At 40.8% G+C, this 71026-nt stretch overlaps 3 protein-coding genes and 1 pseudogene across 3 annotated transcripts; 1 reads left to right on the forward strand and 3 right to left on the reverse strand.

Annotated features, from left to right (window-relative positions):
- Positions 1 to 16, reverse strand: part of LOC133251988 (large ribosomal subunit protein uL24-like) — a 1168-nt pseudogene extending 1152 nt beyond the window's left edge.
- Positions 17 to 1851: 1835 nt separating this feature from the next.
- On the reverse strand, positions 1852 to 7439 carry SPMIP10 (sperm microtubule inner protein 10). The gene is made up of 3 exons (XM_061422927.1): positions 7315 to 7439; positions 6667 to 6772; positions 1852 to 2089 (listed from the first exon to the last, which is right to left on the reverse strand). Exons 1-3 carry the CDS (start codon positions 7398 to 7400, stop codon positions 1880 to 1882), a joined length of 402 nt encoding a protein of 133 aa, XP_061278911.1. The 5' UTR covers positions 7401 to 7439; the 3' UTR covers positions 1852 to 1879.
- A 1208-nt stretch (positions 7440 to 8647) lies between these two features.
- Positions 8648 to 21039, reverse strand: PHAX (phosphorylated adaptor for RNA export). Its single transcript, XM_061422926.1, has 5 exons — positions 20598 to 21039; positions 18317 to 18930; positions 16349 to 16469; positions 15013 to 15096; positions 8648 to 9899 (listed from the first exon to the last, which is right to left on the reverse strand). The coding sequence occupies exons 1-5, from the start codon at positions 20850 to 20852 to the stop codon at positions 9630 to 9632; spliced, it is 1344 nt and encodes a 447-aa protein (XP_061278910.1). The 5' UTR covers positions 20853 to 21039; the 3' UTR covers positions 8648 to 9629.
- Positions 21040 to 25002: 3963 nt separating this feature from the next.
- Positions 25003 to 60294, forward strand: ALDH7A1 (aldehyde dehydrogenase 7 family member A1). The gene is made up of 18 exons (XM_061422921.1): positions 25003 to 25268; positions 27109 to 27162; positions 27844 to 27909; positions 33835 to 33915; positions 34270 to 34393; positions 37488 to 37620; positions 39972 to 40016; positions 43006 to 43083; positions 44910 to 45007; positions 47489 to 47530; positions 49696 to 49790; positions 52109 to 52193; positions 53114 to 53220; positions 55546 to 55662; positions 56876 to 56973; positions 57205 to 57278; positions 58528 to 58603; positions 60126 to 60294. The coding sequence occupies exons 1-18, from the start codon at positions 25077 to 25079 to the stop codon at positions 60178 to 60180; spliced, it is 1620 nt and encodes a 539-aa protein (XP_061278905.1). The 5' UTR covers positions 25003 to 25076; the 3' UTR covers positions 60181 to 60294.
- Positions 60295 to 71026: the final 10732 nt, after the last annotated feature.

The raw sequence follows: 71026 nt of genomic DNA on the forward strand, positions 1-71026 counted from the left end.
GACACCCCTGTGTGGGACACACCTATTCACCTGCTCCTGGCGGCCCCTTAGCCTGCTGGAAGCTAATTAGCAATGGTTAAATATGATCTCAATATTTTCAATATGTGTAAAATATATCCCTTGGCATTTCTGATCCTGGAAATCTCAGAGATTTACCACTCATGGGGATTAACCCACCTGGGCCAAGATGCAGCATGATAATCTGCTCTCTTGGGGAGAAATTCAGAGTTTTAAATTAAACCACAGTGGAATAGGGAATCTTTTAAAGCATATTTTTTTATTTGGCTGAGCCATGTTTTTTATTGAGGCATGTGGGCTCTTAGGTGCAGCATGTGGGATCTAGTTCCCTGACCAGGGATTGAACCAGGGGGCCCTCTTCATTAGGAGCTCAGAGTCTTAGCCACTGGGCCACCAGGGAAGTCCCTGGAATTTTTAAAGAAGGAAGCCATAGGCACAAATTACAGTTTACATTTAAGAGAGTGAAATTAGATGAGGAATAATCTGAAAGAGAATCACTTACTAGGATGTAATTTAGAGGGTCACGCAAAATTAGAGAAAATTAAGTAGAACAGAATAATTGATACTGTTGGGTGAGGAGACTGTCACTGAGCCAGGTACCCTAAAGTGCCTAAAGGAATTTAGATAGAAGGCTTATTATAAGAATAGAGCTTTCGCCAGAGATGTCTGCAAAAACATGAGCAAGGTATGGTGGGGGAAATGCTCGAGATCTCTTTCCACTCTATGTCATATTGTTTCTGCATGGCCCAACAAACATTTACAGAACGTTTGCTTTTCCGTCTCCATGTCAATTACCTTCCTCCTCTTTGAAGCCCAGACCACTATTCTCCAATCCTCTTCTGTCTTTAGCTGAAGATGATATATAAAGTGAGGGTTTCAGTCATTTTGGTGAGTTACTCAGTTTTCCCGGGTCTCTCCCATGAATACATGTTATTTAACGTTTGTTTGATTTTCTCCTGTTAATCTGTCTCATGTCAATTCAATTCTTAAACCCATCAGAAGAACCTAGAAGAATAGAGGAAAATTTTTTCCTCCCCAACAAATGTTGATGGACATTTGTTTCTACCTTTTGGCTATAATAAATAATGCTGCTGTGAACATTGGTGTACAAATATTTGTTGAAGTCACTGCTTTTAATTCTTTGGGGCATATGCCTAGAATTGAAATTGCTGGATCATAAGGTAATTCTGTGTGTAATTATTTGAGAAACCACTATACTGTCTTCCACAGCAGTGCATCATTTTTACACATTGTCATTCTTATTTCTTAAGTTATGTGAATCAATTCTTTGCTGTAGGATATTGATACTTGAATACACTGAACCAATATGGAAAGTATATCTCAGCTAAAATTATATGATGCATCATAAAGTTGTCTACCAAACACTTCTAATAACCATATTGGTTAGTTACCAGTCTCTTTTAGCCTTAGGGGTATGTGTGTTGGTGAGGGAGGCAGAGAGAAAGGTGTTGGGGCAATCAGAAAAGTAGCAAAAATAATCCCACATCCTCCAACTCTATCTCAGTTTGGTTTACCTGACATTGAGTTTTGGAAGAGATGAATATTAAGGATGGAATGAGGAGGAAAAAAAGGTAGAGGAGTGTGGTGAAGATAGATGGTGGTTCTGGATCAGTCTGCTGTTTCTTAACTACTTTCTCTGAAATTAATTTCAGTGAAACAGTTTTCCTTGCTCCTCTACTTCATCTCAGGTGTTCTCAGAGACTATTTTCTTTCTAGGCTATAATAATGTAAAAAAATATGCAGTTGCCTTATAGCCTTTGAATAAATTAAACCTGTAGGTGAAATATTTATGGAAGAGAGAGAGGGAGAGACTGAACTACTTGATTATTTTATTCTTCGATCAGATCAGTCGCCTCCTGAAGCCATGGGAAATCACAGTGCTTTGGTACCTGGAGAGAGGGGAATGCAGAGGCATATCTGCAATTTTTATTTCTGGTGGGCCTTTCTTCAAGACAACTTTACGATCTTCCCCATGGCAAAGCCTTTCACTGTGATCCAAAAACAGAGAGTCTTCCAAAGGGCCAGCATGGATCCCACATGCTTCTGCGTGCTAGGAGGAAGAAAAAAATCTGCTGTATATCACACCAAAAATTTACTTTATTAAGATGGAAGTTGCCCAGTAGTTTTTCTGTTACTGTCAAGAAGGAATCTCTAGTGGGCAGAGCACTAACCCTTTTTTTTAAAAAAGCAGTGCTAACTGGTGTCTTCCAACCAATAGGAAGAGCCAGGGGTGTGGGCTGCAGACTCTAAACTTGGAGTCAGGTCACTGACCTTTAGCTTCACCACTTATGTGTCCTTGTACAAGTCATTTATGCACTGTGGGACTCAGTTTTCTCAAATATAAAATGGGAATTATTAAACAATTCTTTGAGTGTTGAATAAAACATTATATGTGAATGAAAAATCTTTTGCTGACTTTCAAAGCTCTTTTTAGGGCTTCCCTGGTGGCTCAATGGTAAAGAATCTGCCTGCCAGTGCAGGAGACTTGGGTTCCATCCCTATGTCAGGAAGATCCCTGAGAAGGAAATGGCAACTCACTCAGGTATTCTTGCCTGGGAAATCCCATGCACAGAGGAGCCTGGTGGGCTACTGTCCATGGGATTGCAAAGAGTCGACACCACTGAGAAACGAAACAACAACACAAAGTAAAATAAGCTGCAGAGTATGCGGAGGCTGCTGCAACTGCGGTTGGATAGGTAACAGTTACTTATTATCTGTAGTAAGAGGTTATTATCTGAATTGTACATCTATTTCTGATTCTCTGATATTGCTGAATAAAGTCTGGCCTGGTCTTGGGGTGCAGCCCCCTCTCTCCTATGCTGTGCTCTTGTTTTTATGTTGTTAAATAGCTATTTCATCTCCTATAGGAAAAATCATACAATGGAAGTAAAGCAAAGCTACCATTTACTCAGTGCACATTCACTTCATTATAATTCTCGTTTAGTTTTCACTTTTACTCTGTAAGATAGATGCTCCATACACCAGTTGTTAATTACACTTTAAAACTGTTAGGAACACTGTCAACTAAATTGCAGAAGTGAAATAACAATGAAAAATTTATGCTAAATTATAGCTCTAAAGAGTAAGGTCAAGAATAATAGAAATGTTTCATATATAATATTCACATTTTATAATATCATCTGTTTTGGTAAAGTATATTCTTATTCAACATTAATTGCTTATTGATTAGAAATGTGGAAATTAGTTACATACACACATTTCTTCCTAGGAATCGTAACTTGAAACTTCTTGTTGTCTGATTATTACAGAATATTATATTCTCTTTTAAAGAAACAACTTACCTTTTCACAAGTGAATGGTCAATCTGAATTTGGAAAATGTTTTGAAATTGCTGAGTACTGAATAGAAGCACTGAGTGAACAAGGAGTCTTATCTATAAATCTAGCCAAACTGTTCACATAGCTTTCAACCTGAGTATGCAGTACAGCTGTAAAAACACTCTCTGCAAAGAACAGACTTGTGGTTGCCAAGGGGGAGGAGAGGTAGGGGAGAGTTGGATTGGGAGTTTGGGATTATCAGATGCAAACTATTAGAATATATAGAATGGATAAACAAGGTCCTACAGTATGGCACAGAGAAATATATTCAATCTCCTGTAATAAGCCATTAAAGGAAAAGAATATAAAAAAGAATGTGGGTATATATATATATATATGTGTGTGTGTGTATATATATATATAAATAACTGAATCACTTTGTTGTACAGCAGAATTTAACACATTGAAAATGAAATATACTTCAATAAAAAAATACACACTCTGTACTACAGCCTTGAAATTAATGGTGCCTACGACTGATGAACTTAACAACTGTGAGTTGGCATTATGTAGAACAAGTGTAGACATATATTTCTGATATCTTTTGGTTTATCTATTTTAAGTTTATAATTGGGGTATTTGAGTAAGATATTGCTATTTAACTTTTGTTTACAAGTTTATGTGGCAGGTGCACCAAACAACTTTTGTTAGAATGGTGGTTGTCAAGGCCTGGGAAGAGGAAGAAATGAGACAAAGGGTACAAACTTTCAGTTTTAGGAAGAGTAAGTTCTAAGGGTCTAATGTTCAACACAGTGACTGTAGTTAATAAAATGGTACTGTGTACTTGAGAGCTGGTGAGAGTACATCTGAGGCATTCTTACTACAAGGAAAAAAGGTAGCTAGGGGAGATGATGAATGTGTTAATTCTCTTGATCTTGGTAATCAGATAAGATCAGTCACTTAGTCGTGTCCGACTCTTTGGGACCCCATGAATCACAGGACGCCAGGCCTCCCTGTCCATCACCACCTCCCGGAGTTCACCCAGACTCATGTCCATCGAGTCAGTGATGCCATCCAGCCATCTCATCCTCTGTCGTCCCCTTCTCCTCCTGCCCCCAATCCCTCCCAGCATCAGAGTCTTTTCCAATGAGTCAACTCTTCGCATGAGGTGGCCAAAGTACTGGAGTTTCAGCTTTAGCATCATTCCTTCCAAAGAAATCCCAGGGCTGATCTCCTTCAGAATGGACTGGTTGGATCTCCTTGCAGTCCAAGGGACTCTCAAGAGTCTTCTCCAACACCACAGTTGAAAAGCATCAGTTCTTCGGCGCTCAGCCTTCTTCACAGTCCAACTCTCACATCCATACATGACCACAGGAAAAACCATAGCCTTGACTAGACGAACCTTTGTTGGCAAAGTAATGTCTCTGCTTTTCAATATGCTATCTAGGTTGGTCATAACTTTCCTTCCAAGGAGTAAGCATCTTTTAATTTCATGGCTGTAGTCACCATCTGTAGTGATTTTGGAGCCCAGAAAAATAAAGTCTGACACTGTTTCCACTGTTTCCCCATCTATTTCCCATGAAGTAGTGGGACTGGATGCCATGATCTTTGTTTTCTGAATGTTGAACTTTAAGCCAACTTTTTCACTCTCCACTTTCACTTTCATCAAGAGGCTTTTTAGTTCCTCTTCACTTTCTGCCATAATGGTGGTGTCATCTGCATATCTGAGGTTATTGATATTTCTCCCGGCAATCTTGATCCCATCTTGTGTTTCTTCCAGTCCAGCGTTTCTCATGATGTACTCTGCATATAGGTTAAATAAGCAGGGTGACAATATACAGCCTTGATGAACTCCTTTTCCTATTTGGAACCAGTCTGTTGTTCCATGTCCAGTTCTAACTGTTGCTTCCTGACCCGCATACACATTTCGCAAGAGGCAGATCAGGTGGTCTGGTATTCCCATCTCTTTCAGAATTTTCCACAGTTTATTGTGATCCACACTATGCTTTGGCATAGTCAATAAAGTAGAAATAGATGTTTTTCTGGAACTCTCTTGCTTTTTCCATGATCCAGCAGATGTTGGCAATTTGATCTCTGGGTCCTCTGCCTTTTCTAAAACCAGCTTGAACATCAGGAAGTTCACGGTTTACATATTGCTGAAGCCTGGCTTGGAGAATTTTGAGCATTACTTTACTAGCGTGTGAGATGAGTGCAATTGTGCAGTAGTTTGAGCATTCTTTGGCATTGCCTTTCTTTGGGATTGGAGTGAAAACTGACCTTTTCCAGTCCTGTGGCCACTGCTGAATTTTCCAAATTTGCTGGCATATTGAGTGCAACACTTTCATAGCATCATCTTTCAGGATTTAGAATAGCTCAACTGGAATTCCATCACCTCCACTAGAAGCAACGGGCTGTACACTTAACAATTTTATTTATTTTGGGCAGCACTGGGTCTTCCTTGCTCATGTGGACTTTCTCCAGTTGCAGTGTGTGGACTTACTGTGGTGGCTTCTCTTGTTGCAGGTACCGGCTCTAGGTGCGTGGGCTGAGCTGCCCCATGGCATATGGAATCATCTTGGACCGGTGATCCAACCTGTGTCCCATTCACAGGCAGGCAGATTCCTAACCACTAGAGGGAAGCTCCTATTTTTAGATTTTTTAAAATAAACTAGCGCTTTGCAATGGCACCCCACTCCAGTACTGTTGCCTGGAGAATCTCATGGACGGAGGAGCCTGGTGGGCTGCAGTCCATGGGGTCGCAAAGAGTCGGACACAACTGAGCGACTTCACTTTCACTTTTCACTTTCATGCATTGGAGAAGGAAATGGCAACCCACTCCAGTGTTCTTGCCTAGAGAATCCCAGGGACGGGGAAGCCTGTGGGCTGCCGTCTATGGGGTCGCACAGAGTTGGACACGAAGCGACTTGGCAGCAGCAGCAGCAGCCCTTTGCTGTATATGCTATAAATATTTCCCCGAGTTGCCCTCAAATTTTGTTGTTGTTGTTGAGGTATAGTTGATGTACAATATTACGTAAGTTTCTGCTGTACAACATAGCGATTCACAATTTTCCAGTTTTTTTCAGCCACACCACACGGCATGAGGAACTTCCCCAACCAGGGATCAAACCTGTGCCTCTTGCGGTGGAAGCACGAGTCTTAACCACTAGACTACCAGGGAAGTCCTATGTTGTATACTTTAAATATACACAATCATATTTGTCTATTGTTCCTCAATAAAGCTGAACAAATGAAAAATAAATTTCAAAACACTGTAGAGCTGTATGCTTATTCACAGATATATTACATACTATAGTTTTTCTAAAAATTATGAATATTTATAGGAAAATACCTTCAGATTCACATTCCTGAATTTCATGTTCTGTTTCCAAGGCATTACATAATGTCTTGGGATCATCCCTTGCTTTAAGGAAAATCGTGGCAAATGAATCTCACACCTGAAGATTAAGAAAGCAAGAAGAAAGGGTATCTTGTGAACTAAATACAATTGCTTTAGCATCATTTGAGGGAATGGAAGCAGTTGTGTCTGTGAGGTTTGGACCCCTGCATCTGCAGGACAGAGCTGTCACTGCCTTGAGACTCACCTATTAATAGTAGATAACCGACCCATTAAATCCCCAAGTGTCACCAAGAGTCCACTCTGGATATCATTAACTGCATGCTGTCCTTTACAATTTGCTCATGTTCATTTTGGCCTTATTTTAAGGGGAAAAAACAGCACACCATGATTTAGCTCAGGCCTATGCTCTGGCTAAAGGAATCTCTGGCCAGTCACAAAAATCACTAATTTAGCTTCTGAATTTAGTACATGCTCTACACTCAGGACAGTCTTGCTTTCTCTAGCACACACAGTTTTGTTCTGGAACAGTTTTCTATATAGATACCAAGGGGAAGCACAGAATTGGCGTCCCCATGAATGTAACTCCCAGACTGAAAACAAACAAAACCACGGGAAAACCCCAAACCGTTAAGTCCTCACTTATTAGCAAGCTTATCTGAATTCTCATCAGAACAGTTGTTGGTGAGTTTAGGTAGGATCGGACAAGTGTCTTTGCCTGAAGCCATCACTGCCAGTAGTGACAGGAATTCTCATCTAGAACTTCACTAGCCTACTAATTATGACGACAGTGCTGCCTCAGATGTAACAATGTTTTGCTAACTTCATAGCAACCCAGAGCAATTGCTTCAGCAGTTAAGAATGTGGGGCTTAGAGCCATTTTCAGTGTTTTTTAAATACTCCTTGAGTATATCATCATCCTTATCATGAGCACTTAAAAAATAAGTATGTTTGCAGACTTACTACAACTTTGACAAAGATACTAGGAAATATAGTGGACTAAGCAATTATTACTCACAAATAATCACTTCGTATTTTCCTCTTTATATATTGCACATAGCTGATTTTATTTAGATACCTGTGAGTGTAAATCAAACTTGCCTTAACCCAAACCAATCTAACCCATTTTATCTTCTAGGTTTTGAGTTGAGTCACAGAGTATTTTAGGTAAAAAAAACTCATTCTAATAAAGGTTATGAGTGAGGATGAGCACCTAAATAACTAAGCCAGAGACACAGAGGGCTATTACTGTTAATCCTACTAGCCAGCAAGCAGAACAATGTTTGGCTGAGCAGGAAGAATGACTGTAATGTATGCTGGTATGGTGACAGTATTAAGGGAATACATTTCTAGCAAGAGTTTGTAACATTCCTAGATCTGGATAATCAAAAAGGTTTAGAGAAGAGTAATATTAATAAATAAAACTTTAAACCTTAAAAACTGAAGCACTGGTTTCTATACCATTAGGATGTAATACAATCCAGATATCTGTGTAGTTTGCAAATGTTAAGAAAATAAGGAAAACAAGCTAGGAAGCAGGGTGGGGGAGAAATGAGCCAGCCACTAAAGATGAAGTAGCCTGAGACATTAATATCCTTCAAAAACTGTAACTTTCACTAGAAAACTTGGTAATATTTACAAGGATACATGACATTTAGATTTCTGAGTGTTATCTTACCTAATATATCAGACCTTTAAAATCACCTCACACAAAGTAATATCAGGAACTGCGGTGATCATTTTACAATATATAAAAATACTGAACCACTATCCTGTATACCCGAAACTAATTTAATACTGTAAGTCAACTATACTTCAATTAGAAAAAAAATTCTTCAAATAAATAAATAAAGGTTAAAAAAAACCTTTAGGGACAATATTTAAATACTTACCTATTTAAAATGCTTCTTTCCTTGGTTATGGCAATTTTATGAAAGAAAATTTGAGATTAAAAAATAAAATCACTCAAAACTCATTGACTTCCAGAATTCCAATTTTATTTCTGCATTCTTTACGAATAAAATGTAACCAATAACCATTTTCCTCTTCCTTCCCTGCTTAGATCCAAATTCAATGATTATGTGTTTCAAAAATTACTGAAAGACTTCAAGTACATTATTGCAAAGAATAGATAATAACTGCTTCCTACATATTTTTGCTTACTCTGTAAACTGTAGTCAACTCTTGGGACACCTTAAGTAAACTACCTTTATTTTCTTAAATAAAAATGAATAATTTTAAACATCATGCAGAAGAAACATTTTTAATACCTAACTTCCTTAACATAAGGTAAAACTGTCTTAGGCAGGCCACCACTGGGAATTTCTTAAATGTCACTGTAATTATGCACGTATGGATTATATTCAGCATTTAAATATGACCAAAGTAACTAATAAGTCAAAAACAAAGCTAAAGTTATGAACTGATACTTCTTTGAAAAGCTTCTGATGTTTATTTACTTCGGAACAAACACATAAGCGGGAAGAGCCACTAGTATAAACCTATTTTTAGTTTCTATCATTAAAAGCCTAAGAGTTCTTAAAACACAGAAAAACTAAACTTGAATGCATTTGTAATAGCTTAACAATTTATGTCTTAATAGGATCTTTTAATGGAATGTTTTGAAACCAATCGTAGTTCATTGCAAAGACAAATCAGAAAAACTTTTGAACGGCATGTTATAATGATCTGGACAAAATTGATTATCAACTAGTAATAATTAGCACATGCAATAGATTAAGAAATTAAATCTTCCACTATATACTTTTAAATATTTTGTCAGACATGAGAAAGTTTTAAATGTTCTTATCACATTCATCTCCCACATATTCAATTTTATTTAAAACAAGGTAACAGTTCTCTCCAGATTTTTGTGTTTATCAGTGCAAAGTAAAATAATCTCAGTAGAAATGGTTTATTACAATGTTATCTTAGAAAGGTCTATTCCTCAAAATGTACTAAAACATGTCCAAATCGTGAGAATGATCAACCTCAATGGCTTCCTCTGCATCCAACTTTGTTTCTCCATGTCCTTCCTGTGATTCATCGAGAGAGGCCAGGGCCTCATTAGTGTCACTTGCAAACGTCTCTCGTGATGTATCATCATCTTCTTGAAAATTTAGGTTTTTAATGGCTTGTTTCATCTTTTTCCCCATCACTTGAATTCTTCTCTTTCTAGCAGCTTTTTTATTTTCATATTCCTTTTGATTTTCAAGGTAGAAAATGTCCTACAATAAAGGAACAACTTTAGTAAACAAGAACTACTATTTATTAAAACTACCATATTCTTAAACCCTGTTATGTTGCCTTCACAACAGTGTGAAAATTCACAATTTTTTCTAGTGTCTACTTACCTTTAAGTGGAGCATAGTAGCAGTATTTTCATTTTATATGAAAACACATCCAAACATCTTGATAAAAACAATTCTAACTAGTACAATGCCTGGCAATACTAAATTAAATTATGAAGTCTCCCCTTTCCCTCCAAATACAGCAAACCTTATTAAAGAGGAAATGTCATTCCCATGGGTTATATACTTAAATAAAACAAACCAGGGAATGGCCTAAAGAAATGTCTTTTTATCACATTGTTAATGTATTACAACAAATGCAGACAATAGATAAATTGAGAGAAGTTTTTCTTCTCCCATCCACAAGTTAAGAACCTAGTGCATACTACTTTAAGAGGGAGATCGCTGCAGATGGACTTTAAAAAAATATAGCAAATTAACCTCTAACTATTCTTACTCTTTTTATCTTCACAAACTTTGTATTCTCTAGAAAAAAAATTATAAGGCCACAAACTAAAATAAAATCAAATGAGAAAAAGTTGAAAACAAGCCCACTCAGTTCAGTTCTGGCTTCCAAATTCTACAGACTGTGATTGTTAATAAGAGTGACTAAAGAGTGATGATAAAAGTGACTAAAAGAAAAATTATAACACCATTATTTGAATGAAATATGAAATTACCTGCAATAAAATTATATCTACCTTCAGATTTTTCTTTCTAGTAACAAAGGTAGTCAATCCATATACAACAGAAAATTTGGAAAAAACAGAAAAAAATCTTAAAAGCCAAAACATTTCTAACCCCTCACAATAGACCAAAGCACTGGTAACATTTTGGTGTTTTAACTACCAATCTATTGTCCCATGACTCTTTTTCTTTAAAAATCTGTACTCTGCCTTTCAGCTATTATTTTATTTTCTAATTTTCTTAGAATTGCTTCACAAAAATAGAGGCTACACAATAGTTGTTTTAAGTCAACATTTCTCTATTATTGGATACTATTAAAAATGTTTCCAGTGTTTATTATAATGCAATGTTTCTGACAGTTTACGATAAAAATCTACAAAGATTAAATTCCCTTCTCCACGGCAAGTTAGAAGAACTGAATTTCAAAGACCGGTGATTCAGTGGAAACAACATGGGTCTGAACGCAGAGTCCTGTGTGATCCCAGACCTGTCCTTTTCCTGCCTTCATCTGCAGAGCAGGGTGACACCCAATTGCAGGCTGTCAAGAGTAAGTCCTGTAAATATTGGCCTTAGTGCCAGGCTCACGGTAAATAAATGTTCTTTTCTTCTCTCCTTCTGGAAACTCTCTGTCCAGATTTAGTTACCAAGAAAAAGCTTTTTTAGATATCATTTTATTTAACTCTTTTATAGTAATATTAAACAGGCAGGGCGCATATTAAAATCCTCACTTTATAGATGAAAAAATCAAGGCTGGGGGAGACAGTAAGCAATCTTCTCACAGTGTACAAGTGCTAAATGGCAAAATTAAGATTAAAACCTAGACTTTGAATCTTAGACAATCCTTTTCATCACATCATACTTTATCTTTCAGAAGAGTGACATTTTGCTATCAAACAAAACTTGAGAAGAATGTTCCTTCTAAGTACACACTTCTGGCCAGGGGTAATATTAGGGGAGGAGGGAGAACATTAAGGTATTAATATAAGCTCTGTTCTATCACTCAAAAGTTGTGTTCCCAAGGAAATCCACTTCGTTACAAATTCATGTTATCAAAATAACCGTCCAATGAGGGAAAAAAGCACTTAAAGAATACAGATTCCAAATGTGCAACAATGGGAACATTTCTTGTAGGAATTTCAATAACATATTTTTTAAAAAATGACCAAAAGTGAATAGTGAGGGGAAAAAAAACTGAGCAGATGCAAAATATGCCCACATGGAGCATCAGCTAAAGAGAAAAGGCTTTTAATTTTGTGTCACTATTAGCCTTACATTAAAACAGTTAAAGCACATTTCTATGACCTTTATCACCCACTGGTATAATAAAGAGAATACAAAATTTCTCAAATACTGTAGCTGTGTTGCACGAGTACCACCTCCTTCCTATGTAAGAAGCCAGTATTTTATTTTGATTAGATGTGCTAAACGCCAAGTCATGTTCTTTAATTAACAAATTAAAAGATACCAAATTCTGAGCTATGAAAAACCCACACTGTTTAGTTTTTTCCATATGACATTCTAGTAATACAAAAATGATTAAGAATACTAAAGTGCCCAGCTTCCTGTTTATCAGAAATACAGGAGATAGAGAAACAAACAAAACAAATATGCACGAGCAGACAATCACCAGAATGTGGTACACTCTGTAAGAGCAATCCTGGACTCATCAAAAGGCCTACATCATAGAGGAAAATGTAGGATTAAAAAGATCAAAAGAGATATAACAAAAAGGATGTGGAAATCTGTTAGATAGGATCCTGGTTTGGGGGGAAAAAAGCTAGAAAATACATTCTTGGGACAATTCATTAAACCAGAATAAGTTCTACATAGATAATGGGATGATGCTATGAAATTATCATTTTTATTTCTCTTAGGTGTGGTTATGGAGGATACTGTAAAATCAGAGATACCAAAGGAACATTTCCTGCAAAGATGGGCTCGATAAAGGACAGAAATGGTATGGACCTAACAGAAGCAGAAGATATTAGGAAGAGATGCCAAGAATACACAGAAGAACTGTACAAAAAAGATCTTCACGACCCAGATAATCACGATGGTGTGATCACTGACCTAGAGCCAGACATCCTGGAATGTGAAGTCAAGTGGGCCTTAGAAAGCATCACTACGAACAAAGCTAGTGGAGGTGATAGAATTCCAGTTGAGCTATTTCAAATCCTGAAAGATGATGCTGTGAAAGTGCTGCACTCAATATGCCAGGAAATTTGGAAAATTCAGCAGTGGCCACAGGACTGGAAAAGGTCACTTTTCATTCCAATCCCAAAGAAAGGCAATGCCAAAGAATGCTCAAACTACTGCACAATTGCACTCATCTCACACGCTAGTAAAGTAATGCTCAAAATTCTCCAAGCCAGGCTTCAGCAATATGTGAACCGTGAACTTCCTGATGTTCAAGCTGGTTTTAGAAAAGGCAGAGGAACCAGAGATCAAATTGCCAACATCCGCTGGATCATGGAAAAAGCAAGAGAGTTCCAGAAAAACATCTATTTCTGCTTTATTGACTATGCCAAAGCCTTTGACTGTGTGGATCACAATAAACTGTGGAAAATTCTGAAAGAGATGGGAATACCAGACAACCTGATCTGCCTCTTGAGAAATTTGTATGCAGGTCAGGAAGCAACAGTTAGAACTGGACATGGAACAACAGACTGGTTCCAAATAGGAAAAGGAGTACGTCAAGGCTGTATATTGTCATCCTGTTTATTTAACTTATATGCAGAGTATATCATGAGAAACGCTGGACTGGAAGAAACACAAGCTGGAATCAAGATTGCCGGAAGAAATATCAATAACCTCAGATATGCAGATGACACCACCATTACGGCAGAAAGTGAAGAGGAACTCAAAAGCCTCTTGATGAAGGTGAAAGTGGAGAGTGAAAAAGTTGGCTTAAAGCTCAACATTCAGAAAACAAAGATCATGGCATCCGGTCCCATCACTTCATGGGAAATAGATGGGGAAACAGTGTCAGACTTTATTTTTCTGGGCTCCAAAATCACTACAGATGGTGACTACAGCCATGAAATTAAAAGACGCTTACTCCTTGGAAGGAAAGTTATGACCAACCTAGACAGCATATTCAAAAGCAGAGACATTACTTTGCCAACAAAGGTTCGTCTAGTCAAGGCTATGGTTTTTCCTGTGGTCATGTATGGATGTGAGAGTTGGACTGTGAAGAAGGCTAAGCACCAAAGAATTGATGCTTTTGAACTGTGGTGTTGGAGAAGACTCTTGAGAGTCCCTTGGACTGCAAGGAGATCCAACCAGTCCATTCTAAAGGAGATCAGCCCTGGGATTTCTTTGGAAGGAATGATGCTAAAGCTGAAACTCCAGTACTTTGGCCACCTCATGCGAAGAGTTGACTCATTGGAAAAGACTCTGATGCTGGGAGGGATTGGGGGCAGGAGGAGAAGGGGACGACAGAGGATGAGATGGCTGGATGGCATCACTGACTCGATGGACGTGCGTCTGAGTGAACTCCAGGAGTTGGTGATGGACAGGGAGGCCTGGCGTGCTGCGATTCATGGGGTCACAAAGAGTCAGACACGACTGAACGACTGATCTGATCTGATTGCGAGATTCTTGTTGAAATAATTAGGGCTGAATGTCATAATGTTTGCTTCTTATTTCTCAATGGTACAGAAGAAAAAAAAAAGTCAAAATATTAACTACCTCTAAAACTAGGTTATATTGGTATACATGCTGTTATTTTTTTCATCTATTCTGCACATTTGAAATTTTTCATTAATAAAAAGTTATAGAGGGAATTCCCTGGTGGTCCAGTGGTTAGGACTCCATGCTTCCAGTGCAGAGGGCCTAGATCCCTGGTCAAGGAACTAAGATCCCGAAGGCCAAGTTATGTGTGTGTTAGTTGCTCAGTCATGTCTGACTCTTTGTGACTGCATGGACTACAGCCCGCCAGGCTCCTCTGTCCACGGGATTCTCCAGGCAAGAATACTGCCATTCCCTTCTCCAGGGGATCTTCCCGACCCAGGGATTGAACCCAAGTTTCCCGCATTGCAGGGCAGATTCTTTACTGTCTAGGCCACCAGGGAAGCCTTAAGATTCTGAAAGCCAAGTTATAGGAGAGTAGAAAAAAATAATTACATGCTAAGACACCAGGAAAAATTTCCATAAAAGGAAATCATGACCTTGGCTCTGAAAGGGGAGAAAAAGAGGAGGCAGAGCTTTATAAGAGGTTCAAGTTTTACTTAAAAAGAGCAACTAAAAAAATCAGTCAACGTAAGGCAGAGCAGGTAACAGAGATCAATAGAAAATGAAGCTAGAGGCTGAGTGGCAGTCAAATCATGATTGATCTTAAAAGTCAAGGACATATCATTTTTACCTTAATTTGTTCCTCACTGATACTAGGAGTGTTTTTCAGGAGATTCAGGAAAACTCCACCTGGTGTTCTTCTTCGACTACCATTCTACAAAAAGGAACAGAAAAATTATCCTGTGTAGACTCTTACCATGAATGGTCAGAGCAACTTTCAGAGACATTCCTAAGGAGCTATTAAGATTTACTATGCCATTCCGTTAAACTGCAGTGTCCTTCTCGCCTCTCCAGACTTCCCATTTGCTCTTTTTCTTTTCTCATAGCAGGTATCACTTTCTAGCATACTTGGAAGATACTACATTTATTCTTTAGACCGCTTCCTTCCCACCCCCTATTATAACATAAGCTTCCTGTGTCTAAAACAGCGCCTTAAACCACAACACAGACAGGGGGCACCACTACACTCATGATCATTACAGTCTATTGTTAACTTCTATAATCTATGTTCATGGGCTGCTTCCTCACCCAGTGCTATCACTTCTAATTGGTTACTTTTCTCTCCATTTCCACAGTATAACATTGATGGAGTCTCTTGTGATGTTATTACTCAAATTCATGAGGAACAAATAAGAAGGAAACCATTCCACTTTCATCCTCACCCTGTGGCGAAAGCTCAATTAAATGAGATCTGCAAGACCACTCACTCTGCGGCATAAACTGTTACTGCTTGTGATCTGGCCCCAGCAAGAGAACTGCTCTATCAGTCATTCTGGGACAATAAAGTACTTTTTAACCATTATTTGTTTTTTTCCCTTCCTCAACCCCAGGAGCCTCTTTATAGACATTTTGTTTCCTATTCACCCCTACCACCCATGAAATCCAGTTTCCAAGAATGTATGAATTAAATTAACCAAAAATAACACTTCTCTTCACCACTACTGAATTCTGGGCACTATGATCAGCATTATATACGCATTATCTTATTTAATCCTTACATTAGAGGATTAATCCCATTTTATAGCTGAGACAGGTCTCCAAAGTCAAATAATTTAGCCAAATGTCACATCTAGTATGCTGCACATCCAAAAATTCAAAACCCCAAACTCCAAAACCCATACTCACTAAATTTGAGCTTCCAGGTCCTTTTGCCCTGACTTTTTTCTTAATTCAGCCCCTACCCTTAATGAAGCCTGTTAGAGATTTGTTGTGGACTACACACTAACAAGCTACAATTTAGATATATTTTTAATAAGAAAAGTACTAATTGTAAAAACTGACCATACTGAATGTTTAAATTCAATTTTCATTATTAATGAAGGTTTTTAAAAGTCTGAAACACACTGGTTATAATCCATAAATAAGAGAACCAACAATCAGAGACAAGGGCATTTTATTAGCCTTACCATTATAAAAAGGCCACCGTTTTGTTCAACTTCAGCAGTTTCCATCAGAAGTTCAATTGCCTTTTTGTTCCCAATTATTCTCACTACTCGGGCTATCAAATCTTTCTTTGGTTCCTGCAACCTGATAAGGAACAAATGAAGTAATATCAACCTCTTTATTTGTTGCATAAAGTTGAGGAAATCTACCTTAGTCTCCAATTTAGTTCCCAGACAGAATTAACATCCCATTCTAGTAACATTTGCTTTCCGAAATCTTCAATATTTAACCTTGGAATCACTGACATGGAAACATTCTTATCTTGGGTCATCCAAGCAGACACTAATGTCAAGATTCCATCTCAAGTTACATACTGGCCTCTTCACTTTGCCTTATGGGATTACAGCAAATTTCAAAAGAAATACGCACACACAGCATGACGAATGCAAGTCTAAAAACAAACATGTATCACGATTTCTAAAATTTAGCTCTCCTAACTGGAGATGTCTAGGAGCTTTAAAATGGATTGGACTTTTCCCTCATGGGCTCCCTGTCTCAGAACAGAAGATATGGCTAATATTTACCAAAGGCTTATTATGAGATAAGCACAATCCTAAGAACTATATATGCACTATATTTCAGTTAATTCTCTCAACAATCTTACAAAGCAGATATAATTATTTTTACCACTGACAGGTAAAAATACAGGAAGCCTAAGTAAGCAGCAAACCTAACATGAGACCATACTCTGCAGAGATGAAGGAGGATTAATATTACAGAAGTCTTTCCAGTTCCCTACCAAGCTCTGGCTTCTTTTTTCTCTCTATTGTGGAAAGAGCACTAGACTAGGAATAAAGGGATTAGACTTCAGTTCCAGGTCTGACACATTAGCGACTTTGAGCAAACCACACAACTACTAGGCCTCAATTTCCTATTTGTAAAGTGAAAGTACTGGTTTACAAAATCTCTAGGTTTCTTTCCAGCACTCAAATTCCAAACCTCAGTACTTAAAAAATCCAGTACTACTATTGACAGGCTTGCCTGGAAAGTAAATACTTGTTTTCCTACTAGTTATATTACCTTTGAACCAAAGATGTTTTCAAACTTGTGACACTGTTCACTAGTGATTTAGAGCTAATAAAATGTAAACAAAATTTCAACTTTAAAAATTTCATGTTAAAAATACATGAAATGTAAATTCACCATACATCAAATAACTCTACTCCTATCCAAAATAAATTAAAACATGTGTCCAAAGATGTGTACATGGAAGTTCATAACAGAATTATTCATAATTGCCAAAAAGTGTAATAGCCAATACAAATGTGTGTGTGTGTAAATATATAAGCTGTTGATGACTGCTACGACATGGATGAATAGCAAAAACACTGCACTACGTGAAAATAGCCAGGCACAAGAGACTACATATTGTGATTCTATTTACATGAAATTTTCAAAAAATGCAATTTGACAGCAATGGAATGATTAGCAGTTACCTGGGAATGGGAATAGGAACTAACTTTAAATGGGCATATGGCATGCGGGATCTTACTGGGTGATGGAAATGTTTTAAAAGTGCTTTATGGTTGTACAACCAATAAATTTACCAAAAAAAAGTCAACACTTAAAGAGGACAAATTTTATTACATGTATAATAAGCCTCAATAAAAGTTGTAAAAACAAAAAAACACTCCAAGAAACCCACATGATTTAAAAGGATCTGTTTTTATCTGAAGAGTTCTATAGGCCTCAATAGAAACAGTTGCTCAAAAGTTCACAAAAATCTACAAAAGTATTCTATCAGGTCTGCCCAAATTTAAGAACAGCCAACCATATTCATATTCATATAACCACATAAGCCCAGTTCTTGCCTTGGATTTAAAAATCTCAGAAAGGAACACCACCATCAACGTATCTGGACTCTATAGTGTATCTTATAAATGGAAGATAATTGGTCAAGTGTTCACTTGTAGAAATATTTAAATGCTCACCTGAAAGAAATTTCATCAGCCACCCTCTCTTGAGAATCGTCCTCTGTGATCTCGTAGCGGCCTTTATAGTTCATTTCTAGTCTGTCTCCTACTCTGTCTTTGACAGGTCGTTTCCTTTTGGGATGGCCTTGCCCATTCTCCTCCTCCTTTGGTCCCGTTTTTTTGCCACCATGCATATATTCTTCTAGCTCTTTGTCTAATTCTTTTGTATGTTCTTGAGATTCTCTTTTAAGTTTCTTGGCAAGTAAATAATTGTAGGTCTCAGACTGTCGGCTTCTGTCAATAGTGCCCTCCATTCCCAAGATACCAAGTTCAGTGGCCACTGCATCTTGGTTCTGTTCTTGCAGCACCGCACTCCATATGTTGTTAACCTTCTTCCTTCCAGCTATAGGTGGTTTCTGGCTGCTCTGGTCAAACTGAAAAGGCTCTGGTTTGGGAGGGGTGTTAAAACATTTCTGTCGCTTGCGTTTCCAGACAGAGCTATCATCATCTGAATCTGAAAAGCTCTCTTCACTTGAATCCACACTTTTTACAGTCCGATAATGGGATGCCGGGGCACACGCTGTTGCAGTACTCTGGAAGGGCCGCAGCCCACAGTCCCCACCTAGTGCTTTCTGCAAGTGAAGGAAAATTACAATCAATTCCACAAAAGACATTACCCCCACACACCCTGTGCTATGTAAAAAAAAATTATTTAGGGATTCAGCTGAACCATTTTAAAGCAGCAGTGATCTTTGAAGATCTCTGAAACCAATTCAGTGCCTGAATTTCTAAAGGTTTACATGGAACTTCCTTTTTTTTTTTTTTGGCCACTTGTAGGATCCCTGAGAGTGTTAGCCTGCGTCACTCAAGGATCCTGCAAGCGGCCAAAAAAAAAAAAAAAAGGAGAGAGAGAGAAAAATCCATGTAAGGGACTGAATTGGTTTCAGAGATCTTCCGAAGATTACTTCCTAACCAGGAATTGAATCTGGGCCCCCCACGGTGAATGTGGCCATACTAACCACTAGACCACCAGGGAACTCCCTGGAATTTCCATTTTTAAAGCCACAAATTCTTATTTCTATATAGCTAATGCAGCACTTAGTGCTAAAACAGCTTTCCAAAAAATTGCCAAAGCTCTTAATTCTCACCTTCAGAAGATTTTCAATCTTTTCAGTTGTCAGAACGTTTGAAAATCACATGTTGAACAACTGTTACAGGCAGTTAGAACTTGTTTTCCAATTTTCCAAAGGCGCCTGTCATGCATGTGGATATATCAACTGCCTTTATAAGGTTTGGGGACTATGTTCCTTTTAGACTAGAGAGTAAAATCCTATGTGTAAACATCACTGACAAATTACTTGTAAAACTGCAGAGTCCATGGCATTAAGTTTACTAAGTCAAGAGTCAATTTACGGAAAACTGAAAAAGATTGAAAAACAAAATATATTGGTACCGATTTCCCAAGATGCTTCTATGCAAAAGGAATCACCTTTGCTTTTTCAACTAAACATCAAAGTATTTGTTGAGCTCCTAATCCGTGCTAGAAATGGGGGAGGGGTAATTTAAAGCTAGAAGACAAGTCTTCGTACCTGTAAACAATAACTGCACTAACACTTGTCAGCCATCATTTGGGCTCCACCGAATCCTTACAGCCACTCTGTCACTGTGGTACTGTTATTCCCACTCTAAAGATGGGGCGCTAGGCTGAACACCTTGTCACCGATCACAAAGTGGCGGCTCTGGAATTCCAACGCGGGCAGCCTGGCACTAAAGCCTTCTCAAAACAGCTTGCTACTTAGTAGGGCGGCCAAGACAAACGCCTATTTAGAAACCTGGAGAGCTAACATAAAACCCAGTGGCACATTATGGCACGACGAAGCTAGGTTCCATGGGAATATGGAAGAACAGGCCCCTGAGCAAGAGATGAACTTCATTCCCGATCCTCACTCCCTTTCTCCTCGGGGCGCAAATGAGCGCCACAGGCTGGTTGTGGGCCGACGTGCCCACGTTCTACATGTTCGGGAAAATTTGCCCTTCGAGGAGAACCCAGGGACGCCCAGTGGGGAATTCCGTAGGTTTAGAAAACAAGGAGAGGAGCACGGGAGGCGGGAAAGAGACAACCGCACGCCCGCCTCTGGGAGCCGCACGCCTCGCGCACCCCGCCTCGCAGCTAAATGCCAGGCCAGGTTCGTAGGGCCCGCTGTCTCCCCGCCGCCTGCCGGGCTCCGCGCGCCCGACAGGAGGACGCCTGGGCCCCGCGCTGCCGGCTCCGAGTCACCCGCCTGCCCTCCGCACTCACCGGCACCGGCAGCGGCCTGTCGCTGGGTGCCACCGTCATGTCGGAATCCGAGTCGGAAACCTGCCCATCGTCCATGTCGCCGGCCTCCTGCGCCATCTTCCCCCGGCGCGGCGCGGCGGGCCGGGAGAGCACTTCCGGCGGGGCGGCGGACGGTGGGTGCTCGGGCGCCCCCGCGAGGGGGCCGCTCTCGCCCAGGCAGGCGCCGGGGCCTGGCCCGGACGCCTGAGTCAAGACTCGCTGATGTTGCATCATCATTGCAAACTGCTCACTTGTGCTGCCTCAACACCCTGGCGCCTTTTCTTCTGACCTGCTCTCTTCAAACCTAAAGATATGCACGCATGGCAGCCGTGAGGGATTCCTCCCTCGGTCTCACAGTCCTCGCCTGGATGCTCCAGGCAGGCTTTTCTGCTTCCAGTCTTCCTCCTCTGTGATCCACTCTGCAAGTAGCTTCCTGGGGAGCCTTCCAGACGGAAGGTGAGGTCGCCGCCCGGCTCAGACCTCAGCACAGCCGACAGAGCTGGAGGTGTGTGCTTCAGGCTGGGGTCCCTCTCCTGCTCTCCAGCCACGCTGGCGCCTCTCACGTTGTTCCTCAGGCATCCGTGGTCCTTTCTCGGCCCAAGGGCGCTGCAGTTACTGTTCCCTCGGCCTGCAGACCCTCCAATACCCCACACCCCATTCTTCCAGAGATTATGCTCTCCCATGATTCAGAATTCTGATTAAATGCGCCCTTCCCACAGAGGTCTGCAAGCACTCTCACTAAAACAGGGTCCTTTCTTTACAGTCACTCTCGCACCCTTTGTATTCCTTCATGGCTTCAATAGTCATATGCCTATTTTGTTTTATTTTTTTTTGTCTGAATTCCCCACCAAAATGTCTGTTTTATTCACTTTTTTCTACCTGTGCCCAGTCCAGTGATTTCTTGTATGTAAACATGGTGAAGAAATACTAATTGAATTTTTTTCGGCATAAAGGGGATCTTATTGTTTGTACCTTTTTACTATTCTGTACTCTCCTTTCAAAAAGAAACAATACAGCTGTTTATCCAGGACGCTTTTCTATACCAAAATATAAAGGTCTAGCTCCTTTTTAATGACTTCCCAGTTTTTCCATTGCATGGAGGTAGCATCATTTATTTAGTTTCTGATGGTGTACATTTAAAGTGTAGCCAGTTTTGCAATGAACATGTCTTTTTACAAACTTGTTTTATTATTTCCTTAGTATAGACTGTATGGGAAAAAATGAATTTATATTTTTGAAATATGAATTTAGTACCTATAAAGGAACTTAGAAGTCACTTGGGCCATTTTATTTTTGTAACCGAAGGGAGATTACATAGCTAAGCTATTGCAGACCTCTGTCTTGACTCCAGGTCTCCTAACAGACAAGTCTATTAGGTTGTCTAAGGTCTTCTCTTAGACAACGGATATTTTACTTCTTTTGCATAGAATTACAGGTCCCCTGAATGGGTTCTTGTGTGTAGTGTGAGGTAGGAGTACGTTTTCATGCTGTTATTAACATTATACTGTGTGGTATGGGATGCAGCTAAATATCATATAATGCATAGAACAGCCCCGCACACTAAAGATTTTCTCCAATGTTTTCCACTAGATGTTTTAGTTCTTACTTGTAAGTCTATGGTTCATATTAACTTAATTCTTGTATATAGCATGAAGTAGAAATCAAGGTTCTTTTTTTTTGCACCTGAATATCCAAATAATATAGCACTCTTTGTTGAAAAGACTATTCTTTCTCTTTTGATTTCTTTGACACCTTCATTAAAAATTGACTATACATGTGAAAGTCTATTTTTGAGTACCCTATTCTGATCCATTGATCTTTACTTCTGTCTTTATACCAGTGTGATATTTTCTTGATTATTGTAGCTTTGTAACAATTGTAAAATTGTTAAAATAATTGTTAAAGTCAGGTAATGTAGATTTGTTCTTTTTTTTCCTTAAAACTGTTTTGACTATTCTAGATCATTTGCCTTTCCATTTAAACTTTAAAATATGCTTGCCAATTCTGGTATTTTGATTGGGATTGCATTGAATCTATAGGTTAATTTGGACATTTGAGAGACTGTAGTAGCCTGATACCATTGAATGCTGGAATCAAATATTATTAATCAATAACTCTTCTTCTGACACTGGGCTCATTAAACCACTAGATAGGTAGAATGTATCCTGGGAGAGAACGCAGTATTTAGAGGATGTGAATGGTTGGTCCTTTCTGAGGATAATTTTCCCCATTAAATAATAAGCCAGCATGTTAGTTGCAAATCATATTTTGATATTTTGGTGAGCTTGATTAATCTGAGTATGCCCAGAGCAATAGTTAGTGTCACTCACTCATGCTCTGAAAAATCAGATGCTAAAATTATATTCTGGGTGGTGGTGATTTCTCCAATTTACTGCTGCCTTGGGGCAAGCATGCATGTTCGTATCACTCTGCCTTCTGGCCAACTATCTTTGAAGAATAAAGACAGCTAGTATTCACAGAGGACTTCCCAAGCACTGGTCATTTGTACTTATGCTGTGACTCCAGAGTCTTTGCTTTAACCATTCTCTGAGGCCTTTGATAAGTCATTTGGAAAGTAGAATTTGCCATCTACTAACTCCTCCACTTTTAATACAAAATTAGTTCAAGGTATCCTGACATTTGAATTTCTGTAGGGCTTTGCGGTTTTTATATATGCTTTCATGTACAATCCATTTAATTCTTTTTCAAATGTGAAATGTGCCTTCATAGGATTCATTTACTTCTATATTTTCCCGCTTTGCCCCATCAAAATTCATTGTTGGTGATTTTTCCTGACCTCCTATTGACAGGCTAAATAAGTTTTGAAAAAAGAAGGTGGAAGAGAGATGTAATGCCTATTTTCCATATAGGCAGTTGCTAGTGTCTGTCGTCCCAAAACTTGTTTAGAGGGAGACCACCATGAACCTCTCTTTTCGACTTAGTGAAGAGATGAAAGTTAACATTCCTTGAGAGCATCATGTGTTGCTTCTAAAATTTAGTGCATCTGTAAATGCACTTTTCATTTTTTGAATCAAATGGAGGGGAAGAGAATGGAAGGATGTGATGTCGGGATAGATGTACAAAGAATCTTACTGGCAGCCAGAAAGCGAGGAGACTTAAATTCTTTAAAATGCCTGAGAATTGAAATGAAGGAAATTAGTGCATCAGTCCTAGGAGTGGATGGACAGAAGTAGTTGGGTTGTTGATATGGATTACCAATGCTGAACAGGGTATCCTTGCTTATTACTGCTGAGGTGTGTTCATAGGTTCATTTTTTTCCCAATGATGTAAATGAATGTGAGCCTGGTGGGATGCTGGGAGTTGTGGAGTCATGCAAGGATGAGTCAGAGGCGGTCCTTGCCTTAATGGGGGAAAAGTATAACATTTTCAAGTGGAAACACTATTTAGATATCGCCAGCACTTACCACAGTTTCTGGTAGATGCTTGATACCTGCCTATTTCAACATGATTTGTTGAAATCATTTATGTTCTAAGGGTCGAACAGATAAAGCTTGAATGCAGAGATGGAAGGAAAGGTTTTACAGGTGGAGGGAACAGTAGGGCAAAGGCACCATGAGAGGAAAACACAGGCTTTGGAAAGAAATGTGTGACTCTCAACTGTCTGGTTGCCATGTGGAAGGCCACAAGGCAAGTACGGAGAAGTAATATTTTGGGAAAGTAGGTTTGCAATCACCTTATTTATGCAAGGATTTGAGAGTGTGTGTATATTTTAAACTCCTGCCCAAATCATGCTGATTGAGATGTTGCCATTTCCCTTAAATAGGATAGGCCTAGTTACTGTGGAATTAAAGGTGGCAGATGGGATGGTGGGGATGGCAAGAATATTGCAGGAAGAGAGAAGCAATGGAGAAAAAAGGAGATTGATCAAAACTGTCTTTGTTCTTGAAAAGCAAGAATATACCCACTCAGAATATTTGGAGGGAACTACCACAATTTACCATTTTTCATTAATTAGAAAACTCTAATTTGTAATGTAACAAAGGGGCGGAAACAATCCTCTCCTTTCCACCAGAACTGGTTAAAATACCGACTCTCAGACCCCAGTCCAGACCTACAGAATCACAATGTGCATTTAACACGATAGCTAGGAGAGATCACATGCACATTCCAGCCTGAGAGGCCTGGCTCTAACTCACTGTATTTTAGAGCCAATATTTTGCTGGAAAAAGTTCTAGCTGGTGCCGCTGTTCCCGCCGTCTTTCACTAGATGGCAGTAGCCTGCTCACTTCCTCCGGGTTTCACCCTCATTGTTTTCCAGGCCCTGGTTGACCTCCAGGCTACAGCTCCCGGCTCCCGCGCAAGATCCAGCTAGGCAGGGCGACGGCGGGGGGGCGTACTCGAGGGCGGGGCCGGGCCTACCCAATGGGCTCCTCCGGGTGGGGGGCGGGGCCCCACTTCAGTTCCTCGGGCCGCAGGCGCTCTTCGCATCCCTGACTCAGTATGTGGCGCGTTCCTGGTCTGCTCTGCGTGCGCGTTGCAAGGAAGAGCAAGTTCTCCGGATCTTGGAACAGGCCTGCCGCCTTCATGTCCACTCTGCTCATCAATCAGCCCCAGTATGCTTGGCTGAAGGAGCTGGGGCTCCGCGAGGAAAACGACGGCGTGTATAATGGAAGCTGGGGAGGCCGGGGAGAGGTATGCATATCTTGGGCAAATCTCTGCGGCCTCTCTTCGCCCTGGGAGGCGGGACAGGCACTGCCCAGCCCTAATCCCCGCGGACGCTGTCGGCTTATACTGGGTGGGAAGTTTTGAAGTCTATAGTAAACGTTTTCTCAAGTAGAACCATTAAAAGTGCTACTAGATATTAGGTCCTGCGTGTTACCGAGAATCGAGTTCATTTTGGAGCAGAAAGGGGTTGAACTTCCCAAGCGTACTTAAAACCGCACGGCAGAGTTCTGCACTCTGTAGTGCGAAATGCCACACACTTGGCGGTGGAAATCATCTGACTTTTCTACTTGACTGTGGCTCCTCACATGTGACGTGCGCCACAGGTAATGTTCTACAATTTTATATTATCTTTTGAAATCCTCTGGAATGCAAGCTCGAAGTTGCTGAAATCCTGTTTTTCAGTCATTGGGCTCAGAGCTTCCTTGAGGGCCAGATTTTCAGCATTTCTCTATTTCCAGACCCTAACAGCTTGACTCTGTTAATGTTCAATAAAATGTTTTATAGACTAGGATGGAAAGATAAGGTTGTTATTACTTGGATTTTTTTTGAGGGCTGCATACGAAAGAAAACTTGTAAGAAAACGTTATATAACATCCCAACAGTTTGTTGAATGAACCGCTTTGTTAGAGGAAAGGCATCTTTTAGTTATCTGTGGGTGTAGGAAGTGCAGGTGGTTTTAATTGTTCCCAATCCCCCATTGGTGGTTTTATCCTGTTTTTCCTGTGGTATCCAATCATTAGGTTCATGGATAAAATACCTTTCCTGAAAGCCTTTTTAAAACTATACCTGGGTTGTTTTTTTCCCTAATGTATCCCTCCAGTTCATGTGGACACACGCCTTTCCCATGGTTGTCTGCTGCTGCTGCTAAGTCGCTTCAGTTGTGTCCGACCCCAGAGACGGCAGCCCACCAGGCTCCCCCGTCCCTGGGATTCTCCAGGCAAGAACACTGGAGTGGGTTGCCATTGCCTTCTCCAATGCATGAATGGTTGTCTAGCCTTGGCCTTTCACCTCTGACCAGAGGCTGGGCAGAGTTATGGAGAGAGGGAATAAGCTAGACTTGTAACTGCAAGTGTGTTTGCTCAGTTGTGTCCGACTCTTTTGCGACCCTACGGACTAGCTCGCCAGGGTACAGATACAGATACAATAACCAAACTCAGAACCTTTACATTGGTGGTGGTGGTGGTGGTTTAGTCGCCAGGTCCTGTAGACTCTTGCGACCCCATGGACTGTAGCCCGCCAGGATGCTCTGTCCATGAGATTCTCCACGTAAGAATTCTGGAGCCGATTGCCATTCCCTTCTCCAGGGGATCTTCCTGACCCACGTCTCCTGCATTGCAGGCAGATTCTTTACCATTTGAGCTATAGGGAAGTCCCTAAAACGTGTAACTTTGGTCTGTTAATGGAAGAAGAGGCAAAATAACGTGTTACTTTTAGGCTTTTGTTTAGATGCCTAATATTTGGATAGCGAGGGTGGGTTTTGACGAAAAGGTTGTTCTGAGTGTTCAGGTCAAAAGTGAAAACTCTAGTCTCCTGTTTGTAACAAGTTAATGGAGAAGGAAATGGCAACCCACTTCAGTATTCTCACCTGGAGAATCCTATGGACAGAGCATCCTGGCGGGCTACAGTCCATGGGGTCACAAGAGTCGGACAGGACTTGGCGACTAAACCACCACCACCACCACCAATGTAAAGGTTCTGAGTTTGGTTATTGTATCTTAGTTCCGCCCCCGCCCACCTGCCTTTTAACCTTCCTCCATTTGGTCTGCTCCCCCATTTTCTATTTATGTACAACATCTTTTTGTTTTAGGTTATCACCACCTACTGTCCTGCTAACAATGAGCCCATTGCAAGAGTCAGACAGGTAAGTGCTTTTTTTTTTCTTTAAATGCAAGGTGCCCTTAGGGAGTTTGTGCCAGTGATCTCTGAGTAACACAGATTTACAAAGTCAAAGAATGTTTCCTTTTAACATTTAGGAATGTCTGGGTGAGGGACTTTCCTGCAGGTTCAGTGGTTAAGATATTGGGCTTCAGTTGCTGGGAACATGTGTTTGATCCTGGTCGGGGATCTTAGATCCTGCATGCTACACTGCCTGGCTCGAAAAAAAAAACATTCTCAGGGAGACCCTGTACTCTGTGAGAGTGTATGTGCCCTGGAAAAGGAGACCCCTAGAGAGGACTACCCAAGAGGGGTTCCACTGAGGTCTGTGTTTCTGGATCACCAGGGGACTTGGGTTAAGATGAATGTTCTGACCTCTTGAATCTACGCTGTAGCCTCAGGTTCTGAATTTCTAATATACTTCAGGTATTGCTCACAGATGGGACTCCTGGACCTTGTTTTGAAAGGCAAGGTTTTAAAAAGTACAGATTCTAACTTAGCAAATTCCAGCAAGTTTTGGGAAGTATAACCCGTGATAATCATTTTAAACCACAAATCTTAGGGTCACTGGGGATTTTACAGTTCTTTTCCAAAAGTCTGTGTTCTTAGGAGAAGATCATCACTGCCCTTTCCTTTTCCCTTTGTCTCCCTTCAAATATTTATTTAGGCCAGCATGGCTGACTATGAAGAAACTGTAGAGAAAGCACGAGAAGCATGGAGCATCTGGGCAGATGTAAGTACAGAGTCCGGGACACAAACACCTACTGTAATGACTGACGGGAGGCAGCCAGCGCCCCCTTGCTGAAACTGGAGCTTCTTGGGGGCTTTAACTATCTCTAAGCTGTAGTCCTAAACTAGTACTCTTTTCCATATTTTGCCTTCAATAGCAGGGTAATTTTAAAGGGAAAAGAACTCTGTACTGTTGTAGCGTAAACAATCTATGAACACTTTGGTCTCCAACTGATCTATGAACAGCCAAGTCTCCAAAAATTAAGCAAAGAGAAAGGAATATCTATGCTAAAAATAAACCATATGCTCCTCCCCCACCTCCAAGTTTTTTTTAGGGGCAGGGAGGGGATGTTAGCAGTAGGTTGGCATTCTTGGTTCAGAGGGAGTGGTGTCAGCCGCAGCTCTCATAGGGCCTAGGCTCCAGTTCCTCGGCAGTCTGATGAGGCTTTGAGGCTAATTCTGCCTCCCCCGTCTCTGTCTCAACTAGTTCTGTGAGCAGGTGTAGGACCTGACTGGAGCTGGGCTGGACCACCCTGAGCTGTCGATAGATGAGGGCCAGGCTCGGGAGGAGGGGAGAGTAAAGAACTGGCTTAGTCTGGATCTCCCGGTTTACCCTGAACGTCCCTTTTGGTCTTCTGCCTGAGATACTTGGCCTGAAGCTATAGGAATATCCTGAAAGGTTAACCCAGCTCTGCCAGGTAGTTACTTCGCCTTAGTGCGCTTTGTCTTTCGTAGAAAGGGGAGGCCAGGTGTGCTTACCTCTTGGGTTATCATAAGGGTTGAATGAGTTAATCATTTAGCATGCCTACACACAGGGGTAAACCTTAGTACCTGTTTGATTTTTAGAACCATGTGCTGCTGAATTTGGAACTGCTGAGCCTCAGTGGGGTTTTTTTTGTTGTTTTTTCTCCGGAATCAGTGGTTGCTCTGGGGACTTGGGGAAGGGCAGACTCTCCAGGAGAGCCCTGAATTGGAGGCAGAGTTACTGTTAGCCAAGAGACTGACTCTGTGCAAAGCAGGAAGAACGTTTCCTTTAACTAATTTTGGCTATAAGTTAGGCTCAGGGTTTATTATATACAATCAAAAACTGAACTGAAAAAATCCTTGAACAAAGAAAATTCTGCTTCCAAAAGTAGTGTGCTAAGTGAAGTTCACCCTAGCAGTGTAGAGAATAGTGACCGATGCCATGTCGACTTCTTTTAAATCAGCTCATTCCCCATCTGCGGGGCTCACATCTGCAGGTATGGAGTGCTGACTGTTCTCCACCACTCTGTTTAAGGTGCTTGAGCATCCATAGGTTTTGGAATCCGTGGGGGTCCTGAATCAATCTCTCATGGATACTGAGGGACAGCTGTATTGCTTTTGTTTTTTCAATTAATAGACTATATTTTAGAAAAGTTTCAGGGTGAAACTGTAGGGGAGGAAAATTTTTTATTCTTCCCTTCTATGTTCTTTGGCTGGTCTAATACTTAACCAATATACAACAGATTAGCAGGAGAAAAACAAATTTTAATTTTTTATGAGGGGGAGGCATAAAGATATGAGACCCAAAGGCAGCCAGGCAGTTGAGGCTTATACACCATCCTGAGCTAAGTAAAGGGGTAGGAGCCCAGGGCTTCAAAGAGGAGGACAGTTGCTAGGAATGTGAGCAGAGCAAGTGTTCGGTAAGCAGATGTTTTCCCTCTCATGCAGATAAGTCAGATATAAAAAAGTTTTCACTGGTGATAACTCCTGGTACAGGTCCCTTTCTAATTTCTTTTGGGCTGTTAAGGGGAGTTAGAAATCTTTTCCTGAGTCTCCTGGGCCTTAATTATCTGTAGCTCAAAGTAAAGCCAAAGAACTTTGTCGGACTGGCCCATTCTGGGGTGGCTTATTCTGAACTCCTAAGTTTCACCCTGCCTTAGTGTGGTACCTCTTATAATTGGTGAGCCAGTACAGACACAGCAGTAGTAACTGAAGTCCATAAGTTGCATTAAGATTCACTCTTTGCGTGTGCTGTTTTGAATGCTAGTGGAACTTTTGATTAGAAACTTCCAATATATGTGTGTATGTACCCACAGTAAATACAGTCTTGTTTGAAAAAAGATTTGTGTGAATTCAGGGTCTTCTCTTTCCCTGAACTGACTTTTAGGTCAGTCTTGGCTTTGCCCAGGGGAGTGGCAGTTGGCACTGTGATGTCTTGAATATTGTGCTGTACTTTGCTATTGCTGTTTTTGAATTCAGGTTCTGATTTGGAGTCTGCTCTTCCACAGTCGTGCCAGCCTCCTCACCTAATGTTCTTTCTTTCTGCTCTTCAGTTTTATTGCTCTCCGTAGAGTGGGGCTGCTGAGTGGGAACGAGTGGCTTTTCTGGGTGATGGGAATCCCACTTGTTGGAATTTGAGTTAAGCAACTGAGTCCAGAGTTGAGGGAGGAAGCGGAGCATTTCTTCAGTGTGCCTCCAGGACTCCTCAAACATGAACAGAACAAGGCTTGGCCCCCTCCTGGTGTACACACTTTTCCTCTTGGCTCCTCACTTGCATGGGGCTACTTCTGCTTGGCCCTGACCCTTCTGGGTGCCTTGCCTGTGAGGACACACCACAGTTCCATTTAGTTCATTTGTATTTGGCCTGGAATTTTTCAAAGGGAACTTTTTTTTTTTTAAAGGAAAAAGGAGACAGAGTATGACAATATGAAAAGGCAGTTTATAAAAATGTTTCTCTTAACTAAAACTAACCACCAAGAACCTGGTTGGGAATTCTTGCTCTGCTTTCTTTCATGAGCTGATTTAGTCCAAATGCCACCTGTTTCTGCCCGTCTGCATCCCCTGTGGGTATCATCACTGTCCTTCTGGATTCCTGGTGAGGAGGAAAGCCAGAGTCTCTTCTCTTGATGACAGGAACTTGAATGGGCCTTCTCCAGCTGCATAACGGGATTCCAGATACCTGTAGCTCTCTCTTTTATTTTTTCAGTTAATTTTTAACTGAAAGATAATTGCTTTGTAGAATTTTGTTGTTTTCTGCCAAATATTAACATGACTCAGCCATAGGTATACATATGTCTCTGTAGCCCTTTAACACAGTTGTCTTTGCAATACTTCCCAGAGGGCTCAGCAGATAATGAACTCAGTGCTCTTAGTTCCCTGTTCATGGCTGCCTCTGATGCTCGCTGTAAACCTGACTTCAGAGTGAAGTGTGCAGGGACGAGGACTCTCGGTGGCTGTCTCAGGAGGGTCTAAGGTTATTGATGTGCTGTTGTGCTGGGCTGGTCAAACCCACACCGGCAATGGGACTGTCTTCCTGGGTTCCTGCTCGCCCTCATCCCTCACCTCATACTTAACCCTGACATTCTTTTTGTCTCTTGCTGCTCCTACCCATCATTTTGGAAGCGGGAAGAAAGAAAGAAAAAAAGTCAAGTTTGAGTGGTCTGAGAGGGAATGTAGTTTAAACCTTGGGTGGTGGGTTCTAATGTGTACCCAGGGTTGAGACTTGATCAGTTGCCAGGTCTTAACAGTTTGTTTATCTCTGTTGCTGTTTTTGTGGTCCAGACAGCCACCATCTCTTGTCTGGCTTCATAATTTCCTGCCTGAATCTTTTCTCCCTCTGGTAACATTTTCTATACCGCATCTAGAGTGGTGTTTTAAAAGGCACTGTGAGGGACTTTGTTGGTGGGCCAGTGGTTAAGACTGTGCTTCCACTGCACTGGGCCTGGATTTGGTCCTTGATCGGGGAGCCAAGTCCCTGCCTGCTGCGTGATGCAGCTAAAAAATTAAAATGTGCTGTGATTTTTCTCCCCACTGTACAGAACCCTCTAGTGATTTCCCCACTGCTCTTTGGATCCTTTACCTAGTCCTTTGCAGTGTGGCCCCTACTTTCCACTCCTACTTCTTTGAAGTCTTTATAGTTTCCTGAAATGATCATATTCTCTTGCCTTTTAGCCTTTGCATATGTTATCTTCTCTGTCCCCCATAATTTCCCTCTACTTTATCTACCTCTTCAGATGGCAAACACCAATCATGCTTTAAGGCCTCAACTCTCTAAAAAGCCCCCTTCCTTCCCACCTCCTTGCCCCCAAGTAACGATGGGTTAATAGTCAAAGGTGGTCCACTTGCGTAGTCTAGCTTCATCATGGCGCTTACCACGTGAGATTATAATCTCCTGTTTTGTGTCTGCCATCCCCATTGGAGTTGATTCTAGCTGCCTTGTTTCCCTTGAATCCTGGGGAATAGTGTACTATCTGGCACATAAAATGTATGCAGTAAGTGGTGGTTCAAAGACTGATAGAATAAATAAGCTCAGAATAGTCATGTGTACTGAATTAGCCATTCTGAGTTGAAATTAACCAATTTGCTAAGGCTATAAATGTGTGGGCTAAATTTGGTTCAACTCATTTCAATGCCTTAGAAAATACAGAGGATCTTTGCTGTTGCATTTAATGTTACAATTTTTGTTTACTGTTTCCAAAAGCGTGCATGTATCATAAAAATAGCAAATGTTGCAGACATACAAGATGCAGAGAATCAAAATGTTATGATTCCATTTCCTGGAAATTGCAACTGTTAACCTCTTGTTGTATATTCCATCAAATTTAAGCAAAAGTTTACTTACCATATGCATTATCTTGCTTTTTTTTGTTGTTGTCTTGTTATGGCTCTTAGAAGTTTTTCCTTATAATAAATCTTCTTTATTCTTTTTAGAAAGTGTCCAGACATTTTATGTGCTATTCTGTGCTTAGTCACTCAGTCCTGTCCAACTCTTTGTGAACCCGTGGACTGTAGCCCACCAGGCTCCTCTGTCCATGGGGATTCTCCAGGCAAGAATACTGGAGTGGGTTCCCATGCTCTCCTCCAGGGGATCTTCACAACCCAGGGATCGAACCCCAGTCTCCTGCATTGCAGACTGATTCTTAACCATCTGAGCTACCAGGGAAGCCCTCCATTTTATGGCTATTCCATAATAAACCAATCATGTGCTGATGGGCATTGGGATGGTTTCTGTTTCTCTATTGGAAACAGCACCGCAGTAAATGCTGTTGTAACCTATACTTTTGCACACTTATGTTCAATTTCCAGAAGTAGAACTGCCTGTTCAAAGTAGTGGGGGCGCAGGATGCATTTTAAATGTTAATAGAAAGCCAGGCTACCCTTAGATTAGAAAAACTATGCAAGGATATTTGGTGTACATTTGGGGAAGAGAGAGAGTGAAGAAGAGCCCTGAGCTCCATGAGTGCCTCAATTATTTTAGCTCCAGTGCCTAGTATTGCTAATGTCACACAGTAAGTGCTCAGAAAGTATTTTGTGAGTGAGTGTTATGATTTGAATGGATTTTGGACACCAGCCTAAGTAAGCTGAATTTAGGGTTTGGGTTTGCAATCAGTTTGACCCATTATGAGAACATCACTGGGAATCATATAGGATTACAGGTTATGTAAGGTATTTAGAGGAGAAGGAAATGGCAACCCGCTCCAGTATTCTTGCCTGGAGAATCCCAGGGACGGGGGAACCTGGTGGGCTGCTGTCTCTGGGGTCTCACAGAGTCGGACACGACTGAAGCAACGCAGCAGCAGCAGCAGAGTCATCCCACCACTCCAGTATTCTTGTCTGGAGAATCCTATGAACAGAGGAGACTGGCAGGCCACGGCCCATAGGGTCGCAGAGAGTTGGACACGGCTGAAGGAACAAACAACTAAGCATGCAGAGTCATCCCAAAAAGTTGTGTTCAATCTGAATTTCTCTCTGTACTTGGCACAGTCCTTGCTCACCAAGAATGTGTTATCTGTATATTTTCTCCGTCTCTGGAATGGGTTTTAAGTCCTGTCACGTCAGACACTGATGAGATCAAAACATGTTTTTGATGTGGTTGTGCTTTGTTCTTTTACAGCACATTAGTACTGTGATAATAGACATGAGCTTACACTTTTCAGCAGACACTAAAATGCCATTCCTTCTTTAGATTCCTGCTCCAAAGCGAGGAGAAGTAGTGAGACAGATTGGTGATGCCTTGCGGGAGAAGATCCAAGTACTAGGAAGCTTGGTAAAGTATTTTTGTAGTAAATATATAGTACTTTGAGTGAAGAATAAGGCTATTTTTTACTTGTGTGTATAAGATGTGATCTTTTTAAGGTCATAATTTATGTACTTCAAAAATATGTATATAAATTTGTAACATATATTTCAAAAGTCTTTTCTTTAGAGGAAGGATTAACAAGATGGACAGGAAAATGTGAAGACAATTCTTGGGCTTTAAAATTCTTCAGAAAAATAAGAACAGACTGGTTTATAACCCTCACAAAGTAGAAACAAAATGTGTTGCTTTCCCCACCTCAAATTTAATGTTTAAAGCAGGAATTCTGTTGGAAAAATGCTGCTTGGTCTTTTGTATTTTTAGGTGTCTTTGGAGATGGGGAAGATCTTGGTGGAAGGTGTGGGAGAAGTTCAGGAGTACGTGGATGTTTGTGATTATGCTGTTGGCTTATCTCGGATGATTGGGGGACCCATCCTGCCTTCTGAAAGTAAGCAGCGAAGTCAGTTCTGCGAAGTATTGCACTCCGAAACAGAACTCCCCAAGATTCTCTGGTTGTGAGCAGTTTCCACAAAATACTTGTATATGAAAATGTCTTTAATCTCTTTACTAAGAAAGTCAAATTAAAACAGGTGAAAATAATCAGGTCAAGATGCTTAAAACTTTTTAAATTTTTAAAGATAAAGCTCAGTGTCGGCAAGTTCATGGGTGAGACTGACACTTTTTTATGGAGACTTTGTGAAGTGAATCACCAATCTTATCTGGAAAACAGTTTGGAAAAATATCTATCCCAAAAATATTTAATGCAAGTTTCCCTTAAATCCCTTAAATATTTAATGAAAGTTTGCAGAATCTTGATTTAAGTAAATAATCTGAAATGCAACCGAGGTTCAAGTGTTAGGGTGTGCATTGTCCCATTAACAGGAAACAATGGGAATGGCCTAAATGTCCAATCATGACAAAGCCTGAGCAAATAATTTTGGCAGTCTATTAGCAGATATTGTCAAGAGATCATAAAGATTGCCTTCCCCAACCGCAAACTTTATAGGAAAGTTGTACTTAGTTTTACTTCGTCGTCTTTTTTTATATATACTTAACTTATTTTTAGATTATTTTGATTTTTTTTGAAAAGATAGTATTTTTCATTTCACAGAATTAAAGAGGACTAAAAAGGTGAAGGAAGAAATATTTTCCTCCTCCCAGTGGGATACTCCATAGTATTCCCATGAACGTAGCAAATGTTTCTGGTTTCTTGAGTGTATCTTTCTGGAGCTTTTTCAGGTGCAGACGAATATGTAGCAAACCATGTGTTCCTTTCCTACTTATTGTATCTTAGAAATTGTTTCATATTGTTCCAATAAGGTGCTTCCTTCATCTTTTTTTTTTTTAATGGCTGTTTTGTTGCAAGGATGACCGGTTCCCAAGTAATAGATACTTAGGGTGTTTTCAGTCTTTGGCAGTTAAACTGTGCTGCGGCCTTGTACTCAGTGATGGGGACAAGGGCTTACACAGTTTGTGTGTTTGCCATGTCAGTGGAACAAACCAGGTGAATTCACGTGACTGTATTGAAAGCACAGAGATGGAAATCTCCTGAAGTAGTAATGCTGGTTATCTGGCAAGGCAGAATTATTAATGGTTGGTACTGTCTGTCTTCTATATTTTCCAAAGTTTCCACACTGGGAATTAGGTTACATTTATAATCAGGAAAAGACATTAAAAAATCACGTTTTCCTGTTTCCTCTTGGAATATTGGGCAAATTCCCTGCTGGTAGAAAGAGGGAGTTCTCTTCAAATGTATAGTTATTGTCCATAATTTGCTATGTAACAGTGAGTCCTGTTAGCCAAGGTTAGTTTTATATTGAACACTTTGCAGAGGTTTTTCAGAGTTACGGTAAACTGCCAATTTGGGGAGGTATGTATGTGCAAGCGAGTAACTTTGATTTTTACCTGCTCTAATGTCTGACTCACCAATTAAAATCCTTTTCAATTGCTTACACATTAGAAAAATAGATTATTCATTTATGCAGAAGCTCTTGGGTAACTTTGACTTCATGAATTCAGTTAGTGTTTGTTGAGCGTCTGCCAAGTGATCTAATAGGTAATACTTGGTTGAAAAAGTGTAGTTCTTTCCCTCAAGAAATGTATAAAGCTGTAGATTCCTTGCATTTTAATTTTGTTTATTTTTACTTATTTGCCACACGGCGTGCATGATCTTAGTTCCTCAACCAGGGATCATACCTGTGCCCTGTGGTGGAAGCATGAAATCTTAACCACTGGACTGCCAGGGTCTTCCCAGGGGTGGTTTTAAACGGGGAAGAAGCCTATGTAAAAGCTTAAGATGGGAGAACTTGGTTTATTAGGGGAACTGTGTTACTTCAGCCCTGCCGGAGGGCGCAGTGTGAAGGGAGAGATGGGTGGAGGAGGAACCTTGGGAAGGAACTTTTCCTGGAGTTTAGACTTTATCCTGAGGGCAGCTCCAGTAGTGATGGGGTTGCCGGAGTGTGGCGGGAGGGTGTCATCAGAGCTATTCTGTCTCCCTGGAGAGAAGGATACGGAGGGGAGGGGCAGAGAGGAGGAGACAGGCTCTGTGAGGAAGAGACTGTACCAGCACATCACCTCCAGGGAGAATAGGGTTCCCGGACTAAGGGAGGGCCTGGGAGTGAGGTGGAACAAGTGCTGGGTTCCCTGTTCTTGCTGACAGGCTGAGCATGGCCAGAAAGGTAGATGGCTGGGAGTGCAGCCTTCCTAATGCTTTTAGCCAGGTTTCATGAACCTTCGCACTCCTTGCTCTGGTTCTTCACTGCTTCAGCTGCCTTTGATTAAATAAGGCTCTTGTGGGGTGAGATGGTTGATTGGCATCACCAACTCAATGGACGTGAGTTTGAGCAAACCTGGGAGATGGTGAAGGACAGGGAAGCCTGGGCTGCTGCAGTCCCCAGGGTTGCAAAGAGTCAGGCACAACTGAGTGACTGAACAACAACAACTTGTGGGATTATGGTGACTTAAGTTGGTCTATAAGATACAACTGTTTTAATTTATATTTTCAGTTTTCCTATATGTATGTAAAGATGTGTACAGTTAATTCATTCAATGTTTATGTAGTTAGTAAAACTTTTCCCGCTGTACATGAGTCACCTTGTCCTGAATTTAGAGAGGTGAGCTGAGGGCTTCATCCGGCACCGTCAGGAACATGGCCCTGAGAGTCGTGACTCTGTGTTGTGGTCGTGCCCTGCCCTTGGCAATCACATCACCGAGGACATGTCTCGTTTACCCTCTGAAGTTTCCTTGTCTCCCAGATGGGACTGGCACTGCCCTGATCCACAGAGTTCCTTTGAGGAGTAGAGGCTTAATGGATATCCTTATGGTTTATAAGATAGTCTGGTAATAACAGCATTTGTTGTATGCTGGTGAGTGTACCAGTGTTCCCCAGCTGTGTAAGGTCATCTGCTCAAAGCATCTGTAGTCCCCACGTGATCTGGTGCATCTTTGTTCTGAAACTGAAAGATTGCAGACTTTGTTCTTGTGACCTCGGCAGGCATTAAATTAATGTGTTTAAGCATGTTGCATGCCTTCTTCGTCCTTAGGACCTGGCCATGCTCTCATTGAACAGTGGAATCCTGTAGGCCTGGTTGGAATCATCACTGCTTTCAACTTCCCTGTGGCCGTGTATGGCTGGAACAACGCCATTGCCATGATCTGTGGGAATGCTTGTCTTTGGTAAGAACGGTTCATTTTTTTATGCACTAGTTAGATGGTAAAAGTCTCCATTTTCAGGTACTACTGAAAGTATTGCAAATGCAGTACTTTGCATATTGAAATGTTTTCTGCTAGTTGAAATGTTTTCTACTAGTCTTTCTGTTAACATAGCAAGTGACACCTGCTAGTTATGAAATGCTGGGTTTTAGTTCTTTACATGTTTTACCATTGGTAAAATTTATATTTTTTGACTTAACTTTTTGACACAGCCTTATACCCTCTTCCTTCCAGTTATTTCTACCCCAAGCAAGTATACTGTAATTCCATTTTGACATTAATTGCTTGGGCTCAGTGTCAGACTCCACCTGTTTAAGGGCTCAATCTTCCATGAGACTCCTCCTTCTTAAGATGCTAGCTGCAAATGTTCCCCGTCCTCAGGACATCTGCAGTTCTCACTGGCTGTCTACAGATTTGGAGGTTACCACTGGTTTCAGTAGAGCTTCCCTGGTGGCTCAGATGATGAAGAATCTGCCTCCAATGTGGGAGACCTGGGTTTGATCCCTGGGTTGGGAAGATCCCCTGGAGGAGAGCATGGCATCCCACTCCAGTATTCTTGCCTGGAGAATCCCCATGGACAGAGGGACCTGGCAGGCCACAGTCCATGGGGTCACAAAGAGTCGGACATGACTGAGTGACTTTAAGCACAGCACATACGTTGGTTTCAGTAATTCATTAGAATGGCCCACAGAACTCAAGAAAGCGCAGTATTTAATGGTTGCACTTTTGTTGTAAAGGGTCTATTTAGGGCCTGGTTTAGAAGGGTTTCAAACACAGAGCATCCCTGCCCTCTCCCTGTGAGGTCAGGACATATCACTTTCACAACCAGAAGGCATCACTGAGCTTTGGCGTCCAGAATTTTTACGGGGTTTTTATGACATTGGCATGATTGAGTAAATCACTGTACATGTGACTAAACTCAAGTCTTCCTCCTTCCCTCCCCATGATTGATCTTTCTCATCACCACCTCCCATCCTGAAGCTATCTTGTGGGGAGGGGCTCTAGTTACTTCAGTAGCATAACAAAGGCCCTTCTGTCATTCAGACAGTTCCGAGGTTGTTGATACTGGGTGTGCAAGAAACTGGGAGCCAAATCTCTGAGAAGCTCCAGCAGTTGGTGATGGACAAGGAACCCTGGCTTGCTGCAGTCGATGGGGTGGCAGAGTTGGATACGACTGAGTGGCCGACTAACTGAACTGAACACCAGATACAGTCTTCATTATGCTACATTTCACAAGCAGAAAACTGAATAAACAATTAGGAGGGAAAAGAGAACTCGTGATAAGTCACAACCTTCTTTTAGAAACATGATTCTTTTTTTTTTTAATTCAATAAAAATTTAATAGTGAATTCACAAGTGATTTTGAGGCACTTGGCCCGTATTCTCGTTGCTGCGTTAAATGTTACATCGCTATAAAATATACAATAGTAAAAGTTAGCTGGGGAAACGTAGTGTTTATAGATGACAAAACAGTTGCTTGCTTTTAGCTTTCATGTTCAATGGAGCAACTTACATCAGGAGAACCAGGAGAATTGTTTTTGCCCATTTTGTGTCTGCCCCGCTAGTACGTACTGATGATCTTGGTGTTGTGTTGTACTCAGTTGAAGGTACTCAAAGACTATATAAGCAGGGCGTAGTTGGAAGGGTTAGTGATTTGGCATCATGTTACCAAAGGCTAGCAGTATGGTTTTCCGAAGCCCCCTGAGTCTTCCAGTGAAAGCTCATGTTGATTGATCCCTGTTTTACTCAGTTTGCACAATGCTGCTGCTGCTAAGTCGCTTCAGTCGTGTCCGACTCTGTGCGACCCCATAGACGGCAGCCCACCAGGCTCCCCCATCCCCGGGATTCTCCAGGCAAGAACACTGGAGTGGGTTGCCATTTCCTTCTCCAGTGCATGAAAGTGAAAAGTGAAAGTGAAGTCACTCAGTCGTGTCTGACTCTTAGCGACCCCATGGACTGCAGCCTACCAGGCTCCTCCGTCCATGGGATTTTCCAGGCGAGAGTACTGGAGTGGGGTGCCACTGCCTTCTCCGAGTTGGCACAATAGGCAGAGGTTAATGTAAAGTTCCTGCGATCAGTGCAGCAAGCAGGTTCATAACTGCTCAGGGCCATTTTTGTACTTATGAAAGTGTTATAGTCCCTTGGACCCCAGAGGCACCAAACCGAAGGACTGATTTCTCTTTCAATTATTAGGCTGTGTTATTTACTTAGAATTTTTTCTCACAAAGACTGTTGCTTCTGCTTAAAAATAAAAGGTATTTATGATTGTCACCAAATTAAGCTGATTTTTTGTTTTTATTTTTTACTCTTACAAGGAAAGGAGCTCCTACAACTTCCCTCATCAGTGTAGCTGTCACAAAGTAAGTATGTGTGGCTTTCTTTTTCCTGGGTCTGGGAGAATCGTAAAAGGGTGATTGATAGCACTGAATTTTTAATCTGACATGAAAGTGTCATATTTATTTTAGCATAGAATCTGGATAAACTCTGTTCTTTGATTGTGATAACATTTTTATATCATTGTGTAGTTTACAGATCCTTTTCAGGGCCATGTCATTTAAGTCGTGGGAAACATGCCAGATATTGATATAAATGTTGAACTTGAACTCTTAAAACATTTTTTTTTTTTTTGGTCACTTGCAAAATAAAAACAAATCCAGTGGAGAGGAAATAGTCTTGCAATTTAGGGGCTATATGCTGTATCTATGCAGCATGTTAATGGTCTTAATTTCTACTCAGGCCAATACTTTCATTGCTCTTGTTTAATAGACCTTAGCAAAACAAAGAAAGGGTTATACTGTTCAACTGATTCTTCTGACGCTGTCTAAAATGTATTTCATCTTTTGGTTAAAAATTACTGTTTTATTTATTTCTCTTTGGAAACATGATAACACTAGTTAAGTGTTAAAATCCATGTTACTAATTTATCATTCCAGAATTAGAGAACGTATAGAGGAAAATGGCTGCCTGTATGGGTGATGATGGGCCCTTGACGATGCCTTGTTTGCATGGCCTGCATTCTCTGATTTAAGAATTATTGGCAGAGAGCTTGTGATGGAGTCTATTCATAAGAGGGTCCTTAATGTTAGAAGATCATTTAGGAACACTGGCTTAGGAAGCAAAAAGTCGGCTAAGAGAGTGGTGTGTGTCAGTATTAAAAGGAATGTGTGATATTGAGGAAACAATATCTTGCAAGGTAAGGGTTCAAATTAAATATGAAAAAGAACCCATATACAAAACACATAAAAATGATGAGATTCCCCTAGGCAGTTTTTAAAAATAATCTTTAAAAAAAAAAGCAAACAGTTAATATGAATATGGTGAACTGACTTGCCAGTTGTTATAAAATAGCAGATTAAATTATTATTTTAATGTTTTCAGTTATTGCTTTGGTATTCTTTTTTTTTTTGCTTTGGTATTCTAAAGCATAAAGTTATTCTTTGTGCTTTTAAATATTTATTTGGCTAAACCTTTGAAAGGTTTGAGGTGTTCACATAGGAACATGGCCGATTTTTTTTTTTTAGATGATTGAGAATATTATATGATTTTTGTGATAGAAGACAGTAAGTTAAATGATGATATATTGTGCTGGAGTTAACCACAGGTATCATACCATCCACTGGGAGTTTATTTTTTTTCACTGGAAGTTTTTAAATTCAGCTGCTGTTCAGACTCATAAGATGACTACGTATTGTACCTGTCTGTTCAGAAGGATATAGACAAGAACATAGTTTTCTGGGAGGATAGCATCAGGTACAGGTATTTCTCTTCATTCGTTGTTTTTGGAGCAGTTTATTTGGGGCAAAGGAGCTGAGATCTACACTGGACAGGGGTTACCTTGGCTTAGAAGCTCAATGCCCCACAGAAGCCAAAAAGTCTTGTAACAATTCTTGTATGTGTGGCTTTCAGCCACTCACGAGGGACATGTAGTTACAGAAGCCACTGCACTCAGAGAAGAGCAAAAGCATGAGGTTCCAGTCATAGTTCTCGGGTCATTATTCCAGTTTAGATGGGGGTGATAAGTCAGGGGTTGCCTTTACCGTGAGCCGTGTTGTCTAGATAGCATTGTTGACATTGGCGTTTATCAGGTAAGCTGAGGAACAAAACTGAGAGTTAACCCAAGGTCAGATTCTCATGAATTAGGGAAAGAAGGTTTGATTAACTTTTACCCGCAGGTGCAAAGCAAAATGCCTGCCCTTCAGGCGCAGTCAGCTGCTTGTGCAGACAGCAGATACACCCTGAGTCCCTGGAGAGAATCATACAACCTGATCCTTAGTCTCAGACATGACAGCTATAGTGTGTGATCCTTGATGGGTGAAGGAAAGAAAACAGCTGTAAAGGACATTTGGGGGGCCAATTGGAGAATTTACTTGGGTATGATAATGGTATCTTTTTTATGGAAGTGGGTATAGGATTTAGATCTTTATGAAATATCAGGTAGAAAGTAGCCAATAGCTTGGGGTGATGGATCAAAGGAATTTTTGCTCCACTGAGGCACCTCCCCCTCAGGAAGCTCAAAATCAACGAAAGAACCCTGTTTCAGAGAAATTGGAATTATTGGAGCCATATTTTACAACTTAAAATCAGAGTTAAATTGCACTGAACTGTGTTTCTCATTTTGACTCTAACAGCCTCAGTTGTAAGCATAGACTTAAGAAAGGACTGTGCTTGTCCACCTTACTTTAGTCTGGTGGGTGGGGCACTGTTTCCTGACTGAGAGGTTGGTGGGAGGCCAGTAGACACTAGTCCTGAACTTCTCTGGGGTTCTGCAGGCAGGTCCTGAGCCCTCTTCTGTTTCCTCCACATCCCCTCTTGGTTTGGGGAACCTTTTTCCCATCTCATCCTTTACCCTTTCTCTAGCTGACTCTGGTTGGAAGAGATGCAGCAAAACCTCTCATGGCTAATGGAAACTATCCTTCATTGTCTTCATCTTTCTGGGTTTTATTCCATATATCCCTTTTTATTTCTTTAACATTATTTTAATGGATTTGTGGTGAGAAAGGGCTCCCCCACCTGCCCCCAAAAGCCCTGTAATCAGTTTACCACTTTGAACTGGATGCCTTCATAGTTGGGCAGAAGGTATTTGAGAACAGTGATCACTTGGACTTCTTAACCAATGCTTTAGGTCTTTTATATATTTTGCCTGTCTTCTTATGAAGTTTTTTTTAGGGGAAAAAAAAAAGTTCTGCATTTAAGTGTTTGAAAACCTCCTCTAGTATGTGAGGCCTAGATATTTGAGGGATGGGAGAGAAAGTTGAAAAAGGAAAGCCAAATGGTTGGAATTTATTATTTTTCAAAATATGGTAAGAAATTAAATCAGCCCCTTCCTTAGAATCGCCTTTTCTTTTCTAGAATAATAGCCAAAGTTCTGGAGGACAACAAGCTGCCTGGTGCAATTTGTTCCTTGACTTGTGGTGGAGCAGATATCGGGTGAGTCAGCAGGCCCAGAGTGTCTTTCTGCTGAAGGACCTGGGATGATCACCTAGAATCATCTTTACTAGAATTTCAAAACCCAGTATAGTGGAGGAGGTGAGAGTGGTGTTTTGAAATCTTTACTATTACAGATCTCACTGGGCTTTACTTCATTAATATGTAGATGTTGTTGGAGGGTGAGTGAGAATTGTCTTTTTCATTGCCCAGAGCTACTCTTGTAAGGTGTTCGTGTTACACATTACTGTGCCAGCGTGCAGCCTGTGGTTTCCTGGCGTTTGATATATCAATGTGCTCACTTACAAAGCAGAGCTGTGGAGCTGTGCTCTGCTGTCTCACTCCCCACCGAGGACACGTAGCCTATTCTCTGGGTTCCTCCGTGACCAGAGAAGGGAACCCTGGAGAGGCAACTTCTGATTTATTGATTTTCAAAAGTCTCCATGTAGTTCACGTACCATAAAGTTTTCTCTTTAAAAATGTGCAGTTCAGTGGTTTTTAGAATAGACACAGTGTTGTACAGCCATCCTCATTACCTTATTCCAGAACATTTTTGTTACCCGCCCCTCAAAAGAGCCTGAGACACAGAGCAGTCACTTCCCCTCCCTCTTCCCCTGGCAGCCCCTCTTCTACTTCCTGTCTCTGTATTTGCCTGTCTGGGATATTTCTTATAAATGGAATCATACAACACGTTGCCTTTGCGTTTGGCTTCTTTCACTTGGCAGAATGTCACAACCTCCTTTTTCAGCTGGAATGGACTATACTTTCTCTGAACCATGGTAAAAGCTGGTTCTACTGGCCTTTTTATTAGGTGATGTTTCCTAGGAGTCAGGTCTTAGAACCCTTACTGGTATGGTGAAAGTCTTACTCTTGTCTCCATCTACTGTACTTAATGGGCAGTCTAAAAAAGGAGTAGTAAAGACTGTTTTTTTTTTTAGATAAGTGAAAACATTTTAGAAATTTTATTTAGAAAATACAACTCCTATATAAAGAGTGCATATAGTGAAGTATTATCTAAATGTCATTTAAAACATGTCTATCCTTTGACCCACTCTGTTGTTATACTTAGGATGTGCAGTCCTTCAAGTTGGCCTTGGTATTGCTCAGGTGATAACAGTAGTGTGTACAAGAGGGCTTTAAGCAGCAACCCCCTCCAGTGTCAGTGCCCATGTGTGCTGGACTGACCTGGGAAAGCCCACATGTACAGTGTCATCAAGCATTTCCAGCCCTGCATTGGTCTGAATCTGTGTCTGTCTTGCTTGGCACACACCACACCCTTTGAAGCACTGGGCTATAAGCAAGGAGGTTCAGATTGACAGTGTCTGGTCTACCTTCCTTAGAAACTGGAAATCCTAACACAGACTTTCTAAGTCAGCTTCCAAGAGGGATGATTAGGATATTTCCCTACAGTCTTTGCACTTTTAATTCTTTTTCAAAAATATTTTTTAATTATTTTATTTTGAAGAGTTTATTTGTTTTTAGTCAAGCCACGCAGCATGCGGGATCTCAGTTCCCTGACCAGGGATTGAACCCGTGCACCCTGCATTGGGAGCATGGAGCCTTAACCACTGGACCACCAGGGAAGTCCCTCAACTTTTAATTCTTGAAAGAATCAGTTTTAAGAGACTTCAAAATAACTGAGATGCTCATCGAGGAAATGCTCCAGTTGAAATGTCCAGTCACCCATCAGTACAAGAAGGAATATCTTCCGTAACAACATCCTTGAGGCGATTTCTGTTTATGGAGAGCTCCCAGAATGGGTTAGGCACTGTCAGATGCCAGCATTGCTGGGTTTCTCTCCTTGGGTGACTGTGTCTGTTCCCCTGCAGCACAGCAATGGCCAAGGATGAGCGAGTGGACCTGTTGTCCTTTACCGGGAGCACTCAAGTGGGAAAACAGGTGGCCCTTATGGTACAGGAGAGGTTTGGTAAGTGTTGGCTTTATAATGAGCATTTTAATACCCTCAACTATGGATGTGCAATCTAAAGATTGGGTTTTTTCCATGGATTATTTGACTGACTGTCCAAGTAAAAGAAAAGATATAGTTAATAGTGGGTTAATATTAACAGCAGATATAATACGATAATTTGGAAAAGGATGTCATTCCCTCCCTAACTGACTGTAGTAGAATCATATCAAATGTATTTATTAATCTGTATCAGACCAGTTTAGCAAGTAAAAAAAGAAAACTCGCGATTTAAACAGGACTATTCAGAGTACAGGACCTAGAGTGAATGTGGTATAGAAGACTTGCGTCTGTTCTTCTCTCATTTATGATGTAGCTCTCAGTGGCTTTGATAATAACAGCCCCATCCCTATGTAATGTAATATCTGCTTGATGCTTAGGCTTCCCTGGTGGCTCAGTGGTAAAGAATCTACGTGCCACTGCAGGTGACATGGGTTTGACCCCTGATCCAGGAAGATCCTACATGCCTTGAAGCAGCTAAGCTGTGCGCAACTATTGAGCTGGTGCTCTTGAGCCCAGAAGCCACAACGACTGAAGCCTACAGGCCCAAGAGCCCCGTGCTCTGCCACAAAAGAAGCCACCTCAATGAGAAGCCCACACTAGAGAGCAGCCCCCTCAATCTAACTAGAGAAAAGCCCACGCAGCAAGAAAGACCCAAGAGAGCCAAAAATAAATTAATTTTTAAAAATCCTTTAAAAATAAAAATCCATTTGATGCTTAACTGTTTCAGAGTAGTGGAGGTGAGAACATATTCTCCGGTTGTTACATATGCTGCTAATACCACAAGTAAATAAAAGTTACTTACATGGAAGCTGATTTTGAAGTGCAGTTAAGAAAAAATAAATATATATTTAAAAGGTCAGTAGTAAACACAGCTCTAAGTTGAGGCAAACAGATCTCAAATCTCAGTGCTCAAGAGTGTAAAATGAGAATGGTGTACATAACCTCCTGTATACCTTGCTGGGATATAAGTTGGCAGTGTGTATCAGGAGCTGTAATATTCATACCCTTTGCCCCTGACCTAAGTAGATAATCTAGAGGTAGGTAATCAACATCAAATATATGCAACACTAGAGAAGTTGTTAAACAAAAGGTGGCTTGTATCATGGTGATGGAATGCTATATTGTGATGTTTAAAAAATACAGCTCTTAATAATTTAGAGAAAAACTGAACTGATAGGCTTTTATTAAGGAAATAAAGCAAAATTGATTATTATGATCTCAACTGAATATAGATGTATAGGAAAGAGATTGGAAGGCACTGTATCAAATTATGAGGAGAGATTTCATGGTAACTTGTGCCATGCCTTTGGCTTATTTGATTCTTTTTTGCCTTTTTTTTTCCCCAAAATAATTTTCTACAATGAGCACATAATTTTTAAACTTTTTTATTGTGGTAATATATATAAAACTTAACATTTGGTTTATATATATAACTGTACAATTCAGTTGCATTAAGTACATTTGCACTTACATTGTTGTGAAACTGTCACCATCATCCATTTCCAGAACTTTTTTTGTCTTCCCAACTCTCTACCCATTAAAAACCAATTCCCTATTTCTTCCATCTCCTAGCCCTTGGGAACAAGCATTCTGTTTTCTGTCTCAGACTTGACTATTCTAAGAGCCTCCTCTTATAAGTAGACTCATACAGTAGATGCCTTTCTGTGTCTCAGTTATTTCACTTAGCATAGTATCTTCAAGGTTTATCCATGTTGTAGCATGTGTCAGAACTTCCTTTTTAAGACTGAGTAATACTCTATTGTATGGATATACCACTGTTTATCTATCTGTGCATTTGTCTGTAGATACTTGGGTTGATTCTACCTCTTAGCTATTGTGAAAAATGCTGTTGCAAATACTACTTAGGCCCCTGTTTACTTCTTATGGTTAAGTACCCAGAGGTGGAATTGTTAGATCTTATGGTAGTACTGTGTAAGTTCTTGGGAAATTGTCATATAATTTTCCTCGGTGACTGTACCATTTTACACTAACTGTTTGGAGTTTAAGGGGATATAATTTCAAGCTTAGAGAAATTGTAAGACTAACACAAAGAATCCCATATACTCTTTAATAAGTTTTACCAGTCACTTGCCCTATTTTTAAAATCACTTTCTCTTCAGCAGCACACACACACACACACACACACACACACAAAAACACATACATATTGTTTTTGAACCTTTTGAGAAAGTTGAAGACATTGTATTCCTTTAAATATGTTTGTGTATTTCCTAGGAACAAGGACTTTCTATCATATAACCATCAGTCATCTTGACATTAGTGCAATGCTCGTTCACTTTTCTTTTCCTTAAGGTACAACTGATTTATGCTCATGCTATATTTTAAATCTGAAAGTAAAGCAAATGGGATAGGCTGTGGTTTGCAGGTGTGTGCAATAAACTGAAATAGGCATTAATTTGTGTTTATATATTTCTAAAGGGAGAAGTTTATTAGAACTTGGAGGAAACAATGCCATTATAGGTAAGGCTGCCTTTTTTGTTTGTTTGTTTTCTGGTTGACATATCTTCAGTAGTCATCCTGTATGTGTAGAACTCGTGTGAGAACTCATCTGTTCTGTCTGTTGTTTGAGATCTAACTCCTATGCGTGGGAACTTTTCCTTATGAGACAGAGCACAGTGTGTTCATGTTTGGAAAATGTTCCCTGGGGCTTAGAACCTATGTGTGAGACTTTCTAATGTAGCATGTTTCTTGTTCTCCTATTTTTTTTTTTTAAACGGGCCACATGTTTCTCTAGAATAAATAAGTCACTCTTATATGATCTGTTTCCAGAAATACTAGTTTGTCATCAGTGGAATGTTGAGTGCTTTCACATTGGGAAGGAACACTTCCTTAAGGTATTTTATCATTTAGCTATAGTCTTAGGGATTATTTAATTCTCTTTTTCACTTGTTTGACACAAAAGGAAATAGTCCACCAGCGTAACTTCTGGATAATATAATGAATATCAGTTGGTTGAGACTTCGCAGAATCATGAATTTTATGATTAAAAAACTTCCTAATTGTACATTGCTGTCGTTATTGTGTTTAATGCTTTTGTGTTTGTGGGGGACACCAGGAATAGAAAAAGTGTATGATGAAGGATTTGTTCTGGATGAACTTCTAGTCTTGTAAGAGAGAGCTGATTAAAAAATACAGTTAGCATTTATTGATCACTAGGCAATGGCACTCCACTCCAGTACTCTTGCCTGGAAAATTCCATGGATGGAGGAGTCTGGTAGGCTGCAGTCCATGGGGTCGCTAGGAGTCAGATACGACGGAGCTACTTCACTTTATTTTTTTCACTTTCATGCATTGGAGAAGGAAATGGCAACCCACTCCAGTGTTCCTGCATGGAGAATCCCATGGATGGGGGAGCCTGGTGGGCTGCCTTCTATGGGGTCGCACAGAATCAGACACGACTGAAGTGACTTAGCAGCAGCAGCAGCAGGCATTTGACAAGTACTGTGATAAGCTGTTTCATATGCCATATGTCATTTAATCCCCACAATAGTCCCATGAGGCAGATACATTTATTAATCTCATTAGAAAGTTACACTGAGGCTTAAAATGATATGTGCCTAACGTGACAGAGTCAGCATTTGTATCCTGGCAATCAGACCCCAGAGCACAGCTCTCTTTCTAAAACTCCTTCCTATCGTCCATTAGTACCCCAGATAATAGTATTCCATTTTATGGGTGAGGAAACTGAGGCTTAAAAAGGTAAAAATAACACAACTAAAAAGGGATGGGGATGGATAAGAACTTTGGTCTGTTTGGTTGTACAAACTACCTTCTTAACTATCACATTAGTCTGAGAATGCTATTAGACTGGGCAGGGGAAAATTGAGGATGTAAAAGGCAATTGGGACTGTAAGTTTATGGAAGGAGTGGAAAGGAAAGAGTTATAAGTAATACAGTGTATCACTGGAAGGGTTAATCTTGTAAAGATGATGCTCGTTTTTTCTTCAGAGGGCAGAAGAGTAGGAGGAAGGAATATAGACAAAAGCGGAGAGGAATCTGGAGGTCATTTTGTGTTGATCTCTTCAGAGTTGCAGAGGAAGCAGGAAAGGGCTTATCCAAGATTTTTCGCGAAGTGCAGGGTCAGGTCATCTGGTGAGGGAGTAAAGGGCACGAGGGATTTGAGAGATTTGAAAAAACTTCTATAGAGGGGGGAACAAGTGGCATTTAAGGGAACAGACTGATGCAGGTGAGGGTGTAGATATTGTTAGAGAGCTTGGTTTGATGTTGGTAATAAATCAGAAGGGTCCCAGTGGGCTCTCTATGGCCCAGGGAAGCTGCCATTGTAATAGGCTGTGGGGTTGAGGGTGGAGGCAAGTAAAACTGACAAAGACAACGGTGTCTTATAGAAGAGATCACGTTTGAGTGCAGACAAGGCTTAGTCAGCACCAGAAACTCCCAAGAGGTGAAAGATAAAACAGGTCAAAGAGGATGAACTCATCGCTCTATTCTCATATCATTTTCCCTGGGAGAGAAGTTGCCTCTGCGGTGTGAACCTGCTCATCTTAGAGAAATAGTTCTGCTGTTCTCTTCCAGTGCTTTCTAAAGGCATCATCTTGCACCACTTAGTGTCAAGGACCTTGTCTGCCTACTTCATGACACTAATGGGTGTGTTTTGTTTCCCTAAGCTTTTGAGGACGCGGACCTCAGCTTAGTCGTCCCCTCAGCTCTCTTTGCAGCCGTGGGCACAGCCGGCCAGAGGTGCACCACCGCGAGGCGCCTGGTGAGTGTCTGCGTGGGCATGTGAGGGTGTCCCGCTTTTCCATTGCCATTTTTTAACACACTGTACCATTCAGGCAGTGTGATAGAAGCGCCGCTAGAAACCTGCGGTTTCTGAACGTGGTTGACGCTCAGGCTCTGTTCTGTGCTCGTGGCACATTGTGCTGGTCAGCGGGGGTCCCTGCCTCAGCTCTGCCCCAAGCTAGACGTGGCCCAGCCCTCCCTGGAGTTGGACTTGGGAGATTAGACCTGCTTTCAATCCTACACCTAACAATGTGGACCGAGTCCCATGTCACTTGGAGAATAAAACAACCTGAACACCCTAGGGGGTCGCAAAGAGTCGGACATGACTTAGAGCCTGAACAACAACAAAACATTTGAAAAATTAGAAACTGTTTGCTAAAAGACAGACAATTTTGGCTTTTTTATAGACATTTTAAGTAGTAAAATATTTTAAAAATTAAAAAAATTTTGGCCTGTAAGTCAAGTCTTGGATTTGACTTGATGTTACATAATTTTCTGGAAAGTAAATGTATGTGTATTCTGTCTTTAGAAATGTCTAAGTCTGTTCACATAGTGTATAGAGCACATAAATATTAAGTGAATATGATGAGAGTGGTTTCCCTTCAGTGTTTGGGGCTTGGGAAGTTTAATATCCACCCTTAGTTTTGGGCTGGATTTTAAAATGTTTTTTTATGGGATACAGCCTTGATTTTCATGACTCATGCTACTGAAAATTTGTGCCAAACAAGTTTTGATTAGGCAGAAAATTTGGCTACATTTTCCTTTTTAAAAATAATTGTTGTTGAGTTTTCCTCCTGTCATTAAAAAAAAAAAATCGAATTATGGAGGAATTCAGTTCAGTTCAGTTCAGTCGCTCGGTCGTGTCCAGCTCTTTGCCACTCCATGAATCGCAGCACGCCAGGCCTCCCTGTCCATCACCAACTCCCGGAGTTCACCCAAACTCATGTGCATCGAGTCAGTGATGCCATCCAGCCGTGTCATCCTCTGTCGTCCCCTTCTCCTCCTGCCCCCAATCCTTCCCAGCATCAAGGTCTTTTCCAATGAGTCAGCTCTTCTGAGGTGGCCATAGCTTTGAGTTTTTCCTCCCAGCCACAATGAATGTGAACAAATTATTTATAAGATTAGCATAATCTAAATTAGTTTTAGAATAAGATAATAGGGAAATTAAGTCTTTACTTTTGCCATGACCTCTCATTTTCACTTTTCCTATATTTTATAGTAAATGAATATCAATCTTTTCTTTGTTTTTGCATTATTCAGTTGAAGTTCTCAAAAACATTTAATAAGCTACAATTTTCATTAAGTATTTATAATTTATTAAATTTGTTCACCTTAAGCATTTATTACATTAAAGCTTAGAAGGAAGCAGTCATACTCCAAAATATTGTAGTCTTAATTACATGGCAAACTATGAAATGATGTAAATGTCAAGTATTTTTTTATTTGGTCAACTTTTGTTTTTCTTTTGTGTCCTGGAGCAAATATGCATAGCTATGCTTTCTATTAAGTGTCAAATATTAAAGGATACTATTGTATCCTTTCTATTAAGTGTCAAATATTAAAGGATACTATTTGGGTCAAATATCAAAGGATACTATTGTATCCTTTCTATTAAGTGTCAAATATTAAAGGATACTATTTGGGTCATAACCCAAATCAATTTCTATAGGGACAGTAGTAGTCCTTAGAAAAATCCACTCCAGTACTACATACCTCTCTATGATTTATCATTGGCCCTCTGTATTCAAAATCTTCTGTTTCAACCAACTGTGAACCATGTAGTCCTGAAGCATTTATTCTCGAAAAATATTTTTATACAGGGGGACTTGAGCAGTTCAAACCCATGTTGTTCCAGGGTCACCTGTATAAATCAGTACTATTAAGAAAAGTTGGGAGAACTTCCCTGGTGGTCCAGTGGATAAGACTATGAGCTTCCAAGGCAGGGGGCCCAGGTTCGATCCCTAGTTGGGGAACTAGATCCCACATGCTGCAACTAAGACCTAGCCCAGCCAAATAAATAGGTAAACCTTTAAAAAAAAAAAAAAAGAAAGAAAAAGAAAAATTGGAAGAATTCCTTGGCAGTCTAGTGGTTAGGGCTCTGAGATTTCACTGCTGAGGGCATGGGTTCAATCCCTGGCCAGGGAACTAAGATCCCACAGCTTCACAATGTGGCCAAAAAAAAAAAAAAATGCTGCAGGAAAAAAATAAAATTGTACATTGTTAGCAATTTTGTGTATTTATATGTACTATTAATAGTGCATTTATATTTCCTAATCCCTTGAATGTTTCTTCATTTAGTTCTTACATGAAAGCATCCATGATGAAGTTGTCAATAGACTTAAAAAGGCCTACGCACAGATCCGTGTTGGGAACCCTTGGGACTGTGAGTATCCGGTTGAGTTCAGAGATTTTCTTTTTAACTGCTGATGGTATAAGAGTTTCTGATTTTCTACATATATATTTTCCCTTTCCGAGAGGCCCAAGGGACTCTGAAGCAGGTTATTATTGGGCAGTTGGAGTGACAAGTCTGCTCCGAGTTAGGATCTGAGTGTTTCATGTGAGCTGGTGCGTGAGCTTGGGAAATGATCTTGAGGTGGGGAGAGTTTGAGGAGCTGCTCCTTCTCTGTTTCCCTCTTTGGAGTTACCACCATATTCCCTTAGGCACGGTGGTGAGAGGCACCTACCTGACTTCTCTGCTTCCATTTCTGCCTTCCAGCATAACCAAAGTAGTTTAAAAAATGTAATCAGATAATTCACTCTCTTGCTTAACACATTCATTGCTTTTGGACTAAAACTTCGATGCCTTTGGAGCCCCATTTTAGCAAGTTTATAGTCTTGCGTGGTCTGACCTCATCGCCTCCCCGACCCCCTGTGCACCCTTAACTTGTTCACGACTGCTGGGCCTATGAGGTTCTTAGAGAATAGTCACCCTGTAATGAAGAAGCAGAGCCTATATTTTGACTGCAGCTCTCTGATGAATTGATAGCTCTTTGCCTAGATTTGACCCTCCATGTTTCTCTATAGAAAGCTTATGAGGACTCAGTCACACCTGCTTTTTTGCAAGTCTTCTGTGGCTGCTTTTGCACTGCATTGGTGGAGTTGAGTAGTCATGGCAGAGACCACGTGTCACACCAAGCATTAAATAGTTACTCTCTGGCTCTTTGCAGAGAAAGATTGCTGAAACCTCCTGCTCTAAACCGAAGTGATACATGAAGGGATTGGTGTGCTCATTGGAATAGCTGTTAGAATAATAAAATGATGCCTTTTAGGGTGAAATGAAGAGCATTCTTTTTTTCTCTCCAGCTAACGTTCTGTATGGGCCACTCCACACCAAACAGGCAGTGAGCATGTTTCTTGGAGCAGTGGAAGAAGCAAAGAAAGAAGGTGGCACCGTTGTCTATGGTGGCAAGGTAAGGACCACTTGAGATCAGGACTTTGTTTTCCTTTTGCACACAAGTAGGCTCTGGGTAAATTGATGAAGTGTCCCTGACTGCCGGCTTTCTTTTCTGCATTCCTTTTGTAATAGGGGAGTAAGTACATATTTGAAAGAATGACAGTGTAACACGCATGGAACATTTCTGAAAAGACACAACTCAGAGCCAAGGTTATCTTTGAATTGTGTGCCTGGCAATTTGTATGGAAGGAAGATGAAGACCTCTTTCTCATGGTACAGGGGAAGACTGTATTCAGTACAGTTTAAATCTGCATTTAATCGTGATTTTTAAGTCATTTAAGGCAGAGAGTCAAAAAAATACACACTACAAGCATTTTAATTTGACACATATTACTGTTGTCAGTGGAAAATTAATTAGTTGGCTTAAGAAAGAAATGGAAAATTTTATTTGAGCCAAGTTGAGGATTATAACCCAGGAACAGCATCTTGGAACGTTTCAAGAACCATTCTGCCTGTTAGAAGTCAAGGCAGTTAGAAAAGTATTTTAGACAGAGGGCTGTATATTAAATGAGAGTTTACACAGTCTAGAGAAATGTCATCGTGGCTCCTTACAAGATAATGAAGGAGTGTTACATTTTAGGAACTGTATTATTGGTGCTTGGAGAATGTTTGCTCTTTATGGTTGAGCAGGTGTTTCTGCTTATGGGGAGGTTTGGTTGACGCATAATATAGATACACAATGCACAGTAGAGGGGAGAGAGGAGGCCATAGGGCAAAGAAAGCTTTTGATGGTTAAATTTTTCTTGTCTTGCTGTAAAATATGAATTTCATTTCACACTCTATTTGTTTGATTCTTGAGATGTAGATCCAAGGCATTTTCTTCATGTACGATAGAAATTTGTCTTCATCCTTGAATAAGCTATAAGTATCATTTATTATCTACAATGTATTTTCAGTTCTTTAAAAATCACAGTGAACTGAGTCTCTTGCAAAGCTCTCTGAGAGCAGAATCCTTCTCTTAACATTGACACACCTACATTTCACCTGATAGACATGTGTATCCATATTTGTATTTTTGTTACTTATTTACCTTGAGTTTTTTTTTTTAAGCATATAACTTAATCTTTTTAGAAGTAACTTTTCCCCCCCTTGGGTAATATTTGCTTAAGTTACATAATGCAATATAGGATTACAGTAACAAATACAGCTGCTGCATACAGAACTGGGGGTAAATACAGATGACTGTTCGTAAACATACAGCTCAGAACGGTGAGAACAGAATTCTACAGGCACACCGGAGAACTGACCACTGGCCAAGCAGCTTGCTGCCGGCATCAGAGTATTTTATAGAAGTTAATGTGGAGATGAACTAGCGATTTGGTTATGTGGAGCTTAGTTAGGAGCGTGTCTACAGTATGCCCTTTTGGAACTTTAGGTTTCTGTGTTCCTGTGTGTTAGTTTGCTAGGGCTGCCATAACAAAGCATCACAGACTGGGTGGCTTAAGCAACACGTTTATTGTCTCACAGTTCTGGAGGCTGAGTCCAAAATCAGGGTGCTGGCAAGTTTGGTTCTTCCTGATGAGGCCTCTGGACTGCAGGTGGCCACATTCTCTGTGTCTTCACATGGTCTGCCTGGAGAGAGGAGGTCCTTGGTGTCTCTTCTTATGAGCAATTAGTTCTATCTAAGGACCTCACCCACATGACCTCATTTAACTTTGCCTCCTTGAAGATCCTGTCTTCAAATTTAGAAGTGGATGGAGAAGGTGGAGAAGGTGAGGTTTAAGGCTTCAGCGTAAGAATTGGGGAGGAGGTGGGGGGGTATGTTGTTAACAGGATGGATATAGATTACCTCTTTAAAAATTATGTGGAGTTAAAAATAGCCACCTGTAGCTGCATTTTTTTCACTGTAACTTGGTCATGATGCTTAGCCTGGCTCTCTGTCCTTGACCCTTTTTTCTTTTCTTTTTCTGACCAAGTTAGAACCAATAGGTGGCAGAGAAATTGTCATTCATGATGGGAAGTTATTTTGGAGAAATAATTCACTTATAAATGATGTTTATTTTTTTCCCCAAAAGTATAGGCATGGAACTTCCCTGGCAAAGACTTCGCATTCCGATGCAGGGAGTGTGGGTTTGATCCCTGGTTGAGGAGCTGATATCCCACATGCCCCGCCAAAAAACCAAAACATAGAACAGAAGCAATAACGTGACAGATTCAATAAAGACTTTAAAAACGGTCCATATGAAAAAAAAAGACCTTAAAGTATAGGCAAAGATGGTATCTGCTGAACCGAAGAACCAAAAACAAACGTTCTTGGTTTTATTTCCATTCTCTGCTGCAGGTTATGGATCGCCCTGGAAATTACGTAGAACCGACAATCGTGACAGGTCTTGACCATGACGCATCCATTGTACACACAGAGACTTTTGCCCCGATTCTTTATGTCTTTAAATTCAAGGTAAAATGTGGATTCCTTCTCGCTTTTCTCTAGTTTAATGTTGAAACAAATGAGAAGACCAGGAGAAAATAAAGGCATATTCAATTTCACTCAGTTAGGCTTTTGGGGAGGTTTTATAAAATGACTCTGATTAGTAGAGATTTGAAAGTTAAGGACAAAATATGATGATCTGAACACTTCAGACAATAAAGCATGTTAAGCTAGATTCCAGGGGAATTGAGACAAGCCAAGGGCCAATGTTGAAATTAATGGAGAATGTGGCCCAGATTGTCTGTATCACCTGATTCTGAGCTGTGTATGCTGTGCAATCATCTTGTGCACAAAAGGGATCAGGTAGTTTGATAGTCTGAGTGTTCAATATCAATAGACAAAATGAGAAGATATAAACATACAGTTACAACCTGTATCAGAGGACAGGCTGCCAGAGGTTTCAGCAGACATAGGTATCTAGAGGGTCTCCTTCCTCACATGCAGCAGGTCCTACTCTGCCAGCAGAATCTTAGAGATTGAATTGAGGCTTGGCTACTATTATTAACAGTTAAAGGGTAACGAGACATGCCTTGTTGCAATTATGTGATTGCATGAATTAAAATCTTGCTTTAAATTGTCTACTGTTGTTCCACATAATGTGACTATAAATTGTAGTTTCATGTTTTGTCATGTGTCTACATGTTTGAGTTTCTGAGCATATCATTTAGCCCCTCTTGCCTAATCTGTAAGTTTTGGATAACATTGATCCTATGTCATTGGGTGAGAATTAAATATATAAATGTATGTTCAATGCCCAGGTCAGTGTGTTTATGCTGCGTGTAGTAAGAGCTTAGTAAATAATAGATCTTATATGTCATGGCATGAACGGAAGAATGTACTTGTGTGTGTGTATGTGTGTTTTATGTTTATTTGGCTGTGCTGGGTCTTCATATAGAAACTCTTAGTTGCAGCATATGGGATCTAGTTCCCTGATGAGGGATGGAACCCAGATCCCCAGTATTGGGAACACTGAGTCTTAGCCACTGGACAGCCAAGCAAGTCCCCGTTTATGTTTTTCTCAAAGTTCATTTGAGGGGAAGATCCCACAAAGCACTGTATTAGGAAGATGTTGACTGCTTAGTTCCCCTACGATTACACTGGTAAATTTTATGGAATGAGTTTACCATTAGTGGTTGGACCTGACACTGTATCATCTAACAGCTTCCAATGTCTGTCCTTTTAGAATGAAGATGAGGTCTTTGCATGGAACAATGAAGTCAAACAGGGACTTTCAAGTAGCATCTTTACCAAGGATATGGGCAGAATCTTTCGCTGGCTTGGGTATAACTTTATCTATTTTGAAAATGTATATAAGTCTGATTTGTGTGGTGAATGGACTTTACAAAAAAGAAAATGACACCATCATAGGTGAAAATCTGTTTTTCAGCATTGAGAATCTTAGAAGTTTTGTTCGGCTTATTTATTTATTCATTTTGTGTGTGTGTGTGTGTGTATTTTTTTTTAACTTCCCTATATTTTGCTTTCACTGTGCCTCCCTTTTTATATATGCAGACCAAAAGGATCAGACTGTGGCATTGTAAACGTCAACATTCCGACGAGTGGAGCTGAGATTGGAGGTGCATTTGGTATGTGGAGAATCCTTTTTCTTTTACCGTGTTGGACAACATGTGTGAAACATTGTCTGCCAGGAAAGCATAGAGACTTGGTACCCAAAGCTTTTATTGGGAGTTTGTCGCCCAGGCATGCAAGGCCTAACATGCCCCCAGATTTCAGACTCTCAGAAGGAAAACCTGTATTAAACATAAAACTACATTGTTTGCCCAGTGAGACCATATGGGGAGCTGGTTAGCCTGTAAATTTCCAGATGCTAGCGGCATTGTAAACAGATCTGCTGTGTATTTTTTGCGCAGATTGTAACTTTTCTCAGACTTTGAAGTTATATCTTACTTGTCTTCTGGTTTCCATTACTGTAGCTGAAAAGCCCAATCCACTTTGATTTCTGATCTTTCCCCTCATTTCAAAAGTTTGGGGTCTGTTACTTACGTCTGATGTTCTGAAATTCTTCAGTAATATGCCTCAGTGGAGATCTTGGTAAGATTCTTGTTGCACAGTCAGTGGGCTAGTAATTGGCCTTAGTATTGGAACTCACAAGTTTCAGTTGTGGAAAGTTTTTGATAGTTTTATTTTGTTTTGGTGGTGTTTTTTTCCCTTTGATTTTTTTTTTTTCTGTTTTAATTTCTAGAACTCCTATTATTTGAATGTTATCTCTTGAAGAATTATCTAATTTTTTTTTCCCTTTATCTATATCATTAGTCTTTTTGAGAGATTTCTTCAAACTTTTCTTCTAATCCTTCTCTCAAGTTTTTTCTCCTCTGCTCTTACCAAAAAACAATATTAAGTGTACTTTGATAGCATACTTTTAAATGTAGCCTTTTCTTGTTTTGTGGAATCATTATCTTTTTATAATATCTTTAAAAATATTAATATAACATTTAAGCATTTTATTATTATAAGATTAGTTTATGTATATTTTAGAAAATTATATAGAGATAAGCATAAATGGGAAAATATATTTCCCTTGTCGAGAGGTTTCTACTCTTAACACCTTGGTCTAATGGTAAGGTATTTTTTAAGGTTCCTTCTGCTGCTTGATATTTCTATTTTTTGTTAATTCCTTTAACTTTATTTTTCATAGTAGTTCCCTTTTTTGTGTTTGTCTTGGTCTCTTTTATTTATTTGTTTGCAGAGGAGCTACTGTGGCCAAAGGTAAGGTAACTGGTCAGGTAGCTCTGGTCCCCTGGTGTCTTCATTTCCCTGATGCTGAGTAGGAGCCCACACAGGCGCTGCTCATGAGCTGTTTGTGTACTTCTCTAGGAGGAGAGAAGCACACTGGCGGTGGCAGGGAGTCAGGCAGTGATGCCTGGAAGCAGTACATGAGAAGATCTACTTGGTAAGAGACAGCTTTGGGGAAGCGGTTTGGCCTTACAGCCTCTGGAACATGCTTTACACATTTCTGCTTTCTGCTCTGTGTTCGTGTAATTTCTCTTGATTTTGTGTTTCTAACATTCCACAGCTCTCCCCTCCCAGATCATCCACTTGGTACTGTTATTTTCCTAACTGTCCTCAGCTAGTGCCCAGCGCCTGACTGTGAAACCAGTGGTTTCTGTCTAGGGACAGGACCGTAGCAAGACACTTGAGGTCATCCTGCAGGATAAAGCGGAAGAGGCTGTCCTTTGAGTTTTTTCCCTGGGTGTGGTTAACCTACCCCCGCAATCTACCAGGGTAGAAGGACATGGAGGTGGGCGGGCTGCCTGCAGGCCTGGCTAGTGAGTGGGGGATATCCTGCTCTCTGGGAATAGCGAGCATGAACCTTGAAAGTAGAACAGCACAAGGGTAGCCGGTGAGGGAACCTGTTGCTGGGAGATTTTGATTAGGACTTTTTACTTGTTTTCTATTTTCCCTCCCCTTTAACTAGAAATCGCTCCATCCAAGTGCAATAAGGTGGTATGTGAGGTGAGGCCCGTGTGGTGTTAGGTGTTAAAGGAGCACGGGTGAGGAACCGGGACACTGTTGGTCTCATTTACTGTTTCTCACTGGCTCTAGAACTTCAGAAGGAGCAGGTGGGGGGTTCCCAGCAACTTCATGTAGGTCAGGAATTTTTTTTCCCCCTCCGGTTTTACTGAGGTATATAATTGAGAAAATCGCGATATATTTAAAATGTATAACATGATGATTTACGTATGCATACATTGTGAAAAGAGTCCCACAGTCAGGTTAGCACATTCTTAGCCTCACATCATTGTGTGTGTGTGCGCACACGTGCATGCATGCTTAAGATCTACTCTTAGCAAATTTTTGAATGTATGTCAGGAGTTTCTGAGGTGCTTTGGCTATGGCTTGTTTAGTCTCAGACATACGCATGCTCTTTGTCTGATTCCCTTTTGTTGAAGACAGTCTTGTTCCTTTTATTTGTCTTGTGTACTTGGGATCTAGGGGACCAAGCATGTATTAATAGCTGTGGCCTTTTTGGAACCCATTTAATGGGGACACTCTGTGTCAGGAGTAAAGCCAGATGGCTAAAAGGGAACCTTTTATTTTCCAAATTATTATAGTTCTTATCTCTATCAAATGTGAATCCCTGTGTTTTTCCTGCGAATTCACTGCACGTTATTAAGAGACATAAAGAAGATGAAGTTATAGTCTCCATATTCTTTACACCCTGAAAACCACGACTAACAGATATGCTGTGTGTCTTTTCAGACTTTTGTGTTTCTCCTTTTTTTTTTTTCTTTTATAAAACTGGATCTATACTAACTTTTTTGTATACTAACTTTTTTCACCATCTTATAACTTGAACATTTGGCCTTGTTGACATATTGCAGATCGGCTACATTTTTTTCATGACATAAAATTTCCTCTATTACGTGTGTACTATTCTTCATTTAATTTTGTTCATTTTTTACCCCCCGTAGTACCATCAACTACAGTAAGGACCTTCCTCTGGCCCAAGGAATCAAGTTTCAGTAAAAAGTGCTTTAAATTGACATTTTAAGTCTTTCACGCATTGTTACAACTCTTTCTTCTGAGGAAGACAAAGAAAATGAGTATTTGCCTTGAATAAATGTATCATTTTGAATATGACGGTGGCTAATCCCTTATGTGTCTGAAGCCTAAATCAAGAGACTCATTTTTTAAAAAATAAAAGTTTTCATGATGTCATCTCAAGTAATAAAAAAGTAGAGTAGGTGAATTTTTATGTTACTAGTAGTTACTGATTTTTTAAATTTAGGATTATTTTTATAATTTAGAAAAAATAATAGTACATGTCATGGTGGGAATTTGGAAAAAATCAGAACATAATAGAGAAGAAAATAGAAGTCTTGTCAGTAGATGCAGGAACATCTCCTAAGCAAATAAAGAAATCAGGGGCGAGCTGGATTCACGTCACCCTCACAGCCTGGAAAGGGTGTGATTGAAGAGAGTGTCCGTTGTTTATGGAAGACCATAGCACAGTTGCTTGTGGATCGACTTGTGTTTAAGATGACTGAGGGCGTTCATCACCATCACAGCTTCTCTCGCGCAGGATCACCTGTGTCACCACAGAAGAAATTTGCGAGACAGACGGAGATTTGCCCCTGCCCCCCTAGAACCTGCACCTCTGGATGACTGGGCTTCTATGCAAAGCACTTCTGGATTTCTTAGGCAACCTCAGACCCTCCTTTTTAGCTGTTAGGCTTCTGTGATTGCCTTTAGGTTTGTTCTTAGAGAATACCAAGTGTGTAGCAGTGTGTGTTTGCAGTGACCTCGGCGTAGTTCACCTTCTCTTTGCTGAGCATCTGCCTCCTTCTCTTGAGAATCTGCCCAGGAGCCCCTGGAGTGGTTCAGCCAAGGGCCCTGCCAAGCGCACACTGGCTCCTGCAGTTCCATCTTCCTGGCAGCCTTCGCTCCCCTAATGGGTAGCAGCTACCCAGCACCTTGACTCCTGCCAGACTGGACTGGGCAGAAGCCTTGCAAGAAGATGACGTTTGTACAGGACCTGATGTGTCAGGATGTATTGGAGAGATTTAGACAATGGGCAAAGAGTTTGGGGCTGAGTTATGACAGAGAAGCAAGCAAATGAAAAGACCAACCAATTTAAAATTTGTCAGGGAAGGAATGGTATTCATAGCATGTTCCATGGCCAGCTGTGACTAATGTTCACCTAGGTAAAGCTGTGGTCAACCTTGAATATTAAGCCAAACATGGTGATAAACCTTTTTAGAGCATGTTGGCAGGAGTTCAGGGTATGAGAGTAGGTTAGAAAGGCAGGCAGTTATGTTCTGTGGTGGAGAATCAATAATCTCTAAAATTACAAAACAGGAAATATAAAGATAGGAAATTCTGAAAAAATCTTTGCTTCAGAAGAAGGTAAATTGGTTGCAGGGGAGGGACATGAAGAAGGAGGCGTTACTGTTTTCCATAACAGGTCTTATAGAGCTGTTTGTGTCTTTAAATCAAGAGGATGTATAACTTTGATTAAAAATTAAAGCCAATGAAAAAGAAAATGATCTTGGAGAATCAGGTGCTTGAAATCCTCCACTTCTTGATCCCGTTTCCACCACCCCCACTCCCTAGCACACATACACGCACACTGTCTGTTTCCCATTTTTTTCCTGAACCAGGGATTCCTTTTAAACATCTCATGAAATGATTGTGCCGAAAGCCAAGTTTTCTTCCATGTTTTGAAGTTCAGAATAGACTAAATCACCTTGTATTGATATATACATACTTTTTAATACAAGCTGATGCTTGAGAAAATTACTCTCTTTGAGCATTTGTTTTTTGTTTTTTTTTTTAAAAAAAACCTCACCATGGTTTTTCTTTGTAAGTTACAGTGCTAGGTCTTGTAGCCCTGTCTATAGAATATAATCCAAAGAAAATAAAACACTATTTTAAAACATTTTTAGGAACCATGTAGTAACTGGTTGTTTTCATTTTGTGAAATTATATGAGATTAATAGTAATTGAAATATTTTTTATACCCAGTTTTTTTCCAAGCATTTTATTTTTTAATGAGTATTCTGAAACACAAGCTGTGTTAGTGTTTTAGTTAAAAAATTTTTACATTTATAATTTCTCTCTAATCAGGTATTTAAGGAGGTTCTCCATCTTCCTGTGTATCTCCTGAAGCCATGCCATGCTATAGCCAATTTGAAATAATAATCTGCAATACACTGGTGAGAGGGGTACCAACAGCTCTAATCTTAGGTTATAAAAGTCAAATTAAACTGATTCCAGAAGTTTTCTCTGAAACTAATTCAGTTTTCTACATCTTTCTAGCAACAAGGACATTTTTTGCTGTGACATTTATTAAAAAACTTTTGCCTTTAAATGGCCCTCTTTGTTTTATTACTGGTTTAATAAAAGTTACTCATAATAGCCATAGAAGTTAAAATGTACATCTGTATGCATTATTTCTGGCCATGTGATTTAAGGTGCTGGGAGTCCAGGTCCTAGTCCCGTGCTGCTGGATGCTGGTTACACTGAATCCCCTTGTGACTGACCCTCCCTGAGTGTTGTAACCATACTGTGAGAGTTCCACCTCCACAGTGGACCTGAGCAGCTGTGGTTAGCATTTCTACTCTTCAGGACAGTAACAATTATAAAGATTTTTAAAAAATATTGCAAAGTAACATGCTGCTGCTGCTGCTGCTGCTAAGTCACTTCAGTCGTGTCTGACTCTGTGCGACCCCATAGACAGCAGCCCACCAGGCTCCCCCGTCCCTGGGATTCTCCAGGCAAGAACACTGGAGTGGGTTGCTGTTTCCTTCTCCAATGCATGAAAGTGAAAAGTGAAAGTGAAGTTGCTCAGTCGTGTCTGACTCCTAGTGACCCCATGGACTGCAGCCCACGAGGCCCCTCCTCCGTCCATGGGATTTTCCAGGCAAGAGTACTGGAGTGGGTTGCCATTGGCTTCTCCCACAAAGTAACATAGTGCCTGTCAATGGTAAGAGCTCAGTAAATGTTTATTAGGGTGTGTTCTGTATTTTGCACTTGAAAAAAAAAATTTTTAATGTGTTTTCCTGAAAGAAATTTAGAAGCATTGGGTTTTGAAAATTGAAGTTTTTGAAATGTTTACTGGAATCACAAATTTATAAGTAGGAAAGAACCATTTATAATACTCATTTTAAAAACCTAGGTATACGGTATCTGTTGAATTCAAATATCATTCGTAGCAAAGTTTATTCGTATATAATTGACGATTTTAGTTGTCAGTTGGATTTTTCCTCTTTCCTTATGTGTAAATTTTTGCAGAGGCAGTTTTCTTCCCTGGGTAGAGTAGGTGTGAAAATAGGAGGACAGATTCAGTAACTCCTCAGCGTTTGCGATTTGTTGGTCTTTTCACTGGCAATTCTGGGGTTTTCTATTAGAGAATTCTGGCCAAGGATCAAGTACTATCAAATAACCTTCACGGGGTGTTGCCCTGCAGGTGGCGCTGTTGATCAGAGCAAGCGCCTCAGTTTGGCAGGGGAGTGATTCGTTCCGACTTTTAGGCATCCAGGAAGTCGCCATGGAAAAGGTTTTTCGTTAAACTCAATGTGCTAAACTTAAGGTTGGGCTTTTCTGAGCTGCTTTTCATTCCAGCACCATTGGTTACTTCCCTGCCTGCATCTGATAACTACACAGATCATCTTTGCTGCAGTTGAGTATTGTGCTTAGGTAAAACATAAGGCCCGAAGTGTCAGAGGAAAAACAATGGCTATAATCACAGAATAGTGTCTTTTACATTAAAAAAAAATATTACTTTTCTTCCTTCCCCTGCTCCCCGTAGTGAGCATATATGTGAGTTTACTCCATTTTTAACAACTCCAGGGGACACTGTGTTTTACTTAAACTGTGATCCAGGCACTTTTCAAAGCACTTAAATATAAACCCATTTAATTCTCAACAGTTCCACAAATTAGGTATTATGATCCTCATTTTACTGATGAGGTACAGAGAGGGGGTAAGCAACATTCCCCAGGTCTCACTGCTGATAAATGATGGGACTAAAATTTGCACCCAAGCATTTTGGCCCTAGAGTTAGTGTCTGGTGACAGGAGTTGCAGCCCCTGAAACTGGAGCTCTAGTAATGCCTCCTTCCCTGCCTGTTTCTCAATCGCTAATCTTTCTTCTTTTGTAATGTTCTTATTTTTAATATAATCATGAACTTAAAAATAGAAGTAACTTTCCCCCCTGTAAACCGTGAGAGTGTGTTGACCTGATTCCACGTCAGCTCCAAGTACTTCAGCGTTTGTTTCCCACAAACTACATTTTACTATGTAACCATATACAATTGATACGTTACTAATACTCTGATTCCACTCATCCTTTCCTTTGAGCCAGTTGAGTCTTTTATAGCAAAGGGAGTCATGTCATATATACTTAGTTTCCTTTAGTCTCTTCTTGACTTTTACGGCCTGGATACTTTGGAAACTGCAGACCACTTCCTTTGTAGGGTGACCTTCAACTTCAGGTTGTGCACTTTAGCAGTTCCAATTGCAGACATGATGCCATGTTCCCCCAGCTGCGTCCCATGAGATGGTGCATGATTGCGTTTTGTCTTAATACTCATATGACCATTGATACCTTGACCAGAGTGGTGTCCACTAGCTTTTTTCATTGTGAACTATTTCTCCTTTGTAAATTAATGTCCTCCGTGGGGAGGTACTTTGAAACTACCTGTGTGTTCAGTTCGCCCTCAAACTTTCTTTTATCCACTTAGTTGTCGCATCTATTTTCCTATTTTATACAGTGAGTTATAATCCATTTGTTTTATTACCTCTTTGGATGCTCACAGTGTACCTTGATGTTCCTGATTTGGCCAGCAGAGTTCCCCCCTCGAGCTGATGTTTGTGCTTTTTGAGTGTGTCCTTGTTCTTTGGGCACTTGCTAGCTTTTTGAAACAAGATGTCCCAGGTTGTTCTTGTAATTAACTTACTCCAGTTCTGGTACCAGCCATTTCTCCCAGGAGCTCTGATTCCTTTTAGTCAAGAACCATATTTAGGGGAATTCCCTTGGTGGTCCAGGGGTTAGGACTCTGTGTTTCTACTGCAGCAGGCATAGGTTTGAACCCTGGTTAAGGAACTAGAATTTTATATGCCATGAAGCACAGCCAAAAAAATAGAGTCATTTGGAAGCCAAAATCTGGTGTAGGTATGACTAGTGACATGAAGATATCACTGCGGCTAGATCCTTACAGAGGATAGAGCTGGGAAATACATGTACAACCGACTGTTGAATGAGTTTGAACTGCACTGGTCCACAGAGACATTACTTTGCAGACAAAGGTCTGTCTAGTCTACATAAGCTATGGTTTTTTCAGTAGTCATGTATGGATGTGAGATTTGGACCATAAAGCTGAATGCTGAAGAAATGATGCTTTTGAACTGTGGTATTGAAGACTTGAGAGTCCCTTGGACTGCAAGGAGATCAAACCAGTCAATCCTAAGGGAAATCAACCCTGAATATTTATTGAAAGTACTGAGGCTGAAGCTGAAACTCCAATGCTTTGGCTACCTGTTGCGAAAAACTGACTCATTAGAAAAGACCCTGATGCTAGGAAAGCCTGAAGGCAGGGGGAGAAGGGGATAACAGGATGAAATGGTTGGATGGCATCACTGACTCAGTGGACATGAGTTTGGGCAAGCTCCAGGAGTTGGTGATGGACAGGGAAGCCTTGTGTGCTGCAGTCCATACAGTCGCAAAAAGAGTTGGACACAATTGAGTAACTGAACTGGTCCACTTACGCTCAGATGTTTTTCAACAGAATTACAGTATTACACAGTCGTATGTTGGTTGAATCTGCAGGATCAGGACCTCATATACAGCAGGCCAACTTTAAGTTATATGTATATTTTTGACTGCAGAGGGTTAGTGCTCTAATGCGTTGTTCAAGGGTCAACTGTATACATAAGTACCTCTGTCTTCTGAATCTATCTGCTTATACTGAGAGCTAGGAGTTCACATCAAAACTTCCATATCCAACCCAACATCACAGTTCATTTTAGTTCTTTATCTTTTGGTATTTGCAACTCTGATAGTAAGAAACTGCCTCTCATTACCCCTGATGTATTTTTCACTGGAATAGCCAATCTCCCATCTTTCTGAGGACACTTCCCTCATCTACTTCTGGTTTTGAGGGTGCTGGTCTCATCTCCTGCGTGGATTTCTTTCTCAGCCCACTCAGGCATCCTATACATAGCTGTCCCCAAATGGGGACAGTCTTCCACCTGCCTAGTGGTGTTAGGACTGAACTGCTCTGGAAGAAATAAAGTAGACAAAGAATAGATTTTAGCTCCTGTAACATACTACAAAGAATGAAGGCTCAACAAGGTAGTTTCTGTGACCTTTCCTGAAATGTTGAGTCCTGAGTCAGTTAAAATGATGCTGTCCCTCACCCTGCCTGCTTTTCTGGGAGCTGAGATGCCTGGGGCCTCAGCTAGATGTATAGGTGGCACAGGTCTGGGAGGTGGAGCATCTGTGTCTTCAGCTCAGTTCTGCTTCTAAGAACCTGAATGTTCTTAGAGGAGTAATTTGACCTATCTGTGCCCTAGCTCTCTCATCTATAAAATGAATAGGCTGGGCCATGTGGAGACCGCGGGCCAAAATTGGCTAAGTGCTTGATTTATATTTGGGTGTTAGCCTTCAGAAAAGAATTCAAATTTAAATTTCTTTGGAAGGAGGCTGTGCATGCCAGTTAGCCACAGGTGGGCCACAGCTCAGATGATCTTTCCAAGTTTCACACATTTCCTTCCAGCTGAAAGGTTCTGAGGTTTAGGCCCTGGTGAATCAAGCCTACCCCAGTCTGACCCTTCTCGGCTAAAGGCAGTATTTATACCAAGAAGAATGAAGACAGCTTATAGACTTTCAGTCAAGGCCCATATTCAGGATATGATTTTAGCTTCTCTTTCAGAGACTGGAAAGAATGAAAGCTCAACAAGGTAATATCTCTTTCCTACTTAACAGTCCAGATGTAGGTAGTCCAGGGTGAACTGGTGACCTCCTGGTGTCTGGGCCTGAAGCTTCTGATTGTTCTGCCTGATGAAAGATGACTCATCGCTACCACATACTTGGGTAGGGGAGGGCACTCTTCCACTTCAGGGTGTGACCAGGAAGTTGCAGATGTCAATTGCAACATGTCACATCACGTGGCAGAACTTAGTCACATAGCATATACAGCCGAATGGGAGGTTGAGAAACAAACCTTAATTTTTGGCAGCTGTGTACTCAGACACAACTTGGGTGTTCTGTTGAGAGAGGACAAAATGATTATTGGGGGAAAATTAGCAACTTCTACCAGAGTGTTTGTTAAAAATACTCCCTTCTGCCCACTTTGGGGAATGTCTTCTCACATGTCATTTTACTTCCTTGGGCTCTGATGATCAGCCAATTAAGAATTCATTTAGATTCTGCTATGATTACTTAGGGCTATTCGTCATGACCCTTCATAAAAAATAGAAGTCATCAGCTTCCAAAAGCAGCCAGTCAGGGAAATTTCAGAGGTGGTTAGAACAGAATGGGAGGTGGAAGAGATAAGTTTCGACAAATGGGATAGTTGGAGGTAGAGTTGACAAAGTCAGGAAATCCTGTAGAGAGCCAATAGCCAAGTGGAAAGTGGGTACCTGGAGAAGTCAGTGCTGGTTTAAGAGAAGTGGGAAAACAGAGAGAGGCTGAGAACCAGATGTGAGCTTCCTCTGCATTTTCTGGTGTGGCTCAGTGGATTTCTAATCTTTTGTATCAGGGCTGTCAGAAGGGCAGGATTCCATTCTCAACTTAAACCACATCTCTTCTGAGGCCCCTGTCTTCCTCGGTAAAATGGGCATAATCTTCCTCCAATACTTCTTTTCCCAGCACTATTGTAAAATACAAGTGCGATGTCAGATGTTAGAACTTTTTGGATAAAGTGTAATAGATGCATGGTGATGCTGGAAGAAGGGGTGAGCTCCCTGTATTCTGTGTGGAGCTGGTCTGGGCCAGCCCAGTGGCAGTGATTTAGTTAAGAGAAGCTCAGAGATCTGGACTGATGGGGGTCACCTCTGATTCAAAGGTCATTCCTTTGATAATTGGTCTGGGAGAGACCACACAATGTGGAGGTTAACCCCTATTTGACAGGTCCAGACCTAGGCTGTTGCATAGACACATCTGGAAAGGAGTGGGGAGGATGGCATGGTCTCGTGTATGGTCAGAAAGATGCTCCTTAGGCGGGGCTACTCCTGTTGTGGTGGGATTGCCAGTACTTTCTCTGATGAGCTCAGAGTCCCTTTAAGGAAGTCTTAAAATAAGACTCTTGAGAGGAACCCAAGAACCATGACTGGAACTGGTTTGATCTTGGATTGCAGTGAGCCACATGGCATAGCACTGAATCTCTCCTTTTGAGCTGGTGAACTCATATTCAAATTGTTTGGCTTTCAGCTGTGAAAAAATCTGAGTGAAAAGAGACATTTTCTCCAGTTTAGGGATTGAGTTTGCAATTAAAATGAGGACATTCAGCTGTGAGCCAGGAAATGCTCTTTTTTCGTAATCTCAAACAGCCTGTGAGAGGAGTCCTCATGAGAAGACTATGAGAGTGTCTTTTCCTGTGTTCTTTTTAGGGGACGAGATGACACGTGGCCTTGTCTTTTCTGGGGATAACACGAGGGGACAGTGTCTCAGGGATGCATCTTGTTTTATTTTGAATTGCAACGTGGAGAATGGAATGTCAGTTTTATATTACTTCCCTCAGTTATTCATTTTAAAAAATGTAACAAACTGTGGTAAGAATAACAAAGATGATTCATTGAAGGTTTTTCTTTCTTTTCTTGACTTAGTGATCTGCCCTAACTTAAAAGAATTCTGCATAATCATTGCAGTGTTTCCTGGTGTTTTAAATCCAGACTCTAGCTACCCAAAACAGAGTGATCAAATGATTTTAACCTCTTGAAATTGAAAGAACCTCTGAGGAAAAAGTACCAGGAAACTTTCTACAGCTTAGGGCTGTAGACTCTGTAGGAGTGACTCAGTGAACTTTTTATTCTCGTAGTTTGTCCTGCACAAGGAGTCAGAAAAAGAGAAGATGAATTCTCACCTCTGCCTACGTCTGCCGTCTGCCTTAGCTGCCTAGTAAGTGGCAGATCATTCCAGCATCTCCTATGAACACAGGTAAGCTGAGTCTGCGTTCCCCATTGTATTTTTTGACCTCTGCACATATAACAAGGACTTTCTCAGGACCACACTCCCTCCTTTGTTCCTTGAGGGATTTCATTTTATTCTTGCTCACGAAAGCAGAGAGCTAGCTGCTGCTGGTATCCCCCCCGCCTCCCTCCCAGCCCTCTCAGAGCTTCCGCACCACCGAGGGCCCCCTCCCTCCCAGGTCGAGATGTCACAGTCTACATGCCGCTCTGGCTAAGTGGCTGAAGTCACGACATCCCCCCAGTCTCGGATCTTTATGAAGAACCTAGTCGGTGTGCTGCCCTCGTTCTCCCCCAGCAGGATTCATCTCCATAAAGTGCATCCTCTGAAAAAGGGAAAAGCCCAATTGTTCCCTCTGTGTTGCCCAAATGACTTGAAAGGCTTGGATTTTTCGTAGCTTCCAGAAACAAAGAGGCTTTTTTTAACTAGATGACCGATTTCCTCCAGCAAAGTCTCCCTGGCTGACCTTTGTTTACGGTTAAGCAGCATTGTGCTGGCCGCTCTGTGGCTCCAAGTCAATCACTACAGGAAATTCGCTTTAGGGCTGTTATTGAACTTTCAAGGCCTACTTCTGGTTTATTATTTATTTCTTTTTTTTTTTTTGTCTGTTCCTTAACAACAATAAGGAAGGTTACAGAAAGTTTCATATGATCATTCTCACCCTGGTGTTAGATCTCCTCCTTGTTGCATCCGCATGGTTCTGATGCACCGGTAATGTATTTTTAAAATTATTTAGTTTTGGCTGCGCTGTGTCTTCACTGCTCTGAGGGCTCTTCTCTAGTTGTGGAGAGCAGGGGCTACTTTTTTTGTTGCAATGCACGGGCTTCTCACTGCAGTGGCTTCTCCTGTTAAGAAGCAGTGGCTCTAGGTTTATAGGCTTCAGTAGTGGAGGCTCGCAGGCTTAGTTGCTCCGGGGCATGTGGGATTTTCCCAGATCAGGAACTGAATCTGTGTTTCCTGCAGGAGCAGAATTCTTTACCACTGAGCCACCAGGGAAGCCCTGCACCAGTCATTTTTTAATGTCTGCTTCCCTTACTAAAGGAAAGCTCTGTGAGGGCAGGACCTTGCCGAGCTGAACTAAGTTTTCTGTCTCTCCTCCCACATAGTATGGAATCAGTAAATGTTTGTTGAATAAAGAAATAACTGGATGCTCTGTGGAGGGTTTGACTTCGATTTGTATGTGTGGGGAAGGAAAAAAAATTCTTCCTCACTCTTATGTTCTTTCACTGAGACCTGTGAATTAAACTGAGAAAAAGATTAGCAGAAGAAAAGAAATACAAATTTTAATAGTATTTTATGTACACAGAGGGGACTTTCCTGGTGGCTCAGAAGGATCTGCCTACAATGCAGGAGACCTGGATTCAATCTCTGGGTTGGAAAGATCCCTTGGAGAAGGAAATGGCAACCCACACCAGTATTCTTGCCTGGAGAATCGCCATGGACAGAGGAGCCTGGCAGGCTATAGTCCATACAGTCCATGGAGTCCCAAAGAGTTGGACATGACTGAGCAACTGACATGAGACCTTCTTACAAATGAAGTGAAAACCCAAGAAGTAGTTATTGTTGGGGACTTACATTCCATTTTAACAAAGGGCAATGAATGGTGGAGGATTCAAAAGATGAAGTTAAGGGGATTTGGATTTCTAGGGGTAGTAAGTTTTGGGATGTTGAGTATACGGGGAAA

This window comes from Bos javanicus, chromosome 7 (genome assembly GCF_032452875.1).
Source record: "Bos javanicus breed banteng chromosome 7, ARS-OSU_banteng_1.0, whole genome shotgun sequence".
Classification (NCBI taxonomy): domain Eukaryota; kingdom Metazoa; phylum Chordata; class Mammalia; order Artiodactyla; family Bovidae; genus Bos; species Bos javanicus.

Coding starts and splice junctions, on each gene's coding strand:
- PHAX (XM_061422926.1), bottom strand. CDS start 20,852: ATGATGATGCAACATCAGCGAGTCTTGACTCAGGCGTCCGGGCCAGGC. Junction 16,470..18,316: donor GCTGATGAAATTTCTTTCAG/GTGAGCATTTAA, acceptor GTTCCTTATCAG/GTTGCAGGAACCAAAGAAAG. Junction 15,097..16,348: donor ACGGTGGCCTTTTTATAATG/GTAAGGCTAATA, acceptor TCCTTTTTGTAG/AATGGTAGTCGAAGAAGAAC.
- ALDH7A1 (XM_061422921.1), top strand. CDS start 25,077: ATGTGGCGCGTTCCTGGTCTGCTCTGCGTGCGCGTTGCAAGGAAGAGC. Junction 27,163..27,843: donor CCATTGCAAGAGTCAGACAG/GTAAGTGCTTTT, acceptor ATATTTATTTAG/GCCAGCATGGCTGACTATGA. Junction 49,791..52,108: donor GCACCACCGCGAGGCGCCTG/GTGAGTGTCTGC, acceptor TTCTTCATTTAG/TTCTTACATGAAAGCATCCA.
- SPMIP10 (XM_061422927.1), bottom strand. CDS start 7,400: ATGGCTTCAGGCAAAGACACTTGTCCGATCCTACCTAAACTCACCAAC. Junction 6,773..7,314: donor TCAGATAAGCTTGCTAATAA/GTGAGGACTTAA, acceptor CTTAATCTTCAG/GTGTGAGATTCATTTGCCAC. Junction 2,090..6,666: donor TCAGGAATGTGAATCTGAAG/GTATTTTCCTAT, acceptor TCTTCCTCCTAG/CACGCAGAAGCATGTGGGAT.